The sequence below is a fragment of the Vigna angularis genome, chromosome 6 (assembly GCF_016808095.1).
Source record: "Vigna angularis cultivar LongXiaoDou No.4 chromosome 6, ASM1680809v1, whole genome shotgun sequence".
Lineage (NCBI taxonomy): Eukaryota > Viridiplantae > Streptophyta > Magnoliopsida > Fabales > Fabaceae > Vigna > Vigna angularis.
The window spans coordinates 21,026,637-21,098,725 of NC_068975.1; the positions used below are offsets into that span (position 1 = coordinate 21,026,637).

General features: G+C 35.3%; 4 protein-coding genes across 8 annotated transcripts; 1 reads left to right on the plus strand and 3 right to left on the minus strand.

Moving 5' to 3' along the window:
- Window positions 1-590: 590 nt before the first annotated feature.
- LOC108342611 (uncharacterized) lies at window positions 591-1,576 on the minus strand. The gene is made up of 2 exons (XM_017580406.2): window positions 1,216-1,576; window positions 591-1,015 (listed from the first exon to the last, which is right to left on the minus strand). The coding sequence occupies exons 1-2, from the start codon at window positions 1,502-1,504 to the stop codon at window positions 855-857; spliced, it is 450 nt and encodes a 149-aa protein (XP_017435895.1). The 5' UTR covers window positions 1,505-1,576; the 3' UTR covers window positions 591-854.
- Window positions 1,577-12,001: 10,425 nt separating this feature from the next.
- On the minus strand, window positions 12,002-15,271 carry LOC128197319 (protein WUSCHEL-like). Of its 3 annotated transcripts, none has more exons than XR_008249712.1 (4): window positions 14,118-15,271; window positions 13,358-13,460; window positions 12,459-12,750; window positions 12,002-12,372 (listed from the first exon to the last, which is right to left on the minus strand). XR_008249712.1 is itself a non-coding variant. In XM_052878672.1 (3 exons), the coding sequence occupies exons 2-3, from the start codon at window positions 12,733-12,735 to the stop codon at window positions 12,185-12,187; spliced, it is 465 nt and encodes a 154-aa protein (XP_052734632.1). In that variant the 5' UTR covers window positions 12,736-12,750; window positions 13,358-13,762; the 3' UTR covers window positions 12,002-12,184. The 3 variants fall into 3 exon arrangements, 1 of the variants encoding a protein (XP_052734632.1); XR_008249713.1 differs by having other exon boundaries at window positions 13,358-13,556; XM_052878672.1 differs by lacking the exon at window positions 14,118-15,271 and having other exon boundaries at window positions 13,358-13,762.
- A 36,198-nt stretch (window positions 15,272-51,469) lies between these two features.
- LOC108342987 (uncharacterized) lies at window positions 51,470-60,490 on the plus strand. Of its 2 annotated transcripts, none has more exons than XM_017580955.2 (5): window positions 51,470-51,627; window positions 52,219-52,533; window positions 57,996-58,197; window positions 59,720-59,948; window positions 60,139-60,490. In XM_017580955.2, the coding sequence occupies exons 1-5, from the start codon at window positions 51,541-51,543 to the stop codon at window positions 60,374-60,376; spliced, it is 1,071 nt and encodes a 356-aa protein (XP_017436444.1). In that variant the 5' UTR covers window positions 51,470-51,540; the 3' UTR covers window positions 60,377-60,490. The 2 variants fall into 2 exon arrangements, with proteins under 2 accessions (XP_017436444.1, XP_017436445.1); XM_017580956.2 differs by having other exon boundaries at window positions 58,065-58,197.
- A 1,195-nt stretch (window positions 60,491-61,685) lies between these two features.
- On the minus strand, window positions 61,686-65,921 carry LOC108343117 (nuclear transcription factor Y subunit A-1). 2 transcript variants are annotated; one of them, XM_017581188.2, is made up of 6 exons: window positions 65,663-65,921; window positions 64,576-64,864; window positions 64,315-64,427; window positions 64,063-64,134; window positions 63,644-63,808; window positions 61,686-62,516 (listed from the first exon to the last, which is right to left on the minus strand). In XM_017581188.2, exons 2-6 carry the CDS (start codon window positions 64,850-64,852, stop codon window positions 62,139-62,141), a joined length of 1,005 nt encoding a protein of 334 aa, XP_017436677.1. In that variant the 5' UTR covers window positions 64,853-64,864; window positions 65,663-65,921; the 3' UTR covers window positions 61,686-62,138. The 2 variants fall into 2 exon arrangements, with proteins under 2 accessions (XP_017436677.1, XP_017436676.1); XM_017581187.2 differs by having other exon boundaries at window positions 65,667-65,920.
- Window positions 65,922-72,089: the final 6,168 nt, after the last annotated feature.

Below are 72,089 nucleotides of genomic sequence, written 5' to 3' on the forward strand. Positions count from 1 at the left end.
TACCTTCGGTTGGAGAGTAAGGGTTTGAGGGTGGAAGTTGGAAGGAAGCAGTTTAGGCGGAGGAGCTGAAGAGGTGAAAGGTGATCAGTGGTTGGAGGGAAAAAGAAGCACCATCGCCACGTGGATTTGATGATTATAAAACACATCAACCATTCAATTTAATGCACAATGTCACGCCATCAAAACATAAAATACAGCTCAGCTAAATTTAACGCCGTTTGAGAGCACTTAACGGTTAGGATAAAATTTGCTCATTTTTACAAAAAATATGACCCAATTGAGATAGTTACAAAAATGAGGACCCAAACCGAGTTTAAATCTAAAAAAAACTATTGAATTGATTTATGTTTTATTTTAGTGGATGGTGTATTTGCTTATATTATTATATATTTGTAATATTTTGTTTTAGTAAATATACTTTATTAAAATGTGATGTTATATTAACGATCTTATCTAAATTGAGATATTATTTTGACGATCTTATCTGAATTGACTTTGAAACGAAATCTGCACTTTATATTTATTTTCTGGAACATTTTTCTAAAACTCCAAAAGAATGCTATTTTGTGAAATGTTTCTGGGCCAACCACTTGATAACTACCAATAAGTATATAGGATAAATATCTAACTTGAGGCTTAGAACATGGTGTGTAAATGCTGTAGAAAACTCCAAGTGAGATGAAATAGTGATGATTTCTTCCAAAGTGATATCCAAGTTCTGAATCTCTAATCTTCAGAAGACTGATACAGTCCAACTCTACACTTCACATACATATACATATATAAAGGTTTATGCTTTTCTCTTCTACTTTTTCTATGTATACACACACCAGCACCAGCCATACATGGACATGTCATGAACCATCAATGGAAGGCTTAATTACTGTATAAAATAGTACATTATAGAATATAGTGAAGAGAATCAGAACACCAGCTACACTTCCAAGAAATGAGTCTGAAATTTCTAGCTTGTCTTTGTCAATGCGCTGCTCTGTGGGAAGCTTCATTTCTGAAACTGCAAAAGGTTGAATGAAAAATATGCAGGTTGAGAATCAGAATAAATAACAGAAAAATTACAGCCTAACTTAAATTTAAATTTTTTTCTCATGGGGTCACCGGAAATAATATAATATATATAGTCAATCACTGAAAATTCCAAAGCAGAAAAAGAATCATGGATTGAGGATAAAGAAGAAAATAAGTGAGAGAGAGTACTCTTGTTGAGTTTTGAAGCATTGGAGGGTTGTTTTTTACTAGAGAGAGATTGCATTTGTTCGTCAAGCTTTTTGAGTGCTTCTCTGGCTTTTTCTGGCTCTACCTCATATTGCTGTGACTGTGAATCTTCCTTCACTGATGCACGAACAATCCCAAAACAAGAAGAGGAAGAAAAAGAAGGGTTTGTGATGAACCTCTTGTCCTTGAAAATGTCTCCATTTTTGTGCACAACAAACAGTGACGATGGTGGCGGCTGGTAGAAGCAAAGAAGTTGCATGGATGAAAGCATTTGAAATTGAAAATGGGAAATGGAAATTGAAACTGCTTCTTCACTCACCCCAAATATCTAACACAACACAACCATTGAAATTGAAGATAATGTTGTGTCTTTTACCTTCAGTGTTCGTGACACTGATGTTTTTTAATATATGTCAGTTTTGTTTGTCACATAGTGTTTTTTCATAAGGTGAAATGTAATCAGCTAAAATTTTACTAATTCGATGGCATATTAAATTATTTAAATATTTAAATATTAAATAGTATTTTTTTTTAGAGAAAAGTATAATATAGATATTTTAAAATTATAAAATTTACTAGAAAAATATATAAGTCCAACTCAATTCATCTAAAGATATTTTTGTTGGAATGAATAATGAATTTATTCCGATTTAGTCCAATCCAATCTTCCATGTGTATACCCTAAAAATAAATAGATATCTCAAGGGTATTTTGGTCTTCAATCATCACATCAAGATAATTTTGATATATTGTTGATATAAATTTATATTATTAATTAATTAATTAAAAAATATTTGCATGTAACTTTAAATAATAATTACAATGAAAATATCATAGTTAATATTTATAATCAAATAAAAAATATATAGTATTGCTGCATTGTAAAAATTCTATTCAGTGTTTATTTTAACGTTTTTTTACAATTGTATTAAGGTTGAAACATAATTGAAGTTACATTTGACTATAGTTTGCAGTTATTATCTTCCATTGAGAAAATGTATCAGAGTTAGTGCAAAATTGTGATTAAATACATTTTGATTTTGTAAATTGTAACATCCCGAAAATACAGTAATAAACTATATAATAGAATAGTTACATTTAATAATATTTCAGTTCAATTTTACACTAGAAAAAGTACGGTCTCGGCCGAACGGCCTTACAGAAAGAGTTACTATAATTAAACAATACAGAAGTACGAGTCTGACCGAACGGTTTACAAAAGCCAAATACCGAATGGTCATACATACCAAGATGGAAAAATGGCGACAGACCACCTTATTACAAAAACTACTCTACTGACCGAACGTCCTAAGGTTCGGTCTTAACTTCAACTTCTACCAAATTTTCTTCTTCCAGCGTATCTTCCAACAACACGTCCCCTTCTGCTCACATCCACACGGATGATCATTGCAACGACAAGACGAACATACAAAACGAGACACGACAGAAAAAAGAACACAGGGTAAGCTTATGTAATTTAATTCATGCATAAACATACATTTCACAAAATCATTCAACAAGATAATACATAGTTCGTTCACACAAATCCTAATACTAGACTGACTGTCCGGACTGTATGAAATCTGCGTAGCTACAGGCGTTTGTGCACCCGGGTGATGTAGTAACTGAGATGTCCTCAACAACTGCCACCCGAGGTTAGCCCCATCTATCCAAAGTAACCCTAAGGACTAGGACCTCCTGCCGTTCCCACACATGACCTACCCTCCTCTACGTGAAGACGAGTACTCACGGAACATCAGGATGAACAGCCAGCTTAGCTTACCCACAGTCATACTTTACAAATTCCAATATTCACACATGAGTCGTTCCTCCTCGGAACGCTCGTCCATAATCCACAACATTTCCATATCATATTTTCTTCATCTTTCATTAATAATAATCTCATTTAGCCAACTCATACAAAGATTCATGAGATTTATAAATAGCGAACGTTCAACCCGAACTCAGAACTAGACCGAACATGTAGAGAGAGACCGAGAGATCTCAAAGTTAAGAGTAGATTTAAGGTCAAGGGGTTGATATCGGGTTGAGAAAGATAACGAGTACAATCATAAATCACCAGAAACTAAGGGAACGAACGTCAATTACAACATTGAGCCAATTAGGTGAACTGACTCTTAAGAATTTCAATTAAACATCAAAAAGACCAGACCAAGAACGAAGACTCTAGAATGAAACCAATGTGTCAATACCCAATTTCGTCCGGGTAAATATAATTCATCACAAAAATAAATAAAAAAAAACATAAAAAAAAACCAAAATGAAAAATACTATTTATTTTACTTTTTGCACCCCCAAATTTTCTTTTAAACACTTAATCCAATGGCCCAAAATAATCTCTTACTTTTTTACTTCCTCATCACCTCTTTTCTCTTATTACACCCCACTCTCCACATCACCATCCACATCACCCTCCACATCTCATTCCACATCATCTACCTTTTTCATTTACTTTTTCCACATCATTTCCATATTAATTTTATATATCAACTTTTCTAACTATTCCACTTACTTTTTTTAATTATATCTTCTCCATCAACATTTTTTATTATCCATTTTTCTCCACCTTATTTTTCCACCCACTTTTTATATTATTTCTTTCACTTATTTTCCACATTAACTTTTACTATTCACTATGTTTTATTTCACCTAATTTCTCCACCAACTTTTTATATTATTTCTTCCACTTAATTTCCATACCTAATTTCTCCACCATTTTTTTTATATTATTTCTTTCACTTATTTTCCACATTAACTTTTACTATTCACTATATTTTATTTTACCTACTTTCTCCACCAACTTTTTATATTATTTCTTTCACTTAATTTCCATACCTAATTTCTCCACCACCTTTTTATATTATTTCTTTCACTTAATTTCCATACCTAATTTCTCCACCAACTTTTTATATTATTTCTTTCACTTATTTTCCACATTAACTTTTACTATTCACTATATTTTATTTCACCTAATTTTTCCACAAATTTTTATATTATTTCTTTCACTTATTTTCCACATTAACTTTTTCTATTCATCTTTTTTTTATTATATTTTATTTCATCTAAATTTTCCACCAACTTATTATATTATTTTTATTCATCAACTTTCTTCATCCTTAACTCTATAAATACCTACATTCTCTTCACTTCACACACACAAAAAAATTACATAATATCCATCTCTTCTCTCTCAAACATTTTTACTTCCACTCCAAAACTCTACTTCATTTTTCTCTCCCACACTATATATCTTTCCACACATTTCTTATCACCCCTATTATCATGAAACATTTCAATACACCCCTTCAGCAAACCAGTATCAACATGTTTCACCCACAAAATTTATTTCCATCATCATGACCAAACACTAAAATCCTTTCCCCACTCATCTCTTCAAACAGTAAACCAAGGTCAGTGCCAGAAATGAAACAGCCAAGCCTGATTTCGAAATTATACTGCATCTAGTACAGAGGTCCAAAAATTATGTGTGAGTATTCAAATGAAAGCCCTGTGAGTCTAGAATCTAACCCAAAAAGTTTCATTGAAATTAGAGTTCTGTGGAAAAAGATATGAGCCAAATAGTAAACCAAGGTCAGTGCCAGAAACGAAACAGCCAAGCCTGATTTCGAAATTATACTGCATCTAGTACAGAGGTCCAAAAATTATGTTTGAGTATTCAAATGAAAGCCCTTTGAGTCTAGAATCTAACCCAAAACGTTTCATTGCAATTAGAGTTCTGTGGAAAAATATATGAGCCAAACAGTAAACCAAGGTCAGTGCCAGAAACGAAACAGCCAAGCCTGATTTCGAAATTATACTGCATCTAGTACAGAGGTCCAAAAATTATGTGTGAGTATTCAAATGAAAGCCCTTTGAGTCTAGAATCTAACCTAAAATGTTTCATTGCAATTAGAGTTCTGTGGAAAAAGATATGAGCCAAACAGTAAACCAAGGTCAGTGCCAGAAACGAAACAGCCAAACCTGATTTCAAAATTATACTGCATCTCGTCCAGAGGTCCAAAAATTATGTGTGAGTTAACAAATGAAAGCCCTCTAAATCTAGTTTCTACAGAAAAAAGTTTCATTATGTTTGGAGTTTTGTAGAAAAAATTATCAGTGAAACATTCAGTAAAGATCAGTGAAAAAGAAAGGACTGAAACACATTTTGTCTCTGCAAGTAAACAAAGAAGGAATTGGGCCCAAATACACCATTTCAGGATGCACCCAAGTGTTCCTATTTTCGCCCCTGGCATATCAAAAGTTGAAGAAAGAGTATTGGTCCAAACGAAGGAGTTCAATTTTATTCTCTGCACCCCTGGTTTTTATCTCTGCACCCCTATTTTTATTGGTCACGCTTTATTTTTAAAGTTTTTATTTCTTTATTTCTTTTACTGTATGTAGCCCTTTATGTGATAACTACACTCTTGTATATTGTATTTTGTCGGGTTTGTTTGTAAAAAATAAAAAAAAATATATAAAAAAAAATATAAAATTAAAAATTAAAAAAACTACAAAAATATGTTTTAAAGGTTTAGGCACATGTGTGATCGCACGCATCGTCCTTGTGCTATAATTTTTTTCTCTTTCTCAATTAAAATTACAAAAATATGTTTTAAAGGTTTAGGCACATGTGTGATCGCACGCATCGTCCTTGTGCCAAAAACCTTTTCTCTTTCTTCAAAATCCCAAAAATATGTTTTAAAGGTTTAGGCACATGTGTGATCACACGCATCGTCCTTGTGCCAAAAACCTTTTCTCTTTCTTCAAAAAAAATGTCAAAAATACATTTCAAAGGTTTAAGCACATGTGTGATCGCACGCATCGTCCTTGTGCTAAAAACCTTTTCTCTCTTTTAAATAAAATTACAAAAATATGTTTTAAAGGTTTAGGCACATGTGTGATCGCACGCATCGTCCTTGTGCTAAAAACCTTTTCATTCTCCTAAATCAAAAAATACAAAAAAAATATAAAGTCATAAAAAACCAAAAACATCAACATTTTCAAACAACAATCAATATTGCTAGCCAGAACTACGTGATCCTTGATTCTCCATCAAAAGTGGAGATACGTAGGAGCAAGGCCAATCCTTGTCAGGTTCACTTCCCAAAAATCCAAATCATTTCAAAACAAATTTTCAAACAATTTTCCAAACAAATTTCTCAAGCAGTTTCTGAATGAACTACGGAACCCTGATTTCTCATTCTGAATGGGAATACGTAGGAGCAAGGTTAATCCTTGTCGGGCTTAAAAAACTAAAAAATATTGTTTGTTTCTTTCGAGTTTTATTTTAAGGGAAAGTTAAACATTTTGAAAACCACATCATATTCGCATATTTAATTAAAGGTACTGCCTTAAGGCAGGCGTTGTAGGGTGCTAATACCTTCCCTACACGTAACCGACTCCCGAACCAAGAATCTGGTTCTAATAGACCATGCTTTATCATTTTATGGTTTTTCCGTAGTTTTCCAGAATAAACTATGGTGGCGACTCCAAAATCTCTTTTTTCAAATTTTTATTTTATCTTTTTCGGATCGTCGTCCCGTCGCGATTTTTTCCGGTTGCGACAGATGGCGACTCCACTGGGGATCATGAGAGAGTCAGGCCATTTAATTAGATAAGCGAATTCGATGTGGTTTTTCTTTGTGTTTTTATTCCCTTTGTCTTTATCTATGTTTAATATTTGGAATAATTGCATGTGAGTTTCTTTTACTTTTTATTTATGTTTGAAATAATTGTTTCTACTTATCTGTGTTTATTTTTGCAATTGTTGTTTTACATCATAATCTCCCTCCACACAATATTCATATCATGAGTGAGGCTATATACCCGGGTCTGAGCGCAACTTAGAAATAGAGGGGTTGTGTAGCGGTGTCACTCTGGGATGTACTTCCTTTCTGGCTATCGTGAAAACTCCAGCTAGAGTTTGTTCTCTTCATTTGTGTCTCCACATCTAGTTGATTACTCTGACTGTTGTGGAGAGACAGTGAAAAGAGCCATAGCTCTAGTGGCCTTGATTTAAGGATTAGGAAGCTATCCTTGTGAGTGCATATATTTGGCCTTAGAACTTTTGTCATTCAACCTTTGATAAGGCACAAAAGGGAGAAATGTGTATTCCTGCAACCCTCATGTTTGCTTAATAAAAATCACGCACCTTGTATATATCATCATGTCTCTTTATACATTTTTTTTCTTTATGCTTTTTCCTTCTTTCTTAGCCCATTTTTTTTATAGTCTTGTCACATTTTGTGGATTCTAGTCGAGAAATTATAAATTTGTGATTAAATCCTTATGGTAAAAATGGAAATTAACATGGAATTTGAGTCGAAGGGTATAAGAATTTGGTGAGTTTGTCAGAGGGGAAGGATTTTGGCAAATCTTAAATGCACGTCTTGAGGCCAAAGCTCTATACAACTAAACCGGGCAATATACCCACGTCCCGTCCTGGCTAAAGTTTATGGGACCCTTAATCGTTGTTACGAATTTAAAGGGGGAAAGATGTTATGTTGTCTACCAGTGTTGTATTTGTGGTTCATTTCTCGTGAGACTGGAGACGTCTTAAATTCCCTGTACCCCATGGACGAGTTATTGCAGTATATAATCGATTACAAGGACATTATAAACGATTACCCGAGAGAAAATTGGATTTTGTACAGAAAGTCCATCACAGGTACTCAGTCAGGTGAACAGGGGTCACCATTGGAAAAAGAAGTGACTTTTAGGCACTTTTGCACTTGTCTTAGGCTGTTCCTTGTGAACCACATGTGAAAAGAGTAAATGAATGGGCGTAACTTTGTGCAAGTTTAAACGAAGAAAAAGTTAAATGGTGTGTCCCTTGGCAGCATAGATCGTAAATTATATATCATTGCGGGAGCTAAAAATGAACTTGGAAGAGTCTCCAACAAACTATAGAGATGAACCAACCACAAAGCACGCAGAAACGCTCGTCACAGATGTTTCTAAGCTATTAGCTGATGGTGAGTCTGCATTGCCACTCTCCGACCCGCCTAAGGGGACTGAAACATTCTTCAATTACTGTGAGAAACTGATCAGACAAATGAAGAATGCGATGGTTGACCAAGAATTGCTATGTCTCGCATTTTGGGGATTTCTGAATGATGAATCGCCTTATTGACTCTGTTTCATGTTAATTTCCAAATTATACCGGGGCAATATTCTCACAGCTTTATAATTTTTGACTAGACATTTTGAATTGCGTTGTCTGTTCTTTTCATTTTTTTATTTAATTTGTTTCACAAAAAAAAATAATAAAAAAATAAAAACGGAAATTGGAAAAATCTTGAGTCGCTTGTCTTACTTACAAATTACCAAACTCTTGTTTTTTTTTTCAAAAAAAAAATAGCAAATTTGATAAAAAAAAATGTTGCAGTGTCGGATTTTCCCGAATTTGATGTTTTCTTGCGAGACGTGTTTTCCATCTTTACAGTTGTGTCAGCGTGTATTTCATCATGTTTTCCATCAAAGGCTTATCTTGAGCCCATTTCTTCGTTGTTTCATGCAAATAATTTTGCGTTTTACTCCGGTCCTCATCTTTCGAAGTTATTTTTCCTTATCTTCCTTCATTGTAATATTTTTTTAAGTCCTCTTCTTCTTTGTTTATTCGATTAGAATTTTTCTTTGGACAAAATAAAAAGAAAAACCATAAAAATCTAATTTTAATTCATCATTTGAGCAAGGTTTACAATAAGGACAGAGGGAAAAATTTTGAACAAAGATACCAATTTGAAATATACTGAAACGATCATAGAATAAAAATACAAAAAAAGAGAAAAAACAGATATAACAAAAAAGGTGCAAGGTTACAATTTCAAATAAAGGCAGCAAAAAAAAGCAAATAAAGCAAAGCAAATAAAGGATGTTCAGAGTTCGATCAATGATGATCGTTAATATTACAGACCATTAAAATAAAAAAAATAATAAAAAAAATTCAGCGAAAGAATTCTCGAGCTGGTTTTGGTGGTCTAAGGGAGAGCTCCGTCGAAGGAGCTCTGGTCCGGAATGTGAGAAGCATGGGTGGAGGGATTTGTCGTTCGTCCCTATCGTCGTCGATGATGATCGGAACGGGGAACAAGTCCAGCAGCCTTGGCGCCCTCATAATTACCCAGTCGTATTCTTTCCAAAAAAAAACAAAAAAAAACAAAAAAAATATAAAAAAATTTTGTCAGATGAGGAGAAAATTTTCAAAAAAAAAAAAACGAGAGATGGAGGTGATCAGGATGCTTACCATACATGTATAGCGGTAGTTGTGAAAAGTGAGTGCCAGTGGGGTCTATCTCCGCTTGCCAGCGCCTGACCCGATTGCCATGGTTGTTGAACCAGCAGTGCACGTTATATTCGCTGGCATCTCCGAAAGCCCTTAGTCGAGATGTAATCCCGATGACTTGGGCTCTGCTGGGATGTGTGACCCCGTAATTATAGATGTTGGTCATCATCTTGATCTGATCGTCAGTAGGACGCCACCGCGGACTGGTGTATCTCTCCATCTCCATCTCGCTCATCTTTCCTCTCTAAGTTTTCTAAAACATATAAAAAAATAAAAATAAAAATAAAAAGAACAAAAAAAAAACAAAACAAAAAGCAAAATATTAGATTCTTTGTTCAGTGTTTTTGTTTCCTTTTAGGTTTATTTTGTCCGGTTAGTCTTTGTTATTTCAGTGTCTGGTCTTGGATCTGTTTCACGGTCCTTGCAAGAAGGTCCTAAACGCATCTATGTCCTTTTGTCTTTGTCCATATTGTCCATGTCCGGTCCATACAAATCGAATTCTTTTTTTTTTAAGTTTTCTGTTTTTATGGGGTACGTGGCGTTGTTCTACCCGATTGTTCTGCTGAATTTTATGATGAAAATTATAATGATCATCCTCAATTTCCTGAGCGCGCTCCTCGTGAGCCGGTCCCACCTAAGGATGATATTCATTGTGTTCTTAGCACTGGACTGATATATCTGCTCCCTAAGTTTCATGGTTTTGCCGGAGAATGCCCACATAGACATTTGGAGGAGTTCCACAACATGTGCTCTTCAATGAAGCCTCCACATGTCCCTCTTGATCACATTTTCTTGAGGGCATTTCCACACTCATTACACGGAGCAGCTAAGGATTGACAAGATTCTCTTCCTCTAGGATCCGTTACCGATTGGGGATATCTTGAGCTTCAGTTTCTGAGCAAATTTTCCCCTGTGCAAGATGGATACAACAACGGTCCTGGATGGAATGACCCTAACTTGGGATGGTACGATGCCCCACATCAATACCAAGAACCACCATTCCAGAGCACCTTTATGCCTCCACCAGTCTAGCAATATGAGATTCAGCAGTATGATGCTCCTACTCAATTAATTCCTCAGCCTTCAACTTCTGAGCCCACATTGCAGGAGTTATTGGAGCAGATGACCATGCAGAATCTCAAGTTCAAGCAAGAGAGCATGAAGATCCAGCAGGAAACTCAAGCTGCCATGCAGAATCTGAGTAATCAGATTGGGCAGATGGCCACTCTTGCACTTGAGGAAAATGCTGATGATTTTGAGGACCAGGCAAGAATAAGCAATAATCCTGAACCAGGTAGACTACTTTCATCCTCCACTACTTTACCAATCTTCAAGGAAATGGAGGAAAGCATACCGCAAATTGATTATTCTGTTGACTGTGTTATTAAAGATTAAGCTGATGATAGGTATGCTTGTAATCATATTGTTGCTGAGCATGTTTTTAAGTCTCCCTCTGAACATGAATCTGAGCCTGTTATAGATATTGTTTCTACATTTGAAACCGATTCATGTTATGAGGTTGTATCTAAGGCTCAGTATGATGAATTGGGATTGGGTGTTATACCTCTGCATAACATTTCTTTGGAACCACATTACATTAACCATGTTGCAGGAGGTGTACATGTATTGCATCAACAAACACCCACGATTGAAGACAAAGGTGCAAGCTTATAAAACAGTTTGAAAATCAATTGGCACCTGCTGAACCCAATCATCAACAATTTTTTCTGCTTAGATCCAGCGGTGGAAGACATTTCATTGCTAGATCAAATCTGGAGGATGAAGCAGTTCCTCCTCAAAACTTCCGTGATGGATCATGAAGTGGAAAACCTCTCCCTACAAGTGCAAAATTGGCAACTGCCACCCTGACCAGGAGAGTTTTCTCTTTCCTTCTTCCCTGTTTTCCTACTTTTATTGCATTTGTCCTTTATCTGTTTAGTGTTTTAATTGATGATCTTATGCTTAGAACATGTTTAGGACATTGTAGTTTAAGTGTGGTCTCGGGAAGATTCTGCATTTTGTTTTTCTTTTAAGTTTGATTTTCCTTTTCTTTTTAGTTTTCGAATTGTTATCTTAAAAAAAAAATTGTGTTAAAAAAAAATTGTTTAAAGCGTGCCAAATCTGTATTCTGATATGTATATTGATTTTTCTTTCTTAGTTTTCAAATTTTTATCCTTAAAAAAAATCAAAAAAATTAAAAAAAAAATTGTTTTGCGTAGTCCATTTTTTTTTTCTCGGCCCTTAGCTTCTTATTATTTCATACCAATAATTCATTGAAAAGTTTTACTTCAGATCTCATTTTTTTCAATTTTCCTTATTTTCTTCATTGAAAATATATTTTCTTAGTTGTCTCATACAGATTTTTGATTGAAAATTTTTAGACTAAGAAAATATTTCATTCATAATAGCAAAATTACAGTAATGGAGAAATGGAGATTTAACAGATCTGAAAATAAAATTGCAGTTGATATATGAAATTTAAGTTGTTCGGGGGTCGATCATTTCTGATCGTTAATATTACACACCATAATAAATAAAAACATAAAAACTTAAAAAAAAAATTAATTGTTCAGATTACATGCCTTATTCAAATTTTGGCCACACTCGGCCAGCAAAAACATAAAAAAAAAACAAAAATAACATAAAACATTAAAACTGGAAGAATTCACGAGCTGGTTGTGGTGGTCTAAGGGAGAGCGCCGTTGAAGGAGCTCTGGTTCGGAATGCAGAAGGCGTAGGTGGCGGGATTTGCCGTTCATCTTTGTCGTCGTCGATTATGATGGGAATGGGGAAGAGGTCCAACAGCCTCGGTGCCCTCATTATCACCCAGTCGTATTCTTTCAAACAAAAAAAAATGTGTTAATAATTGAAGAGGAAAAAAAAATCAAAATCAATAAAAATTGAGGTGTGATCAGGGTCTTACCATACATATATAGCGGCAGTTGTGAAAACTGAGTGCCAGTGGGGTCTATCTCCGCTTGCCAGCGCCTGACCCGATTGCCGTGGTTGTTGAACCAGCAGTGCACGTTGTATTCGCTGGCATCTCCGAAGATCCTTAGTCGAGACGTGATCTCGACAACTTGCGCTCTGCTTGGGTGTGTGACCCCAAAGTTGTAGATTCTGGTCATCATCTGGGTCTGATTTTCGGTTGGACGCCACCGCTGACTGGTGTATCTCTCTGATTCTATCTCACTCATCATTTCTCTCAGTATATTCTAAATAAAAAAAAATAAAAAAAAAAACATAAAAAAAAAGAAGAAAAAAAAATGAAAATAAAACATAAAAAAAAAACAAATTAGATTCTTAGTTTTGTGTTTTCTTTATTTGTTCTTGTTTCCCGTTAGATTTATTTTGTCCAGTCTGTATTTGATGTTTCAGTGTCTGGTCTCAGATCTGTTTCACGGTCCTTGCAAAAGGGTCCTAAACGGATCTACGTCCAGTTGTCCTGTTGTCCTTGTCCATATTGTTCTTGTATATTATGTTTCTGTGTTTATTTTGTTTTAAGTGGGGTACGTGGCGTTGTTCTACCCGATTGTCTCTGTCATACCTTCAAACGAAGGGAGATTAACGTCTGGTTTCTAGCCGATATACCCCTTAAATTTTAAGACAATTGTGTTTTATGTGTTTTAATTGTTTTTTTGTTTAGAAAAAAATTGAAAAGGAGAAGAAGGAAAGCAGGAAATGGAAAATAAAAGGCAGAAAGAAAAGAAGAACGAAGTGCATAAAGGAAAGGAATAACGGAAAGCTTAAAGAGGAAAGCAGAAAAGAAGAAAAGTGTAAAGCAAGCAGGAAAAAACAGAGATCCAGGTGCAGAGGACTTACCTGGAGTAGTAGGCTGGCAGAGAAGCTCCTCTGGGTTCTCAGACTCTTCAGATGGCACCGGGGCAGAGGCTTCGCAGAGATCCTAGACGTTCAGTGATTAAAGCTGTCGCGGCCCATCAAAAGTTGATTGCAGATATTAGAAATGCAGTACAGTCTACTAGGATTTGACTCCTAGGTCGTCTCTCAAGGATCAATTTGTCTGTGGTTCAGTTTTAGATCTTAACACGAAGTAGGGCGTTTGATTGTTTTTGTTTGCAGAAAATTAAATTAAATATAGATTCAAACGTAAAAACCATTAACCGAATTAAAAAGCTGAAGGAAATAAAATCAACAGACTGTAAAAATAAAAACGAAATTAGATCAGTAAATGTAAAAACATTAAAATACAATTCAGACAGTAAAAACCGAGCAGTGAAATAAATTGTAGAAAAGATAAATATACAAGACAGTAAAAACGTGCAAATAGTAAAATTACAAATTGTAAAAACGAAAATCAACCCAATACAGTGAAAACAAAGCTTAGAAAACATTGCAGAAGACTTGGATTCAGAAAAGAAAACTGCTTGCGGAAAAACGTAAATTCAGATTTCAAAAATAGTAAATTGTAAAACAGTAAAAACAAAGTCAAGAATATTGCAATGAATAGTAAAAACAAAAATTTAAAGTGCATCAGAGAAAATGAAATGTTCAACAGCAGAGTGAAAGAAACATCATGCAAGAATTTAAATTTGCAGAAATTAAATGGAAGCAGTAAACAGACCTGGAAAGTTCATCAGAATTGGAATCGGACTGGAAATTAAATTGAAAGTTCATTATAACAAAGAAATAAAAATTACAATCACCGAAAGTTCATTATAACAAAGAAATAAAAATTACAATCACCATTTCTTTAGAAAGCAGTACTGGAAAAGAACAACAACCCAAAACCTCCCCAAGGGGGAGGGGGAAAAATGAAAACCAGAGAACTTCCTACTCTACTCCTACACTATTCGCTCTCTACTGTCTACTAGTGTTTCTGACACCATATCTTTCCTTTTATCATCCTCAGCTCACGGCCTTCTCGTGTTCTGATGTGTGCATACCACTTACCATTTCAATGAGGGGTCCTCCATAAATTTGTCTCCATACGTATTCTCCTCTCTGGATCATCCCCTCTTTGCTATATTTACTCTTCACTTCAAATGATTATTGTCTGGTGTGCCCAACTTCTTCCAACCTTCTTCAATCCAAACAAGAACAAGAAGGACCCTCCACACTATGTGCAGCCGTGTGAATCAACTACAAACTTCAATCATCCAACGTATTTGACTCTTACTTTCCTTGATGCTGTCTACTTTTCTACCAGCTCAATGGAAATCTTTGTTGTATCTTGGATGCTTCTGGACGGTGTGGAGCTCGTGAAGAATGGATATCCGTGAGCTGCTTCAAAGAATCCGTGACTTCCATGTGTGTGGTTCCCACTTCCCATCAAAGAGTTGGCCGTGAATATGGAGCTATGTTTCAGTAAATTGAAATGAAAGTGTGTTTCAGTAGCTTTGCTGACTTAACTTATTTTCCAATCCGTGAGAAACAACTTCACCCTTTATGTGAGCCAAGGCCGTGAGTTATTTGCATATATGGCTTGAGTGGTCCTCGCTACTTCAGAAAGCATGCCATCATAGCACCATATTATTCTCCATGCCATCTTTCCACTTTCACGTGTAGTGGTTTTAGAATTTTGGTATCACTTTACAAATGCTTTTCCACGTGCACGTGATGTTTCAGAATTTTGACATCACTTTCCAATTGATTCTTCATGAGTGGTTTCCATGTCATCACAGCAGTGCTGAATGAAAGCACATGGCCTTACCTCTTTCACGTAACCAACCACTTCATTCTCCATTATTCATCATCTCCCTATTTTTCTGAATGCATGAGTGCGTGGGACATGATGTCTCCCACTTCTTAAAGGAGAATATTCTCACATTGTGGGCCGTGAATATGCTCTCCAATTTCTTACAAGCCATACCGTGACAACTAGCTGGAGAGAGCACCACTTCTTTTATTTGACCGGGTCACATTCTTCTGAAAGGCAAATAATGTATGTGACAAGTGGTGGTCCCCTCCTTTCATCCAATTTGTTGTCTAATGTGCTAAAAGGTACGAGGATTTCCTCATGTACACCTCTCTTTCTCCAATGATATTGCTCTCCATGTTCCCAATTAAAACAAACAACACTTAGTCTCATAATGTGCTTCCATTTATGCAAAGTGGTGCAGAATTCACGTGACCATTCTGCTCATGCTGCAGCATCCACTACTCTTCTCTGTTGTCCTAAACCGTGTGTGTCTCCACTTCATGTGCCATGCTGTGCAACCAAGCTGCTGTAACGTTTTGATGGAGCTGCTTCCAGCCATCACCGTTTCTTCTCATCCAGTATGGACCTCTTCCATTTAGTCTCTTTTCATTCATGCAAAGTGGTCTTCAAATGTAGAATTCACGTGCAGCCCATGTGCTTTTTGGATGTTGTCATCTTCCTTTCTTCATCAAAGAACAGCTACTGGCTTTGGACCTTGAACCGCTGCAGCTGCTAGAGATGCTACTGCTGGAACGCATCTTCTTACCCATGCTGGACTGTTGGAGCGCGCCAGCTGCTGGTTGGTTGCGGATGAAGATGGAGCTTGGATGGTGAAGACAGCTGCTGGTTGCTGCTGTCTGTGAAGCTTGCTGGATTGGAGTTCTTGGCCGTGAAGGTTGCTGGAAGGTGGTGCTGCTGTGCACGACTGGCCGGACGTGTTGGAGCTGGACGTAGACGGCTGCTGGATGCAGCTGCTGTCCGTGAATGTTGCTGCTGTCATATTCACGGCTGCTTCTTAGTGCTTCCAAAAAGAATTGTTCAAGAAAGCTTTCTCCAAAGATGTCAACGTGTAGCCTTCTTTTCCTATCCGCATGTGCTTCCAAAGAATATACTTCCTCCATGCTATTTCCAGCCCGTGGAAATTAAGACAAAACCTTCCAAATGAACAAGGCAAAATTAATCACTTCATGGTTCACCCGTAATGCACTTCAAGTTTACTCCAAAAATTAATTGCAAGCTCCCTAAAATAAAATTAATGTCCTAATATATTGTCCAATAATTTTCCTAATACAAATAATTAACCTAAAATAATTCAAATTACTTAAAATAAGAATTACTGGTTAAATTAAACATAATTATGAAAAACAGGAAAATATTGGACAAATAAGCATAATTCCCTGATTATTTTTAGCACAATAAGATAAGTGTAGTTAATGAAATATTCACTCATCAAAATAGACCACACTTGATCTTTTGCACTCCTGGGCAAAATTAAAACTCAGATCAGGGAATATTTTCAAAGGACATCAGGAAAGTAACAGACTCAGTAGACAGAAAACAAAGACTCGTACGAAAAATAAATAGAGTTACACAGTTCTCAAAATTTCTGGACAAAGAAAAAGATGTAGATAATATCTAATACAAAATTTAAAGAAAGTAGATACTCATGAAATTATTCAAGTAATTCAAAATCTGACAAAATGAGCAATTAATTTGAGAAGATGAATCAAAAATGACAGACCTCACAGATGCACTTATCGGTGTTTCTCTCAAGTGTATGAGATAAGCAATGTCACTCGATGATCTCAAGAAAGAGAACACAGATAGATTCGGCAAGCCTCTAAAATTAATTCTTAGAAACATGCATATTTAAATCAAAAGGTCTTTTCAGGGTTGTAATGGGCCAAGGACAGGGGAGGATAAATATGGACAAGTAGCTATAATTCAGCAGAAATAGAGGAGCGGGGAACAAGTGTAAACACAGTCAAATTACACCCAAAACTCTATTTCAATCCTCTTCTTGACTCCCTTATATTATTTTTTTATTTTTTTATTTTTTTTACCATCTTGTCTCTTTTCTTTTCTTTCTTTTTAATATAGGAGAGACAAGATATAAATTGTAGAACCAATTAGCCAATTTTTTAAGAATCTCCCAGGAGACCACACTTGTTCAAAAAATATTTCTTTAGCTCCAAAATTCCCCAAGGTTAAGGTAATTATGGTTTTTCACTTAGGGACAGTGTATAGGCTTGAAAAGAATTTTAAGAAATTATAGGCTCAAAAGTGGGTATCAAAGGATTAAAACAAGGTAAGTTTATTTGGCTAAAGAGGCTTAAGAACAAGAAATGCCTTTATCATTTTCAAATATGCATATTAATCAAGATATATTAAGAGTCAAGCCAAATCATCTATACAAACGATCAAGAATCATATCACACAAGAAAGAACAATAAAGTGGCTCAATTCTCACACAGGGTATTTTTGTCACAATTAATTTAACCTCTCAAACATCAAAATCATTTTCCCATGCAAAGAAAAACAAGAAGTTTAAACCACAAGTATCTGTGAAATGAAAGACATATCTACAATTTTAAAAAATGTCCAGAAATTAAGAAAAACATGCAAAATTTATTACACACAAAAGAAACAAAAACTAGCTAGAAAAAAAAAATTAACACACAAAATACAAACAACAGAAAAATTCAGAATTTCCCCCAGTAGACCACACTTAAACTACACAATGTCCTCATTGTGTTACAATCATCAGATTAACAAATTATAGCAATCAAATAGACATGTGCAGTAAAAGTAGAGAAAAGGGGAATCAGTGACATCCATCAGTAGATGTCATCATAACATCCATCAGTAGATGCTAATTTTTTTTTTATTTTAATTTTATTATTATTATTTTTGTCATTGATATCCTTCAGTAGACACCAATGTTTGTCATTTTTATCGGCATCCATCAGCAGATGCCCAATTTCCCAACATCCATCAGTAGATGTTGTAGAAGCATCCATCAGTAGATGCTATCATTACTGCCATCAGTAGCAGTATTGAACCTGAAAACTAAAACACACAAAGAAAGAAGAAAATTAAATCAAAACCAAACAATTAAATAAATTAAAAAGAAAAAAATTCAGAAAAATTGTGCTATCATCCATCGTAACAACATCCATCAGTAGATGTTGTCATCTGAATCCTTTTAGCATCCCTCAGTAGATGTTGTCCAGGATTCATCAGCATATGTTGCAGAAACATCCTTCAGTAGATGCTGCAAAACAAAAATTAAATCCATACACAACTAGGTCCAGAATTTCACCTAGTCATGCACTCAGTAACAATATCCCAATGAAATGATAGTACAAAAATTTCAAAACACACAAAATTTCCAAGCAAACAAAACACAAAAAAAAGAAACCAGAACATATATTTACAAAACAAAAAATCTAAAACTTTACCGACAAATGATTGATCCCCGGCAGCGGCGCCAAAATTTGCTACGACTGTCGCGGTCATACAAATTTGATGTGCACAGAAATTAATGCAGTATAACTAGGAAGTGACTCCTAGGTCGTCTCACAAGGACCAATTTTTTGGGTTCAGTTTCAGATCTAACACGAAGTGGGGGGTTTATGATTTGTGGTACGAAAAAAAAAAATAAATTAGAACTGATTGGAATTTAAATAAGACAGAATTTAAAAACACTGAAGTAAATTTTAAAAAAAGTAAAATCAAAACAGTAAAAGACGGTAAAAACGAAAAGCATTAAATTGAGAAACGGTAAAATTAAACACAGAAGTAAAAATATCAGTGAAAATACATTAATAGAAAATAAACCGTAAAAATAACATTTGAAAATAAAATGAACTGAAAAATACATTGACATAATTTAACGGTGCAGAAAAACATTAAACGGTAAAATAAAAGAGACAATAAAATTAAAAACACTTGACTGAAAATCAAATTCATCAAAGATTCAACATTTAAATTAAAATTCAAAACTTCAAATAAAATGAAGATCAAATGATCAAATGAACCACACGCTTCCTCAGACATAAAATTCATACACTATTTGAAAATAGAATTGAAACAACTTGGTACTGGAAAAGGAAAGGAAGAGGCATAAGCCTCCTCCCAGACTTTGAGTTTCTTATACTACACCTAAACTACCTAAAAACTGATCTAAAAATCTCCCCCCATTCTCTTCTCTGTCGCTGCCCTTTTATATTGCCAATTCTCTGAACCCGTGAGTCTCTCTTTTGCCAACTTGTCTTCTTCTTCAATCACTTTTTGTGGACATTCCACCCAAGCACTCTTCTCCCTTCTCACGTGAAGGCTGGACTATGCTAAGACAGTGACATTCTTTTCATTCCCGTGAAGCTCCCTTGGACGTGGTGGATGGTGTGAATACTTGAGCTTGGATGTGGCTGCTGGATACCTCTCCAACAAAACCGTGACAGTACCTCCTGTGTTGATCTCTCATGTTGCACCTAAAGCCTCTTTTGTGTATCAAATTAATTCCCATAAGAGAAACAAAACCGGTGCTGGTGGTTGCTCTTTCATCTAGCAAAGATAAATGACCGAACACTTCTTCCAGGACGTTTGTTGTTGCTTGTTTGGATGCTTCAAGCTGGATGCGTGAAGACCACTTCAAAGCTTGCTGGATGCCCTCTTGGTGGTGCTCACTCCAAGCTATTGTGGACGCTGCTTCCTTTCTTCAAGGTTGGTGGATGGAAGATGATCAGATGCTGGAACGTGTGAAGGCTTGCTGCTGTGTGCTTGGCGTTGCTTTCTGCTTTTGCTGTCAACTGCTGGATGCATTGAAGCTTGCTGGAATACTGTTGTACCGTGAAGGTGGCTGCACCAGCTCCTTGCTTCATACTTTGCAGCTGCCATGTCAACCGTGAAGCTTCTCCTTCAACGTTTCCCCATTCTCCAGCAGCTTCCGTGAGCTTCCTCTCTTGCTGCTGTGTTGGAGATAGCTGGATGCTTCTACGTGCACATGTTTCTCTTCTCCAATGAAAAGATAATTTTCCAAGTATGGATGCACAAGCCGTGTGAGCTTCTATCAATTGCAAAATTAAAAAGCAAAAGCTTGTGAAAGAGCAAGGAGAGTTAAGAGAAAATCTGCACCACTTCTTGCTAGAATAAAATATTCTTTTGTAGCTAACATCTTTTCTCTTCCAAATACGTGAACTTCTCTAATTCAACTTGGCCTCATCCTTTATGCTTTTAAAATAATATTTCAGTGGCAGGGCCGTATGCTTTTCATGAAAAATCAAAATCTTAGCATTTTGGAATTCTCCATGGACGTGATTCTCCAAAGTGGTGGCCCTTCTCCATGTGCTTAATGCTTGACACAATGAATTGGAAACAAAACCGTGAGCTCCATATGTGGCCCATTTGCCAAAAAATAATTTTTCATGTGTTTTGTGGTAAACTTTCCAACATGGTGGTCCCCTCCTTTAATTGCCATATGTATGGTGCTGAATTTGTTTCAAGCTATTTCAAAATGAATGTGCCGTGACATTTACTTAGAAAATGTGGCAGCACAATTGTTATCTTCAGGCTATAAAACCGTGACACCACTTCTCCAACTACAAACAAAAATATTCCACTCCTAAGTTTCCACATAAACACACAAAATAAATCAATGCAATACAGCTTCTTCCAAGTAAATAACACAGTGTGCAAATGAATTTTCCAATTATATTTACAGAATTTTCCCTGCACTCAATAATGTAAATAATTAGTCTCAGATAATTCAAATTAATTAAAATAAGAATTTCTGATCAAATTAAGCACTACTTCTTTTCTCTGTCCAGACTTTTTGAGAACTTTGTAAATTCTATTTATTTTCTTGCGAGTTTTTGTTTTCTATATGCTGCATTTGTGTCAATCCTTTAAAAGTCCTTTGAACCATTCCCTGATTTGCGTCTTAAATTTTGCCCAGGAGTGCAAAAGACTAAGTGTGGTCTATTTTGATAAGCCGATATTTTATTCACTTCACTTAGTTTATTGTGCTAGAATTAATCGGGGAATTGTGCTTAAATGTCTAGTATTTTTCCGTTTTTGCTAATTGTGCTTAATTTGATCAGAAATTCTTATTTTAATTAATTTGAATTATCTGAGTTAATTATTTGCATTATTGATTGTAGGAAAAATTTTGGAAATACAAATTGGGACATTTGGAGGGTTGTCACATAATTTAAGACTCTCCATAGAGTGTGCACAAGAAGGAGAGCTCAATGGATTTTGCAGTGATTTTAATCTGTGATTAGTGTGCGGAAGAAGCAATTCATTCTCATTAAATGGAGGTGCACAAGGCTTATGGGTACCGTCCAGCAAGGCATAGATTTTAGTGGGCTGCCATATTTATTTTGAAACACTCACGGTCATGGGCAATGTCCAAGGGGCTCATAGAAAATTGAATTTGCCAAGCATTTAGCAAAGCATGCATATGGACAAAAGTGGGAGCCGCAAGGAAGTATATTCTCAAAATTGAAAAGCATCACAAATGAAGGTCACGGCAATTGCATTGCAACTTATTCCTTTCAAATGAAAAATCTTGCAAAAGGACAAAGCACAAGACCAATTGGAAAACACATGACACATGGGGGCCGCCACTAATAGAAACTAAAAGAAAGGTATATAGTTGAAAGCCATTCACGGTTCCAATTTTGGAAAATTGAGCAAAACATTTAGCAAAGCATTTGGAATTAAAGTGGGAGCCACCACTTATGCAAGGCTACAGTTTTGTTGGGAGAAAGCATATTAAGGCCCACCTATTTACTCAATTCACGTAGCAATTTGGAACAAGTCACGGCCATTCAATTTTTGTAAGCAAGCATTACATATATGTTGGATGGAAAAAGAGAGGGGCCACCGGAAGCTCACGGTTTTGTCTTTGGAGGAATGGTAGAAAGCTTAGCAAACATGGAATGGTGTCACGGCCCACATGCAAAATAACTTGCTTTTGGATTTTCAATTATAAATGGAGTGTTGTGGATGAAGAAGGGAAGCTTCACGGTCCAGCCATTTCCAATTCTAGCAGAGGAAGTATCACGATCCAGTGTTGGAGGGGCAGCAGCTTGGTCCAGCTGGTATAAAGGATGGCATACGTTCAGCAGTTTGGAAAGAGCAGCAAGAGGCTCAAGAACAAAATGCCTTTATCACTTCTAAACATGCATATCAATCAAGTAGTTTCAAAAAGAATCAAGCCAAGGCATATGTGCAAGCAATCAAGAGACATGTCACACAAAAGAAAGAAATTTAAGTGGCTCAAATCTCACACAGGGTATTCGTGTTATAATCAATTCACCCTCTCAAACATTATAATTATCTTCCAAGCAGAGAAAAGCAAGGATGTAAACTATAAGTATTAAGTAAGTGAAGGAAAAATCTACAACTTAGACAGCATCCAGAAATCAAGAGAAAAATGTAAAATTTATTGCACACAGAACACACTAAAACAACTTAAAACAGAAAAAATTTAACACTCAAAAACAAAAAATTTAACACACAAAACACACAAAACAAAGAAAAAACAGAATCTCTCCCAGTAGACCACACTTAAACTACACATTGTCCTCAATGTGTTCTAATCATAACATCAGCAATCAAAACAGGAAACATATTATGGACAAGTGCAATAAAAGTAAGGAAAAAGGGAGATAAGGAAAATGCAAACTCCCGTAGGTTATGGTGGAAGCTGCCAATTTTGGATTATCAGGGAGATGTTCTTCTCTTCAGGATCCCGTATGAAATTGTTGAGGACGAACTGCTTCATCCTCCAAATCTGATCAAGCAGGGAAATATCCTCCACCGCTGGATCTAAACAACAATTGTTGTTTCTGAGCGGATTCAGTAGGTGCCTTTTGATCTTCGAACTCTCAGTGTCAGCACCTTTGTTTTCCACTGTGGGTGTATGTTGATCAAATTTATACGTACCTCCTGCAACATGGTTAGTGCAATGTGGCACTGCAGAAATTTCATGCAGAGGTATAACACCCAATCCTAGTGTAATAGGCTCATCCTTAGATAAATCCTCATAACATGAATCAATTCCTAAATTACATGCAATATTAATCATAGACTCAGATTCATGTTCAGTGCATGAAGAATAAACATTCGAATGTGATAGTAAAAACCGGTTCTCATCATGCACAGAGGAAAAATTAAAATCAGACTCAGCAACAATATAGTCATTAGCATACCGATCATCATCACAATCAACATAATAATCAAATTGTGGTATGCTTACCTCCTCTTCCTTGAAGATTGGTAAAGTAGTGGAGGATGAAAGTAGTCTACCTGGTTCAGGATTATTGCTTATTCTTGCCTGGTCCTCAAAATCATCAGCATTTTCCTCAAGTGCAAGAGTGGTCATCTGCCCAATCTGATTACTTAGATTCTGCATGGCAGCTTGAGTTTCCTGCTGGATCTTCATGCTCTCTTGCTTGAACTTGAGATTCTGCATGGTCATCTGCTCCAATAACTCCTGCAATGTGGGCTCAGAAGTTGAAGGCTGAGGAATTAATTGAGTAGGAGCATCATACTGCTGAATCTCATATTGCTGGACTGGTGCAGGCATAAAGGTGCTCTGGAATGGTGGTTCTTGGTATTGATGTGGGGCATCGTACCATCCCAAGTTAGGGTCATTCCATCCAGGACCGTTGTTGTATCCATCTTGCACAGGGGAAAATTTGCTCAGAAACTGAAGCTCAAGATATCCCCAATCGGTAACGGATCCTAGAGGAAGAGAATCTTACCAATCCTTAGCTGCTCCGTGTAATGAGTGTGGAAATGCCCTCAAGAAAATGTGATCAAGAGGGACATGTGGAGGCTTCATTGAAGAGCACATGTTGTGGAACTCCTCCAAATGTCTATGTGGGCATTCTCCGGCAAAACCATGAAACTTAGGGAGCAGATATATCAGTCCAGTGCTAAGAACACAATGAATATCATCCTTAGGTGGGACCGGCTCACGAGGAGCGCGCTCAGGAAATTGAGGATGATCATTATAATTTTCATCATAAAATTCAGCAGAATTAAAATCAGAGCAATATGCAGAATAAGAATCATATTCACAGACATTGGCAGAATAAGCAGTATTCACATAGCCAGAATAGATACACATGAAAAAAATAAAACAAATAAAAACTAAATACTAAAAATTACAAAACAGATAAATCACAACACATTTATACATGTTACACGCACACAAAAGACAGAACATAAAAATTTTTTTTTATTTTTTTATTTTTTTTTATTTAACAGATAAAACACATGCGACACACATACAAAACATCACATCACAACACAAAATAAAACACAACACAATTAAACATTCTTCAGACACAAACAAGACAGAACAAAATTAAAAACTTTTTTTTTTTAAATTTTTTTTTTAATTGACAAACATAATATAAAACACAACACAATAAAAATATAAAAGACAAAACATATATTACAACCACGTAATAAAACAAAAACAGTAAAAATCTAAAACAAGAACCTGGACTGAAGTGACAACGCCGCCAAATATTGCTGAAGGTGTCGTTGTCGCCTACAAAAATATACAAGACAAAACACACAAAACAAACATATTAAGAGAACAAAAATTTACAAAACAAAAATCTTAAACCAAACCGTCATTGGTCCCCGGCAACGGCGCCATTTTTTGATTAAAGCTGTCGCGGCCCATCAAAAGTTGATTGCAAATATTAGAAATGCAGTACAGTCTACTAGGATTTGACTCCTAGGTCGTCTCTCAAGGATCAATTTGTCTGTGGTTCAGTTTTAGATCTTAACACGAAGTAGGGGGGTTTGATTGTTTTTGTTTGCAGAAAATTAAATTAAATATAGATTCAAACGTAAAAACCATTAACCGAATTAAAAAGCTGAAGGAAATAAAATCAACAGACTGTAAAAATAAAAACGAAATTAAATCAGTAAATGTAAAAACATTAAAATACAATTCAGACAGTAAAAACCGAGCAGTGAAATAAATTGTAGAAAAGATAAATATACAAGACAGTAAAAACGTGCAAACAGTAAAATTACAAATTGTAAAAACGAAAATCAACCCAATACAGTGAAAACAAAGCTTAGAAAACATTGCAGAAGACTTGGATTCAGAAAAGAAAACTGCTTGCGGAAAAACGTAAATTCAGATTTCAAAAACAGTAAATTGTAAAACAGTAAAAACAAAGTCAAGAATATTGCAATGAATAGTAAAAACAAAAATTTAAAGTGCATCAGAGAAAATGAAATGTTCAACAGCAGAGTGAAAGAAACATCATGCAAGAATTTAAATTTGCAGAAATTAAATGGAAGCAGTAAACAGACCTGGAAAGTTCATCAGAATTGGAATCGGACTGGAAATTAAATTGAAAGTTCATTATAACAAAGAAATAAAAATTACAATCACCGAAAGTTCATTATAACAAAGAAATAAAAATTACAATCACCATTTCTTTAGAAAGCAGTACTGGAAAAGAACAACAACCCAAATACTCCCCAAGGGGGAGGGGGAAAAATGAAAACCAGAGAACTTCCTACTCTACTCCTACACTATTCGCTCTCTACTGTCTACTAGTGTTTCTGACACCATATCTTTCCTTTTATCATCCTCAGCTCACGGCCTTCTCGTGTTCTGATGTGTGCATACCACTTACCATTTCAATGAGGGGTCCTCCATAAATTTGTCTCCATACGTATTCTCCTCTCTGGATCATCCCCTCTTTGCTATATTTACTCTTCACTTCAAATGATTATTGTCTGGTGTGCCCAACTTCTTCCAACCTTCTTCAATCCAAACAAGAACAAGAAGGACCCTCCACACTATGTGCAGCCGTGTGAATCAACTACAAACTTCAATCATCCAACGTATTTGTCTCTTACTTTCCTTGATGCTGTCTACTTTTCTACCAGCTCAATGGAAATCTTTGCTGTATCTTGGATGCTTCTGGACGGTGTGGAGCTCGTGAAGAATGGATATCCGTGAGCTGCTTCAAAGAATCCGTGACTTCCATGTGTGTGGTTCCCACTTCCCATCAAAGAGTTGGCCGTGAATATGGAGCTATGTTTCAGTAAATTGAAATGAAAGTGTGTTTCAGTAGCTTTGCTGACTTAACTTATTTTCCAATCCGTGAGAAACAACTTCACCCTTTATGTGAGCCAAGGCCGTGAGTTATTTGCATATATGGCTTGAGTGGTCCTCGCTACTTCAGAAAGCATGCCATCATAGCACCATATTATTCTCCATGCCATCTTTCCACTTTCACGTGTAGTGGTTTTAGAATTTTGGTATCACTTTACAAATGCTTTTCCACGTGCACGTGATGTTTCAGAATTTTGACATCACTTTCCAATTGATTCTTCATGAGTGGTTTCCATGTCATCACAGCAGTGCTGAATGAAAGCACATGGCCTTACCTCTTTCACGTAACCAACCACTTCATTCTCCATTATTCATCATCTCCCTATTTTTCTGAATGCATGAGTGCGTGGGACATGATGTCTCCCACTTCTTAAAGGAGAATATTCTCACATTGTGGGCCGTGAATATGCTCTCCAATTTCTTACAAGCCATACCGTGACAACTAGCTGGAGAGAGCACCACTTCTTTTATTTGACCGGGTCACATTCTTCTGAAAGGCAAATAATGTATGTGACAAGTGGTGGTCCCCTCCTTTCATCCAATTTGTTGTCTAATGTGCTAAAAGGTACGAGGATTTCCTCATGTACACCTCTCTTTCTCCAATGATATTGCTCTCCATGTTCCCAATTAAAACAAACAACACTTAGTCTCATAATGTGCTTCCATTTATGCAAAGTGGTGCAGAATTCACGTGACCATTCTGCTCATGCTGCAGCATCCACTACTCTTCTATGTTGTCCTAAACCGTGTGTGTCTCCACTTCATGTGCCATGCTGTGCAACCAAGCTGCTGTAACGTTTTGATGGAGCTGCTTCCAGCCATCACCGTTTCTTCTCATCCAGTATGGACCTCTTCCATTTAGTCTCTTTTCATTCATGCAAAGTGGTCTTCAAATGCAGAATTCACGTGCAGCCCATGTGCTTTTTGGATGTTGTCATCTTCCTTTCTTCATCAAAGAACAGCTACTGGCTTTGGACCTTGAACCGCTGCAGCTGCTAGAGATGCTACTGCTGGAACGCATCTTCTTACCCATGCTGGACTGTTGGAGCGCGCCAGCTGCTGGTTGGTTGCGGATGAAGATGGAGCTTGGATGGTGAAGACAGCTGCTGGTTGCTGCTGTCTGTGAAGCTTGCTGGATTGGAGTTCTTGGCCGTGAAGGTTGCTGGAAGGTGGTGCTGCTGTGCACGACTGGCCGGACGTGTTGGAGCTGGACGTAGACGGCTGCTGGATGCAGCTGCTGTCCGTGAATGTTGCTGCTGTCATATTCACGGCTGCTTCTTAGTGCTTCCAAAAAGAATTGTTCAAGAAAGCTTTCTCCAAAGATGTCAACGTGTAGCCTTCTTTTCCTATCCGCATGTGCTTCCAAAGAATATACTTCCTCCATGCTATTTCCAGCCCGTGGAAATTAAGACAAAACCTTCCAAATGAACAAGGCAAAATTAATCACTTCATGGTTCACCCGTAATGCACTTCAAGTTTACTCCAAAAATTAATTGCAAGCTCCCTAAAATAAAATTAATGTCCTAATATATTGTCCAATAATTTTCCTAATACAAATAATTAACCTAAAATAATTCAAATTACTTAAAATAAGAATTACTGGTTAAATTAAACACAATTATGAAAAACAGGAAAATATTGGACAAATAAGCATAATTCCCTGATTATTTTTAGCACAATAAGATAAGTGTAGTTAATGAAATATTCACTCATCACTCAGGTTGAGAGAGTGAGGAGAACGGAGAGAGAAGAGAGGGAAGAGAGGAGTAGAGAGATACGAGAGGAGTAGAGAGAGAGCAGGGCAGTCAGAAATGCCGCTCGGGAGCCGAAGTAGAGCCCATTTATAGCCAGATTTCTTTCCACTATAGCAACAGTTTCGGTCATTGCCACCGAAACTATTGTCACAGTGCCGGTCATCTCCTTTTTCAGAAAAAAAAAATAAAAAATAAATAAATAATAAAAAAAATTTAGCATTTACTGATGGATGCTAGGTGATTTCGACATCTGCTGATGGATGTCATTGATAACATCTACTGATGGATGTTACTGAAAATTTCTCCCATTTTTCTACTTTTTATTGCACTTGTCTATATTATTTGACTGCTCTGAAATTGATAATCTGATGATTGTTACACACTGAGGACATTGTGTGGTTTAAGTGTGGTCTACTGGGGAGAAATTCTGATTTTTCTGTTAGTTTCTGTTATTGTGTATTTTGTGTGTTAAATTTTTTGAGTGTTATTTTTTTTCTGTTTTAAGTTATTTTTATCGAGTTTTGTGTGCAATAAATTTTACATTTTTCTCTTGATTTCTAGATGATGTCTAAGTTGTAGATTTTTCCTTCACTTACTTAATACTTATAGTTTGTAATCTTTGCTTTTCTCTGCCTGGAAAGATGATTATACGTTTGAGAGGTTGATTTGATTGTGACGAATACCCTGTGTGAGATTTGAGCCACTTAATTTTCTTTCTTGTGTGTGATATGTATCTTGAATGCTTGCACATATGCCTTGGCTTGATTCTTTTTGATATACTTGATTGATATGCATGTTCAGATGTGATAAAGGCATTTTTTTTGTTCTTGAGCCTCTCTAGCCAAATAAGCCTACCCTGTTATTATCCTTTGATAACCCCTTTGAGCCTATACTTGCCCCATTTCTTTGTGATTGAAGCTCATACACTGATCCTAAAAAAATGATTACCTTAACCTTAGGAAAGTCTGGAGCTATAGAAGTATTTTGAATAAGTGTGGTCTCCTTGGGAATTCTGATGAATTGGCTAGTTGGTTCCTCATCATGTTCTGAAAATATAAATTATATCCTGTTGTATGATAAAGAGAGAAAAGAAAAAAAAATTGACAGGATGAAGAAAAAAAAATGATGAGAAAGAAAAAAAATGATAAAAAATATATAATTTTGTGAATAATGGAGTCGAGAAGAGGATTGAATTAGAGGTTTAGGCGTAATTTGACTGTATTTACACTTATTCCCCATTGCTCCTCTATTTCTTCTGAGCTATAGCTACTTATCCAAATTATCCTCCCCTATCCTTGGCCCATTACAACCTAGTAAAGACCTTTTGATCTGAACATGCATATGTTTTAAGTATTGATAATTAGAAGCTTGCCAAGTCTACTTGTGTTTGTTTTCTTGAGTACATCGAGCTGATATTATTATTTACCCTAGACACTTGAGAGAAACACTGTGAGTGCATCTGTGAGGTTTTGTTATTTTTGAATAACCTCTTGAACTGATTAATTATTTTGCCATACTGTGAATTGCTTGGATGATTTCTGTAAGTATGTGCTTTTCTTGATTTTGTGTTGGAAAATTTCTACTTCTTTCATCGGTCCATAATTCTTGAGAATTCTGTAAATTCTTTTTATTTTCTTGCGAGTTTTTATTTTTCTGTCTGCTGAGTTTGTGTCGCTTTCCTGAAAGTCCTTTGAACTATTCCCTGATTTGTGTCTTAATTTTGCCCAGGAGTGCAAAAGACTAAGTGTGGTCTATTTTGATGAATCATTATTTTCTACACTTCACTTAGTTTATTGTACTAGAATTAATCGAAGAATTGTGCTAAAATGTCCAGTATTATTTCGTTTTGTTAATTGTGCGTAATTTGATCGGAAATTCTTATTTTAATTAATTTGAATTATCTGAGCTAATTATTTGCATTAATAATTGCAGGAAGATTTTGGAAATACAAATTGGGACATTTGGAAAATTATTCACACTGTGTTTGGAAGAAGCTGTGCTACATTGATTTATTCTCTTATAATCCGTGGAAACTTGGAATATTTTTGGATTAACTAAAAAATAGAAGGAAGTGCACGGTCTTGGAAACATCTCGCTTCTTAAATTTTTAGAAGTGAAAATTTGCTTGGAACAAGCCACACGGCCATTGCAAAAATTGGCTTGGAATCTTCTCTTTTTAAGAAGCAAAGGATACATGGGACAAAAGTTCACCACTTGGTTCAAAGTTCACGTATGGGAGAAAATATGCAAATGTGAATTTTATTGATTTAATATTATTAAGGGAAGTGGTGTTACGGCCATATGCTTTGGCAAGCCAACAAATAACATGTTTTTAAATCAAAGTGGTGGGAGCCACCACACCTTTAGCTTGGAACGTGATTTCTAATTGGATTGGCCATTGTTTTGAAAAAAACAACAAAAGTTACATGCCCCACATGAATAATTCATCTTGTCAATTATCAATCAAAGTGGGAGCCACTAAAACTCACGGTTTGGATAAGAAGCACATCCACCAAGAAGTTTACTTTCTTTTGGAGTAAACATATTTGCACATGAAAGATAAAAAGAGAGGACATCAGCACATGAAGGATTTAATCGAACTTCATGCTGTAAAGGCTCGACTTCACGTTCCTGCTACTGCCACAAGCAAAAAGAAAATAGAAAGGAGTTCACGTCAATGGGCTTCATGGAGAGAAAGCTGGGACAAGTTGGAGCCACCACCCAAGAACACAGTAGCAAGCTTTGAGGATGTCCATCACCTTAATCCAACAACCAACATCCAAGCATGGAGAAATCATTGGAGAATTTCGGTTCAGCAATGAAGGTAATCCAGCGCTTCATCACAGTCCTGCACATTTCACGTCCAGTTGGAGCAAGCTAGGGAGAAGATGAGAGAAAACTCATGCCCCATGGAGTAGCATCCAGCAAAGTGGCCTAAGCAAGCAGCTGCAAGGGAGAAGATGTGTAGATCACAGCCTGCTGGAAGTAAGAAGATGTGCACGATGATGGCTGGGAGCAGAAGAAGGTGTCACCACAAAGTCCAGCAGCTGGTCTAGCAAGAAGAGAAGCAGTGTGCACGGTGTAGAGGCAGTAGTAAGGGACAGTCCAGCATCAACTCTTTTAGCGTTCATGGCAGCAGAGGAGAAATGGAGCTGGAGGTGACTTCCAGCAAACTTGAAAGCGCACCAGTAGCTACACGTCCAACAACAAGTCCACTTGGAGAAGTAAGCAGTACACGAAGATGGTGTCTCGGCAGAGGCAGCAACAACAAGCGTCCAAATCCAGCAGCTTGGAATGTGGGCACCATTCTTCAAAAGGGATTTGGCATCAAGCAGAAAAGCACACGACACAAACAAAACAAGGGCCCTTGCTTATTTTACTTGACAAGTACAATGTAATATGGGTGGAAAAATTGGCTGAAATGGAGAAGTCACGGGATTTTGTCCAAGAGGAGAAGTGGCTATAAATGGCAGCAGCATCAGAGAAGCAAGGGGGTATCAGACTTGGGGGGTGTAGATTAGGAGAGGCAGACAATCTGGAAGAGGCTCCTCTTCCAGGGGCTCTCGGTTTTCCAATTTTTAAACAGTGCACAATTGATGTTTGTTTTTCTGAAAGTGTGTAGTTAGGTAGAAGTTGTCAGTTTGTTTATTTTCATTTTCATATGTACGAAACATTTTATTTTAAGTGTTGAATTTCATTTTCAATTAAGTATTTTTATCTATTGTATTTTACCGTTTAGTATTTTCTGCACCGTTAAATTCTGTCATTGTGTTTTAATGGTCATGTTATTTTCAAGAGTCATTTTTATGGTTTATTTTTACAGAAGCTTTTGGTAAATTTTATCTACACTGCTGTTATGTTTTCTGCATGTTTATTGTTACAGTATTTTAATTTCAAAGACTGATGAATTTAACGTTTTGTGGTTTTTACCGTCTTTTACCATTTGTTTTTACAGCGTTTAAAATGTATTTCAAAAGTTTTTAAATTCTGTTTTATTTAAATTTCAGTTTTAATTTATATTTTCTGCAACCAAAACCATATCACAAACCCCCTACTTCGTGTTTAATCTGAGACTGAACCCCAATATTGGTCCTTGAGAGACGACCTAGGAGTCACCTCCTAGCTGTACTGCATTCTTAATTGCACATCAAATTTGACGGGTCGCGACACCCGTACCAACGTACCCCACTTAAAAATAAAACACAGAAACTTAATAACATGAATGACATGGACAAGGACAACTAGACGTAGATCCGTTTAGGACCCCTTTCCAAGGACCGTGAAACAGATCAAAGACCAGACACTCAAACATCAAATACAGACTGGACAAAATAAATCTAAAAGGAAACAAGAACAAATAAAGAAAACACAGAACTAATCTAATTTTTTTTTTATGCTTCTTATTTTTCTATGTTTTGTTTTTCTTTTTTTTATGTTTTTGTTCTTTTTGTTCTTTTTATTTTTTATTTTTTTTTATTTAGAATATATCGAGAGGAATGATGAGTGAGATGGAAATCGAGAGATACACGAGTCAGCGGTGGCGTCCAACAGATGATCAGGTCAAGATGATGACCAACATCTTCAATTATGGGGTCACTCATCCAAGCCGAGCGCAAGTCGTCGAGATCACGTCTCGACTAAGGACCTTCGGAGATGCCAGCGAATACAACGTGCACTGCTGGTTCAACAACCACGGCAATCGGGTCAGGCACTGGCAAGCAGAGATGGCCCACACTGGCACTCTCTTTTCACAACTTCCGCTGTACATGTACGGTAAGAACTCTCATCAGATCTCAATTTATTAAATTTTTTTTTTATTATTATTATTATTAACACGAATTTTTTTTTTGTTTGAAAGAATATGGCTGGGTGGTAATGAGGGCACCGAGGCTGCTGGATCTGTTTCCCGTCCCGATCATCATCGACGACGATAGAGACGAACGACAAATCCCGCCACCTATGCCCCCTACATTCCGCACCAGAGCTCCCTCGACGGAGCTTACCTTAAGACCGCCACCCAACAACAACTTCCCATATTAATTTTTTTTTTATGTTGTTTTTTTGTTTTTTTTTTATGTTTTTGTTGGCCGAGTGTGGCCAGAATATTAATGAGGCATGTAATATGAACACTTATTTTATTTTATTTTTTAGTATTTTTTTTTATGTTTTTATTATGGTCTGTAATATTTAACGATCAGAAATGATCGAACCCAGAACACTTTTATTTTGTTTTTATGTATTTTTTTTATATAAATAAATGCACTCAAATACATATTTCTGCTCAAACTACACTCCACTGCCCAATACCTCAAATTCTGCTCTTATGATTTTTATTTTTTTATTTTTTTTTCAGTACAAAAACTAAATAAATAAATAAATAAAAACAGAACACAAATTAACAAAACCAAAGACCTAATAACGAGCACAAAATATCAAAGCACACAAAACACAAATGTCAAATACATCAAACAAAGCACATATTTACATACATTAACAAAATAACAGGCTTGAAACAAAACACAAAAACTTTTTTTTTTTTAGTAAAAACACTAAGAATCAGGAAGCAAATAAAACACAAAACACATTTTTTTTAAAAAAAAATGAAAAATAAATATATGTACATCTCATTAAATTTTAATGGAAAGGAAAAATTTTGCACGCTTAAAACAAAATATTTTATCAAAAAGATTTTTTTTTTAAGATAACTATTCGAAAACTAAGAAGAAAAGGAAAAGCAAACTTAAAAGAAAAACAAAATGCAGAATCTTCCCGAGACCACACTTAAATTACATTATCCTAAATGTTTTCTAAGCATAAGATCATCAATTAAAACAATAAACAGATAAAGACAAGTGCACTAAAAAATATGAAAACGGGGAAGAAAGAAAAAAGAAAACTTCCCTGGTCATGGTGGCAGTTGCCAATTTTGGACATGTAGGGAGATGTCTTCTTTAGGATCCAAGAGGGAAATTTTTAGGAAGAATTGCTTCATCCTCCAAATCTGATCAAGCAAGGAAATATCCTCCACCGCCGGATCTAAGCAGCAAATATTGTTACTGAGTGGATTCAGCAGGTGCATGTTGATCTTTGAACTGTCAGTGTAAGCACCTTTGTTTTCCACTGTGGGTGTATGTTGATCAAATTCATTTGTACCTCCTGCAATAGGGTTAGTGCAATGTGGTTCTAAAGAAAATTCATGCAGGGGTATAACACCCAAATTATCATACTGAACCGTAGATACCTCCTCAAAACATGAATCAATTTCAAAATTATATGCAATATCAATAATAGATTCATGTTCAGAGGGAGAATTAAAAACATGCTCAGCAACAATATGATTATCAGCATACCTATCATCATCACAATCAACAGAATAATCAAATTGTGGTATGCTTACCTCCTCTTCCTTGAAGATTGCTAGAGTGTGGGAAGATGAAGGTGGTCTACCTGGTTCAGAACTACTACTTATTCTTGCTTGATCCTCAAAATCTTCAGCATTCTCCTTAGGTGTAAGAGTGGCCATCTGCCTGATCTGATCAGTCATATTCTTCATGACAGCTTGAGTTTCCTGCTGGATTTGCTCGAACTGAATTCTCTGTATGGTCATTTTCTCCAGTAACTCCTTTAATGTAGGTTTAGAAGTTGAAGGCTGAGGAGTTATTTGGGCAGGAGCATCATATTGATGACTCTCATATTGCTGGACTGGTAGAGGCATAAAAGTGCTCTGGAATGGTGGTTCTTGATAATGGTCTTGTGGAGCATTGTACCATCCCAAGTTAGGGTCATTCCATCCAGGACCGTTGTTGTATCAATCTTGCACAGGGGAAAATTTGCTCAGAAATGTTTCCTCAAGATCTTCCCATCTGGTAATGAGTCCTGGAGGAAGACAATACAACCAATCCTTAGCTGCTCCTTGTAATGAATGCGGGAATGCCCTCAAGAAAATGTGATCATCCGGGACATCTGGAGGTTTCATATAACAACAAATTCCGTAGAACTTCTCCAAATGCTTATGTGGGCATTCTCCGGCAAAACCATGAAACTTAGGAAGCAAATATATCAATCCAGTGCTAAGAACACAATGAATATCATCCTTATGTGGGACCGGCTCACGAGGAGCGCGCTCAGGAAATTGAGGATGATCATTATAATTTTCATCATAAAATTCAGCAGAATTAAAATCAGAGAAATATGCAGAATAAGAATCATAATCACAAACATTGGCAGAATAAGCAGTATTCACATAGCCAGAATAGATAGACATGAAAAAAATAAAAATAAAGCAAATAAAAACTAAATACTAAAAATTACTAAACAGATAAATCACAACACATTTATACATGTTACACGCACACAAAAGATAGAACATAATTTTTTTTTTAATAATTTTTCTTAATTAACAGACATAATACAAAACACAACACAATAAAAATATAAAAGACAAAACATATATTACAACCACGTAATGAAACAAAAACAGTAAAAATCTAAAACAAGAACCTGGACTGAAGTGACAACGCCGCCAAAATTTGTTGAAGGTGTCGTTGTCGCCTACAAAAATATACAAGACAAAACACACAAAACAAACATATTAACAAAACAAAAATTTACACAACAAAAATCTAAAACCAAACCTCCATTGGTCCCCGGCAACGGCGCCAAAATTGATACGACTGTCGCGGTCATACAAATTTGATTGCACGAATTATAATGCAGTATAAGCTAGGAAGTGACTCCTAGGTCGTCTCTCAAGGACCAATTTATGTGGTTCAGTCTTAGATTTTAACACGAAGGGGGGTGTTTGTGATTTTTATGCAGAAAAATAAATTAAAATTAAAAACAACAGTGCAGAAAATGTAAATGACAGAATTGAAGAAAATACAAAAAAAATGGTAAATTTGGAAAAACGATAAAAAAGGAATTTAACTTTTTGAACATAAACGTAAAGAAAACCAGAAATAGAGATTGCAGTGAAAATAAAACTGATACAAATAAATCAAGTCATGCGGTAAAAATAAAGCTGAGAAACAACTAAATAAAGTTTTGAAAATGTAAATTGGAAACAAAATTTTACAGAACTAGAATGCACAACTGAAATTTATAGCAAAAACTGGGAATTACCATTAACATCAATTAAAATGCAGAATTGGAATTGCAATTAACAAAATTCAATACATGCAAGTGAAAATTAAATCAAACACAAAACCTCCCCCAGAGGGGAGGAGAAAACCCAGCCAGAACGTAACTCTTCTAAATTCCTACTCCTAAACTACTCTAAATTCTCCTCCCTTCTCTGCTGCTGCTGCTTGCTTTTATAGTGTCAATACTCTGAACATCCTCCTTGCAATTTGGATTGGCAACCCGTGAACAAATGTAAAAACCGTGACCTTCTTTTGATTCAATGTGGTCCCCTCCAAAATGCTGTTGCCCAAGCTGCTTTATGCAAGCCGTGATTGTGGCTTCTTCATCCACCTCCATATTTGTTGCCAACTTCTCTGCAGATGGGGAACCCTTTCTCACTTCCATGTTGTCCATCACGTGCACATCCATTCTCTGAACATTCCAGTCATCACCACCTTTTTGCTGTTGGCCTGCTTCCGTGAAGACAGCTACTGGCTGGACCGTGAGCTGCTCTTCTGGATGGAAGCTGCTATGAGCACGCTGGATTTCTCTTCTTTGCTGTGTTGGATGCTTGAAGGTTCTAACTGGGAGCGTGAAGAGTTTGGTCTGCATTTTCCAGCCTTTGAATCACTTCTTCTCCCAGCTGACCAGCTGCTGTCTTTGGCTTCCCTGGATGTCTTCTTCTCCAACTGCTGGGCGTGAGCTGCTGGACTCTACCAATATGCTGACAGCCACGTGAAGTTCCTGCCTTGTGTTTCCCAATCTGCGGACTGCTTCCTCCATTACTGGACCGTGTGGGTTGGAGCTGCACGTAGAAGGCTGCTGGAGTTGCGGATGAAGATGGAGCTTGAATGGTGGAATGCGGATGAGCTGCTGTGAAAGGTGGTGGACAGTGAAGAAGAGCTGGACTGACCGGATGAAAATGGAGGTTGAACGGTGGTTGCTGGATTCGGCGGAGACATCACTTTCCCTCTCGGTTTGCTTCTTCTTCCGCCAGGCCGTGTGCTTCCCTTTCATCATTTAAGTTTGCCAACGTGAATTCATGCTATTCTCTTCCATGAGAAAACCGTGGCTGCACAACATGGTGGCCCTAACTTTTGTTTTTTAATTGAACTTTGTATATTCCAAAAGTAATGAGGGCCGTGTGCTATGACCATTTAATAATTCAGGATTCCACCGTTAATGAAATTCAGAACTTTGGAGCTTCTTTTGGATGTGAGATTTCAACGTGTGGCCCTCTTCTCTTTATTCAAAGTGCTTAATGTTTCATATACCAAAAAGCTTCCCTTGAAATGTGGTCCCTCCTTTCCATTCAGCATTCACGGCTCATTCTTCCAAAACCAAAGAAAAATTCTCCAATCTCCATGCTATATAAAACAAAACCGTATGGCCCCTCCATTATCTCATTTTCCAAACGTGAATTGTACACATGGCCATGTTATTGTCTTCCAAATTATTTTCAGAAAACCGTGAGCACTTGCCCTTCTTCCATTTCAATTTATTTACTTCTTGAAAGATTCCAAGCAATGGCCGTGTGATGTGTCTTGTTTCTAGGCCAATTTTGCTCAATTTTCCATTGATCAACAAATAAATTAAATCAAACCAGTGCAGCTTCTTCCAAGTAAATAATACAGTGTGCAATTGAATTTTCTTCCAAATGTCCTAAAATATTATCCAATCCCTGCAATTAATAATACAAATAATTAGCTCAGATAATTCAAATTAATCAAAATAAGAATTTCTGATCAAATTAAGCACAATTAGCAAAAACAGAAAAATACTGGACAATTAAGCATAATTCTCTGATTAATTTTAGCACAATAAACTAAGTGAAGTGAATAAAATATCAACTCATCAATACTGCCTTAAGGCAGGCGTTGTAGGGTGCTAATACCTTCCCTACACGTAACCGACTCCCGAACCAAGAATTTGGTTCTAATAGACCATGCTTTATCATTTTATGGTTTTTCCGTAGTTTTCCAGAATAAACTATGGTGGCGACTCCAAAATCTCTTTTTTCAAATTTTTATTTTATCTTTTTCGGATCGTCGTCCCGTCGCGATTTTTTCCGGTTGCGACACAATGAATAAGGATATTTCAAGACATTCGAAACTAATGCTTATAATGATTCACATGAAGAAACCGAACACTTGCGAATACTTAGATTAATTGAATTTAGTATTAACGAAATCCCAATGCCAGTCAAAGACTGAACACTATAGTGAGTGAGCCCTAGAGAGCTTGAACGAACGCTCATATTAGGAAGTTTAACTTAAGGAGATAGAACGAGTGCCTGGTGTAAGACCAAACACTTGTTTAGGACGAACACTTGGTATGAGACCAAATGCTACTAAACTAAAAGAGAAGAGGCTTGATAATTATACCTAGATACTATTGGGATAGTGTTTACGAATAACTACAATATACAATTACATATATATATATATATATATATATATATATATATATATATATATATATATATATATAAATATATTTATAACAGGACACCGAGACACAATTATACTTGGCCGAACGCTCAAGCATAGTGACTCAAAATGCAGACGCTCATCCTCAAATAGGATTCTTTCCAAATGAAAGAATCCACCACTAACCAAATTCACTAGAAAACCAAACGGTCAAGGACCGTTCAGTAACGAACGTACACTTTCTTAGGAAAAATTCATATCAGGATCATTTATATTCCAACTCATCTATTAACATATAGTTTCACAACTTTATACATTCATATTTCATACCACCCAAACATAGAGATTTCATACATCATAACATAACTTAGTCATATTTCATTTCCACTCGTTAAATAAACGAACGTTCATGTACTACAATCATATCAACCATCATGCATCCCATTCATTCAATCAAATAACGAACGTTCAAACATTTCAACAGCATACAAATTAAATTAAATAAGCTTCCCTTATCTTTTAAGGTAGTCAAACGTTCATAGATACGAACTAGAGTTCCCTTCTAACAGAGGCCTTAATGTTCTACATCACGTTCTAAGAACTATAACCAACATAAAACCAGAAAGATACTCAGAATGATAGGATCAATTCATGCAACCAAGAATCTGGGTTTGCATGTTACAGAAAACACACGAATGGAGGAAGGATGAACTTACCAGTTCAGAATCCTAAACTGATCAGTGCAAACGATCGTCCTCTACGCCGGAAGAGTAGAACCGGTGCCTGAATGGTGATCGGAGAAGTGAAGAGGTGAGAATTGGTAGAGAGAAGGAAAAGCTTTTTAGAGAGAAGAAGGAGAAATGAAAGATCAGAGTTTTGGAGAAGAAGGTGCATGCATAGAGAGTGTGATGTGATTTTCCAAGACTCAGTTTTGCCTAAAACGGACGTCCGCTCATCTGCTGACACCTGCATTCCACTATCTGATTTTCGGATCCTCGTTGCTTGACACCTAACGTCCGCTCAGAGAAGTTTTTGAATGCGTTTTAATGGTTCTGACACTGAGGGGTTTTTGGGTGCGTTTTAATAGTTCTGACAAAAATGAACGAGATTTAATTTTAATTATGCATTTTTTACTTTTTATAATAGTTTTTTTTAGGTTTTAGTTTTAACAAATGTACGTTGTTAAAGGAATGTCAAGTGATAATAATAATTGTGTTTGCCAGTGTTTCTCATACTATTATGTCACATGTGACATTTCTAAAAAAGGTTTAATGTTTATAAGTAACAATTATCATTTTAAAAATAATATTATAAACTAAAATAATTATTATTCTTATATAAATTTAATTTCCTATTAGTATCTTCAATCAAAATAGATATTTCGTTTCTTTAATATTGATAAATTATCAAAATCAGATTAGTGTCTAATTCAAATTAATATACTTAATATAAATTTAGAAGATAGAAATTTAGGATACTGAGAAAATGGAATATTAGAAGATGATCCGAACATCAACATAAATAAAAGAATATATATGATTTAATGATTCAGTAAGTCTTATTTTGGGTCAGAGTAAAAAATTAAGATCTCTACTTATTTTCTTAATTGGATTCTTAATTTTGAAAAATTGAAACAAATAGATTAGAATTATATTGACGTGGATGTTGATGTTAGTTTTTTAAATGACGTGGCAAATTGTTAGATAATTTTATTCTGATGTGGATTTTTATTTTTTTTAAAATTTTAAAAATTGAGAAAAGTTAACGGAAATGATTTTTTTTGCAAATTATGGATTTCACCCGCTACCATTAACACCATTTAGCCACCATCTTCATCACTCTCACAACCAGAACTGCATTGTTTATGAAAATTAGGGATTTTGTTCGAGAGTTTAGGGTTCACTAAACGTCCATCAATGGTGAAAGAGGAAGTTGATGGTCGCCGCACCTCAACCGTGAGTCGTCGTGAGGACATCATCACCGGATCACCATTGCGCCTCAACTTACACGCGCCATCACAACCACCAGCCATGGCCACCATGCTCAAACCACAAAGACGCGAGAGACTCCTAATTGCAAAACCCAGTTCGAGAATGATCATCTTCTTCGTTCATCACCATTGCTTCTGTGAATCCAAATCACGAGCCACCCAAAGTCAGCAACCATGGCGAACCTAAGTTTCGCGAATCCTCCATTGATGCATCAACACTAGCACCTTCGCGAAACCTAAATCGCGTCCCAGTTCAATCGTGCAACCTCCATGGCCGCCACAACAGAGCTAGCGGTCCAACCTGGAAAGAAAAATCATAATTACAGAACTAGAAACAACAACAACCCATTTGAACAACGTTATTCAATCTTCTCCGTTAGCGAATCCTTAGAACCTCCATCTACCGTGTGAGAGCCATGAGTTAGAGAACCCAACGTCTTCGTCTCAAATCTCTTCAAACATCAACCCTATGAAGGAACCCTAATTTGAAGAAGCACTCAGTTTTTCCCAATTTTTTAATTAAAAAATATGAATTTACATGTCACAATCACCTTATTGCCATATAAATTATGCCACATCACTAAAACAACACACAATCAACATCTCACTACATACCAATCAAACAACTTATCCAATTTAACGGTAGAGCTTTATTTGTTTCAATTTTTCAAAATTAAAAACTCAATAAAGAAAACCAATAAATAAGAGTCTTATTTGAGAGTCTGATTAAATGGTGTATACGTACATTCATTTTAGTTCAATGATTTTCTTAACTCCAATAAAAATAATTAGACTATTAATCGACCATAGAAGATGTAAAAGTTGAATTCAATGTTAAGACATTATTATAACGTTACATATAACTTTATTATTAAGTAGGCAAATTAACTTGAATGATTGGTCACCTTTTCGGATATTTCAATTCAATCTCACATTAAAAACAAATATAAATCAATTATTCAAATTTAGAAGAAAAAAATATCTCATGAAAAATAAATAATAGAAGAAATAATATAAAAAACAACCTCATAAAAATATTACTAACCTTCTTGATTAAAAATATAAGAGTCTAGAAAATGCACTACATAAAAATATTTTTAAGTAAACAAGAATAAATTGTTGTCATTTGATTTAAGAAATTTAAACAAAAACAATATCAAGGTTTTAATAATATAACAACCTTAAAAACCTACATACACATGTAATTAATATATGATCAGTTTTGATATAAAGATATATAACTCAACACGGTCAATTAAATATTATAAATCAATAGTCATGAAGGTTTAATATTAAATGAGAAATAAAAGATAACCAGAAATATTATATTTCACATATTTTTAATATTGTTTCTCATATTTTTAATATTTAAATGAGAAATAAAAGATAACCAGAAATATTATATTTCACATATTTCTGGTTATCTTTTATTTCTCATTAATCATTTTTTTAATAATATAACAACCTTAAAAACCTACATACACATGTAATTAATATATGATCAGTTTTGATATAAAGATATATAACTCAACACGGTCAATTAAATATTATAAATCAATAGTCATGAAGGTTTACAAGTTTTTCAAAAGATGGAATTTCTTTTAGTTACATTCAATCTCAAAAGATTAGAAACACTCATAATTAACTAGTACGTTTTGGTCTTTAAGACCTTGACCTCGTTTTAGAGCTACTAGCCATATGTATCTATCTCTACTCACATATTAATATACAATCATCATAGATAAAGAGCAAAAATAACATATAAAAGAGAAGTAGAGAAAAAGAGTAAAATAAAGTAAGAAGATTTAAAATGTCAAACATGTATTTAAAGAAATAACTTAAAAGAATGAATTTGAAAATATCATACTATAAATATTTAGAATAGATGTGTAACTATATATTATTATCAACATAGATTTCCAAAATACTAATGTATTAAATGGACTTATGAAACTTTGCATGTCATGTTTGCTCATAATTTCTTCATTGATATTTCAATATACAAAGTTAATGTTCTTAAACCAGCCATGACAGGGTTAACTTTACTAACACTCTAAGTATAATCCTCTTTCATATCATACTATTTATTATGTGAAGCCTCTTCGACTCACACCACCTAGATATCTTACTCCATATTACACACGAAAACTCTAGAAGGAAAGGAGGGGGGCGGGGCGTTGAATAAAGTTTTAAAACTTTTCGCAAATCAATGTTTAATTTCTTTTGCATGGGTTAGATGGTCTGCAATAGTTGTTAAACACTTAAGTTTATAAAACAACATTTAGGTAAAACCTTTGAAAAACAAAAGCAGTAAGGCACACTTGTTTTTATATTGGTTCGCTCCAAATTGAGTTCACTAGTGCAGTACAGGGAAACGACAACGGTTATTTTCGCCTATCTGCAATGGTTCCGCAACCGAGGTATATACAGGCGAGACGAAAAGTCTTAGTTCTGAACCAAGGCAAAAAGGTGTATGCTTTTGCCTCAATTCAAATACAACCGAGGCAGTAGAGAGTGTTCCTTTTTTTACTTTTTTTTTTGCCAGACTTTTGGCCTCGATTGCTGGTGAACCGAGGCAGTAGAGGGGCGTCTTATGCCTCGATTTGGAGTTGAACCGAGGTAGTAGAAGAGTTTTTTTTTTCGTCAACCTTTCTGTAATAGAGGGGTTTAAGACCTCATTAAACCGACAATAATGATCATATACAATGTATAAGGATATTCACAAGTTAATTGTTATGTAAACAAAGCAGATAGATATAATCAAAGCAAATAGTTTGGGAAGATGAATTATGAATTTTTAACCTTTAAGTTTTCCCTTGAATCTATACACCAGCCATACAGAGATTCCTAGGCAGATTATATTTTCCTCCAATACCATAAGTAAAAAGTTTCAAACGCCCTATTATCACCACCATATGGCATCAACAGGTACTAGAGGATTTTTCAAACGCCCTGTTATCAACACCAATATCATCATATACCAGAACTCCAACCTACCACAATATTCATTTCATAATTCAAATTTAGCACCAAACATAATCAAGTTCAATGCAGAAAAGGAAGCACGCTAGTAAAAATACCATAGCATAACAGTTGAAGCAATGTAGAGCAATTGTGCAATCACAATCAACCACCATGATGTGTTAAGAGTGATAGCTGCTCCAATCAAACCCCATCCCAACTTCAACATAAGAAGCTAGCTAAAAAACTATGTGCAACACCAAAACTCCCACTGATACCCATAATATGACAAGCACTTTACACACTTTACCCTGTGCCTGCAAAAACTTTTGGATTGGAAAGTTGATAGCATATGCAAACAACTAGGGTATCATCCACAACACAAATTTTCCTGCCAAAACAAAGCATATGTGTTAATAACATTTGAAGACCACCACTTGCTCTTCACTCTAGATTCGACGCACTCGCAGGCAAGGTGGAAGCCGCACTCATAATCGTCACAAACGACGAGGTGGTGGTGGCTCCCGACGCTTGGAGCAGGCAACACAAGGAGCGAGGCCACCATTGGGAAGGGTAGCGGGCGCTCCCGGTGGCGAACCAGGATTCTCGTGATAAGTAGGGTTTCGACGAACAAGGAGGAAGGCAAAGGGATCTTGTTAATGTCGATTACAAGGCCTGAGCGAGCATCCTGGTTGTGGTTGTTGTGCTGTGGCTATGGCGGCGGCGTGCTAAGGTTGCGGTCGCCGCTGATGGAATCGGGAAGCTCTATGATCATCGGAGAGTCGGTGCATCATCATAGAGTCAATGCTGAGTCACACGACAACGAGTTAGGGCTTTGAGTTTGAACTATTATGCTTCCGATTTCAGAGTAAATCTTTGTTGGGAAGAGATTGAAGGAAGGAAGTGAGATTGGAGTGTAGAGAAGAGAGAGAGAGCGCGAAGATAGAGAAACAAGAAAAAGAAAAGGGAAAGACATCTTCTTCCTTCTCTCAAGGTTCCAATACAATGCAGGGGACTCTATTTGCATGAGAAAAGGTAAGCTAGGTTGAAAGATGAGCGCGAGGAGAAGGCACATGGGAGATAGGAGAGGAAAACGCTCTTGCGTGAGAAGAAGAAGAATAATGCAGTAGGGTAAAGTGAAAATATCAAGGGATACTGACTCAGTTATCTACTTAACTGATGTCTAAAGTGTTAGAAAAAATTTCAAAATGAAAAATTTAATGCGAAAAACATTTATAGATGGACATGTGGGATTTTGCAGGCTTTTATACCTCGGTTCTGAAGCAACCGAGGTACTAGACGCTTTTCTGCCTTGGTTCCCCTTGAACCGAGGCCTATAAGTTCGTTGAAATTACAAAAATGCCATCACGTTTGTCAGAGCGGCTGCAGCGGAATGGTTAGCGTGGGATAACAAACCAAGAGGGTTTTTAATATGAACGTGTGCCTTTTAATTTCTACTCAATTAAACTTACTTAGCAATTAACAAAGACAAATAAAGCAAGAGTAAGGTTGAGAGAAATTTGCACAGATGATTTTATCCTGGTTCGGATCTTACCAATCCTACGTCCAGTCGTTTATCTCAAAGCAAGATAAACAATTCATTAATCACAAAACAATTACAAATTACAATCACAAAGAAACAATTTGTAAGAGTTTAGAAACCACCTCTCTTGATACCACAAGAGATGAAACTACACCTCCTTTGAGTCTTCACAAAGGATGAACACCTCCTCCGAATACTTCACGAAGGATGAACACCTCCTCCGAATACTTCACGAAGGATGATTCTCTTCCGAACACCTCCTTAGACACACCAAGGATGAACCGGCTATTTCCTCTGTCACCGTAGCAGCACTTCACCAGCTCCACAGACAAGAGTTTCACAAGCCGAACAAGAACACACAAGTCTCAAGAATTTCTGAGTATTTTGAGCACAAGGGAAGAGTTTCTGTGTCTCTGGTTCGTTCCCTTGAGAGGAAATGAGAGTCTATTTATAGACTCATCCAAAGGCTCTTCCATTTTTTCGTTTTCAGCCTTTCACACTGTGTTAATCGATTAGCTACAGTGGTTAATCGATTAGCACTCCAACGGATAGTCCAACGGCTCTTAAAACGGCTAGTTTTTCAAACGGCTCCTGTGTTAATCGATTAACAGCCCTTGTTAATCGATTAACGTTAATCGATTAACACCCCTTGTTAATCGATTAACAGCTCAATGCAGGGCTTCTTCACGGCGCACTGGAACAATCGATTAACACCCTCTGTTAATCGATTAGCACTGCACAGTTTTTGCTGTTTGGCTTATTTTTACATCACTTTTGAATGCATACATAAAACTACTAACTTTCCTATGTTCATACAATTATTACAAAAGATTACAAGTCTTCATAACATCTTCAATCTTGATTTCTCTTGACTTGATTTGGACATCATCAAAACTTCATCTTCATCATTTTGCTAACAATCTCCCCCTTTTTGATGATGATCAAAAACTCCTTGATTTAAAGCTTTTGGTAATAATCTGTATTTAAAACACAACTTAAGGAAGAAACAATTGTTAGTGAACTTAGAAATAAGTTTAAGACTTTAAATATTTCTCCCCCTTTTTGATCATTATTAAAAAGTGATGTATAATTTCTCCCCCTAAATGTATTAGAAATTATACTCCCCCTCAATAAAAGCATGTATGTATAGAAATAATAAGAAAAGCAACATACATTTTATTGAATTTAAAGAGGCAAGCATACAAGGAAATATAAAGGGCATACACTAATAAAAACATAGAAATATAAAGTACCCCTTTAGATATCCCTCCAATTTTGTAATGAGAATCCTCTAGGTTGTTTTCATATTTTGTTTAGATCTTCATCTTGAGGATTGACATCATTCTTCACTTCATTTGTTGTCTTCTACAATTCTTCATCATTGCCTGCATGTAATTCAAATGACTCAAGAGGTTTTACCTCAAGGTCTACAATTTCATTAAAGATAACATGCACACAATCTTCTATTTCAAATGTTTTCCGTTTGAAAAATAGTTCCATCTTCCATGGAATAAAAATTAAATATTTAGAACAAAAATAATTTTTAAAACAAAAATTTCTCAAATATTGTTTTAAAGAAATTCTAAATTTTAAACAATAGGTACCCAACTATTTTGTATGGGTCCTTTGGGTTAGTTTGAAAATTTGAAATCATTTTACAACCCAAATATATCTACCACTTGGAACACCATAATGCTTAATTTTACATTTATTTGAAGTATGACCCTTTTTCATACAATAAAAGCATGATATAACATTTGTGTTCCTATAAGTTGTTCCTTTTTCTACCCAAGTTCTATGGGTTCTATGATTATGTTTATTTTTAATTCTAGGAACATACTTATTTTTAACAACCTTATTTTCATTTGTTTTACTACATTCTCCTGAGGTTGTTTGTTCTAGTAGTTTCTTAAAATTTTCACAAGAAACACATTCATCACTACTAGTAAATTTACCCTTTTCAAAAATTAAAACTTTATTTTTCAAATCTTTATTTTCTTCAAAAATATTTTCAAAATTTAATTTTAAATTATTATTTTCTTCAAGAATATTTTCAAAATTTAATTTTAAATTTTTGAAATCCTTTTTCGATTTCTGATGGGCTTTATCTAATTTTTCAGATTCTACTATTAAAGCAGCATAAATTTCATGCAATTCATTTTCGCTAATTTGACTAGAATTATCAGAATCGCTAGATGTACTTACTTGGCTTCCAGTGTCGTCGTTCACTACTAAACAGATGTTTGCTTCTTCATCCGAGTCGCTTGAATCTGAAATGGTCTCATTGTCGTCTTCCCATGCGATGTACGCTCTCTTTTTCTTGAAGAATTTCTTTTCTTCACTCTTCTTTTGATTTGGGCAGTCTGCTTTTAAATGCCCCTTTTCTCCGCAACCATAGCATCGGTAATTTGAGGAAGATACTGGATTATCTTTCTTTTCGTATCTAAATTTTCCTTTACCTTTAGACTTCATGAACTTGTTGAGCCTTTTTATCATGAGTCTCAATTCTTCTTCTTCGTCTGAGTCTTCATCTTCCGATTTACCTTTGCTTCTTTCAACCTCAGATTTCAAGGCTAGACTCTTCTTGTTGTTTTTGGCTTTTGCTTCTTCTTCATTAAGTTTTCCGAGGTCAAGTTCATGCTCTCTCAACTTTCCAAAAAGTGCCGCCATAGTCATGGTGTTGAGATTTTGTGACTCAGAAATTGCAGTCACTTTTGGTTGCCAAGACCTGTCTAAAGATTTCAGAATTTTTATATTAAGCTCATCAGTATCGAAAGATTTACCTAGTCCAATAAGATGGTTTACGGTGTTGGTGAAGCGTTTCTGAACATCTACTATTGTTTCCCCTTGCTTCATCCTGAACATCTCGTATTCCTGGATTAAGGTATTCTTTCTTGCTCTCTTAACATCATCTGTACCTTCGTGGGTTACTCTAAGTACTTCCCACATTTCTTGTGCAGTTTTACAAATAGAAATCCTGTAAAACTCATCAACAGTTAAAGCAGATGAAATAATATTACGAGCTTTTATATCATTACCAAATTTTTTCTTATCTTGAGCAGTCCATTGGTCACGGGGCTTTGGTTCCTGCATATTGTTAGTTGGAACAAAAGGACCAAATGCAACAGCATCCCAAATATCTATATCAATAGATTCCATAAAAATTTGCATTCTTACCTTCCAGAATGCGTAATTTTCACCTGTGAATAGTGGTGGTCTATTGATAGAAGCACCCTCTGCAAAGGTTTGATGCGATCCTGCCATTTGAATGACTATCAAAGCAAGCTCTGATACCAATTGTCAGAGCGGCTGCAGCGGAATGGTTAGCGTGGGATAACAAACCAAGAGGGTTTTTAATATGAACGTGTGCCTTTTAATTTCTACTCAATTAAACTTACTTAGCAATTAACAAAGACAAATAAAGCAAGAGTAAGGTTGAGAGAAATTTGCACAGATGATTTTATCCTGGTTCGGATCTTACCAATCCTACGTCCAGTCGTTTATCTCAAAGCAAGATAAACAATTCACTAATCACAAAACAATTACAAATTACAATCACAAAGAAACAATTTGTAAGAGTTTAGAAACCACCTCTCTTGATACCACAAGAGATGAAACTACACCTCCTTTGAGTCTTCACAAAGGATGAACACCTCCTCCGAATACTTCACGAAGGATGAACACCTCCTCCGAATACTTCACGAAGGATGATTCTCTTCCGAACACCTCCTTAGACACACCAAGGATGAACCGGCTATTTCCTCTGTCACCGTAGCAGCACTTCACCAGCTCCACAGACAAGAGTTTCACAAGCCGAACAAGAACACACAAGTCTCAAGAATTTCTGAGTATTTTGAGCACAAGGGAAGAGTTTCTGTGTCTCTGGTTCGTTCCCTTGAGAGGAAATGAGAGTCTATTTATAGACTCATCCAAAGGCTCTTCCATTTTTTCGTTTTCAGCCTTTCACACTGTGTTAATCGATTAGCTACAGTGGTTAATCGATTAGCACTCCAACGGATAGTCCAACGGCTCTTAAAACGGCTAGTTTTTCAAACGGCTCCTGTGTTAATCGATTAACAGCCCTTGTTAATCGATTAACGTTAATCGATTAACACCCCTTGTTAATCGATTAACAGCTCAATGCAGGGCTTCTTCACGGCGCACTGGAACAATCGATTAACACCCTCTGTTAATCGATTAGCACTGCACAGTTTTTGCTGTTTGGCTTATTTTTACATCACTTTTGAATGCATACATAAAACTACTAACTTTCCTATGTTCATACAATTATTACAAAAGATTACAAGTCTTCATAACATCTTCAATCTTGATTTCTCTTGACTTGATTTGGACATCATCAAAACTTCATCTTCATCATTTTGCTAACAACGTTTTCTTATGCTTCGATTTTTTGTAAACCGGAGCGTATTATCTGCATTAGAATCCTCGTTTTGCATTAGTGGTTACGTCAAATTCTTCCTTAAATACCTTTAAGGAGTTTCACTTATCATAAAGGATTACAACAAGTTTAATCACTCCCAATAACAACTAACTCACTAATTAGACTGAGTACAATCACTCATAGTATCAACTAGTCTAACTGACTAGACGGTCTAACTCCATTGAGTTAACCTTAAAAGTGTCTTACTTCACTTATGAACAAAACAACAAAATGTTTTGCAAAGATTACAAGAACATAATATGTAACACTCTTAGAGAGGATTTAAAATCAATATAATAAAATTCTAAAAAGCTTGTAAAGAACTTTTCTTTTTAAAGAACAAGTTTAAAAGACAAAGCTTAAAGAGAGAGGCATTATAAGCATATTCAATAAAAATAATTCTTGTTTTATTCTCTTCATGCAATTTTATTTATATAGACTTCTTCGAAAAATATTCGTTACTCAAAGCTTTAACTTTCTTATAGAGGTGTAACCTTTATGGTACTGAGTCAGAAACTATATTGCATCTTGGAAGAGTAACTATGTTGAGTGTACAAAATGGGCAAGAAAAAAGCATGAAGGAAACATTCCTTGAATATCTTCCTATCTCTTAACATTATCTTGATCTTGAGCAAAATTTTGAATAAAGATAGTGATTTTCACAGAAAAAGAAAGCACAACACAACAGACAAAGAAGTACTAGAACATACTTGCTTTAAAGCATTAGACGATGTAGACGTAATATGTGTACTATCGTTTAGGAGTTGTCTGTTTAAGTAACTTATATAGTTTAAGATGATATATTTGTGTCGTAGTGACTACCTACATCATTGTTATCCTTCTACTTGGTTGTATTGTTATCCACATTGTCATCATTCACATTCTTGTTCAAGCATACTCCTAAGTTTGTATTCCTCTCTTCACCTATTTTAATATGTCTATTGTTTAAATTTTTATGTGTGTTATATACATTATTCATTGTTTGAACATGTTGTTTAGTATAACTTACCTATATTGGTTTTTTTATATCCACAAAGTTAATTTGTTTGATGTTGAAATTAAGTTGTTGTTGCATGAGGTGAACCACACATTAGTTCTAGTTTTTGTTTTTTCATATTACTTAGTTATAAGTAAAGAAACTAAAACGAAACAAATATTAAAAAAAGGTTTAAAAGGATAGTAGATTATGTTATAAAGAGAACATTAGTGTATAAGATATAATAAACTATAATTATTGAAATAACCGTAGTTTATAAGTGATAATAAACTATTTAAAGAATTGTAGTCTAATAAATAATAATAAATCATAGTTATTAGTAGAACTGTGGTCTATAGTTATACTATGTTCCAACTGTAATTTAAAATATTTGTTTTAGACCATGATTTGATAAATTATGATTTTATAATTGTTAAGTAAACCCTAAAATAATTATAGTCTATAATCTTTGTTGTAATAATGAAGAATTTCAAGTAACGAGTATTTAGGACTTTGAATTAAAAAAATATCCAAGATTAATATATTTCCTAAAAAAATCATAAGAGTTACAAGCTAAAAAATAACTCACATCTTGACATCGTTACATTTTTAGACTGCAATCAGTTTAATGGATTGAGTCTTAAGAAACAAAATTTAATTAATTAAATTAATTTTAGTATTTTTATATGTGAAATTTTCCGAAGGTTAAAATCCAATAGAGTCTTTGTTCTTGTCGTTGCAATAATGGATAAAATATTTTCATGCTATTTATAAAATGTTAATTATAGAAAAAAATGTATTAAAAATTATACAATGCACTCCCTTTAGATTACATCCTTTAGAAATAAAAGTCTAATATAATAACATAAATATGTGAAAATCTTAAACTATATATGCTACTCTTTATAGTATTTATTACTTTATTAATTTGAATGAGAAAGAGTAGGGTAACAGCGACAAGAAAATGAAGAAGTCTTCGGGAGGCGCAGGTGACAAGAAGAGGCCCCGACGCTCCTCCGCACCAGATCCCGCCTCCGACGTCCCTCCTAGGGTTAGGGTTTCCATTTACCAACTACAATTTTCCACTTCCATTTTCCTCTATCTGCTATATTTCTCCCATTCTTAATCTCACTCTACGTCTTTTCCTCTATCCCACCAAAGCACATCTGATCAAATTTTGGGTTTCAATATGTTTTGGTGGTTTGAATTTCGGTAATGTGCTGATTGTAACCGCGGAAGAACGATAAGCACTATACTATTTGGCGAGAGTGTGTGTGATAGTGCCATGTTTTCAGCTCAATTTTTTCTTTAATTTCTCTAAATAGGGTTTTGTTGTGATTGTAACATTTTTTGCCATTTTCAATTTCACTAGTGTTTTTTATGGAGAAAGAGAATTTGGGAAGCAAGGTTGAGTTTTTATTAATATTTGATCTGGTGTGTGTGTAGTTTTTTTGGTTGATTTATGCTTCGATATATGCTGAAATTTCTATTTTTTCTTTTTGTCCCGTTTGTAGAATGTCATTGTGCAGGTCATGTTCAATTGAACCATGAATTTGAGTTATGCTATTTTGCCTCTTTTATTTACTGATAAACTAGCTGTTTCTGTTATTTTGTGACTTAGTTGGGGTTTCTTTGTTCTCAGAAACAAGCTGTCAAGAAAGATGTGTTCCAGGTGTTTGCTGAGAAAGTTAGAGACAACAAGGAATTGGTTTCGAGATGGGCTGTTCTACAGGAGACTCGTGTTGAGTATTTTAGAGGGAAGGATTTTGTGAACTTCTTGAAAAACAACCCGGAGCTCAAGGATATTCTAGAATCAGATAGGAATTTAGACACAGAGGAGATTGCCAACATTCTACTTGGGAAAAATCTTTTAGTGCGCTGTGATCGTGTTGTAAAAACTGTTCGTCCTGGGAAGAAAAAGTTGTCTACCTGGCCTGCACATTTGGAAATTTTCCCTGTTAGTGTTTTTTACTCTTGGTTTGAGCCTTATTTCTGCAATTATTGATATGCAGTGATTATATCAGAAAGAGTTCAACATGTATGTACTTAATGTAGTCTGTCAATATCTCAGAAATTTCTGACTCTGCATTATTGACCTGTTGGACGTTTCCTTTTACCCCTACAACTATGTTGCTGATTGAATCATTCAATTTTTTGTGGTGTTGATATATTCATTTTGGTTTTATCTGTAGAATAGGTTTGCTTGCATTATTGGGTGTCTATTTTTTAAATTTCTATGTAATAAGCTGGTGGTGCATTCATAGATAAGTATATTGTTTTGCTACCTATATGTGTATTCATGGAACAATTGTATTTTCATTTTACATATTTTTGCAATTCAGGATATTTTTAATCTTGAAAAAAATAAAGAAAACAACTTCAGGGAAGAAATATATGAACATTGTAAGGTATTCATGGAGTTTAAGTGCATTTCCTATGTTAAAACTATCACAATGTATGGTTTTTTCTCTGCCACAGTTTGTGACTAGGTTTATTTTTGTGCTTGAATTTAACAAAATTTGATTGTCTTTTGCAGTGCTGAAATGTAATATGTTTTTAGATATAGGCTCTGTAGGAGCCTATTGTTTACTGTTTATTGTTGATTACTGTTTTTCATTATTGTATAAGTATGTGTTTAGTGTGAAGATAATAATATGAAAAGAGAGTTTCTTTCTCTTAATTCTCCAAAATGGTATCAAGAGCCAAGCACCGGGGCTCTCTTCTGTAGACGCCATCAACCACCAGCCGCCGCCGTCGCCGCCGTTTTCGCCGTCGCCGCCGCCGGTACCCCATTTTCTCAGGAAAATTTAGGGGTTTTGTGCGCCTCCGTGAGCGCGACCCAACCCTGGTGGTCGCCGTCCCTGCAACGCCCTCACGCGCTGCCACGCGCCGCCGCAGCCCGCCAGATCTCGCGCGCGTACTGTTCACGCGCCGCCCTACGCTGGTCGGAATTTCACCGCGCATCTAGGGTTCCGCTCGCCTCACTCTCCTGAGCCTATATCTGATCTTACTTCCCTGTTTCAGTGGGTGTAATTGATACCTAGGGTTTTCTCTCTCCCAATAGTTGAATATCTCTCCAAGTCTGGTTCATTTTCCGATCTGTAATGGCATCTACTGCAATTAATTCCTCTCTATCTGCAACTCCTATCATTACATCTGCAAAACTCAACTGGAAAAATTATTTATCTTGGTCTTCTGCAGTGGAATTATGGTTTCTTGGTCAAGGACACCATGATCATCTAGAACAAGATATCTCTATGGTTCCAGATGAAGAAAAATCTCAATGGCAAAAATTGGATTTTCAGTTATGCGCAATTTTGTGGCAGTCAGTGGAGCAAGAGGTTTTAGATATCTTGAGACCCTATAAAACATGTTCATCATTCTGGAAGAGGGCAGAAGATATTTTTGCTAATGATGTACAACGTCTTTTTGATGCAACCCAAAGAGTAGCTTCTCTAAAACAAGTCAACCATGACATGGTTTCTCATATAGCAAAGGCTCGGGCTGCTGTAGAAGAATTAAAGAACTTCTTTGTAGCTGATTCATTAGAAGGGATCAATAAAAAGCTTGACAAGTTTTACATGGTCCTAATTCTGAGAAGCTTACACTCCGATTATGATCATGTACGTGATCAAGTTTTAGCTGGTGATCAAATCCCTTCAATGGATGGTTTGGTTACTCGACTTCTTCGAGTACCTCCATTGGTGAAAGATGAGAATTCAATCGATGTTATTGGAACATCAGCTATGATAATGCCACAAGGAAGAGGAGTGCCACAAGGAAGAGGAGTGCCACAAGGAAGAGGAGGAGGCAGAAGCAACCGAGGACGTGGTGGTCGTAGCATACGTCCTCCTCCTCAATGCACATACTGTAAGAAACTAGGCCATACTCGAGACAAATGTTATGTTCTACATGGATATCCAGACAAAGTTGCTCATGTGTCTAAATCTGGTGATCTAGAATCCATAATTTCAAATGAAGAATATGAAGAATTTTTACGTTACAAGTCTGGAAAACCGTCTAATCCTGGCCAATCCTCTGTCATGACTAGTGTGCCTACAGCCAGCCTATCTCAATCTGTGGAAGGTCATAATCCATGGATTCTGGACTCAGGTGCCTCAGACCATATCTCTGGTAACATTCCTTCATTTTCTTCATTGTCTTCTCCAAGAATTCCTCATCTCATTACCGTTGCCAATGGATCAAAAGTGAAATCTCAGGGAATTGGAACAGTTTCCTTATCTCCTTCACTAAGTTTAAATTCTGTGTTATATGTTCCCAATTGTCCATACAATTTAATCTCTTTGAGTCAGTTGACTCGTACCTTAAATTGTTCCATAACCTTTACGGCCAATTCTTTTGTTATACAGGAACATGGGACATGTCGTCTGATTGGAGAAGGACATGAGTCTCAAGGACTTTATTTCTTAAAACCTCATTCCTCAGTTTCCTGCTTTACCACTTCATCCCCCAAACTTCTGCATGATCGTCTAGGCCATCCAAGTTTGTTCAAGTTGAAGATGATGGTTCCAAGTCTCAAAAACATCCAAGTCTTAGATTGTGAATCTTGTCAATTAGGAAAACATGTTAGATCTTTCTATCCTAAAAGATCTGAAACACAGTGTGATTTTCCTTTCTCAATAATTCATTCAGATATTTGGGGACCAAGTCGTGTTACTTCATTTGGTTTTAATTATTTTGTAACCTTTATTGATGAATTCTCTCGATGTACTTGGGTTTATTTAATGAAAGAGAGATCTGAACTTTTGTCCATATTCAAGTCCTTTTTTATTGAAATTAAGAACCAATTTGGGAAGACAATTAAAATTCTTCGAAGTGATAATGCTAAGGAATACTTCTCTCTAGCATTTTCTTCATTCTTATCTTCCCAAGGAATTTTACACCAGTCAACCTGTCCTCACACTCCACAACAAAATGACATTGCAGAAAGAAAGAATAGACATCTCATTGAAACTGCACGTTCCTTAATGTTGAATACTAATGTTCCTGTACATCATTGGGACGATGCAGTCCTCACTGCCTGTTTTCTTATCAATAGGATGCCTTCTTCCTCTCTTAATAATAAAATTCCTCACTCTGTCATTTTTCCCAATGACACTTTATACCATGTTTCCCCACGTGTATTTGGGTGTATGTGTTTTGTTCATAATGTTTCTCCAGGTCTTGATAAGCTCTCAACAAAAGCTATCAAGTGTGTTTTCTTAGGATACTCTCGTCTTCAGAAAGGGTATAGATGTTATTCTCTCTCCACAAAGAGATATTATATGTCAGCTGATGTCACATTCTTTGAGGATACACCTTTTTTTTCTTCCTCCATGGAGGATCGTTCCTCTGTTCAACAAATGTTTCCTTTACCAACATGTGATCCTCTAATTATTCCTGATTCAGTACCTCAAAATCAAAATCCAAATAACATTGTTCCTCCACCTCTTATCACATATCAACGTCGAACCCAATCTCGAACTCCTAACACTGACGATCCTCGAGACTCAGATCCTTCTGCATCAGATCCTCAGACCATGGATCCTTCATCATCTTCACCTTCTACTGATTCAGATGATAACTGGCCCATTGCCCTCCGTAAAGGTATTCGTTCTACTCGCAATCCATATCCTATTTATAATTTTGTGAGTTATCATAACTTGTCTCCTACATATTTCTCCTTTGTTTCCTCATTATCATCGACTAAGGTTCCTAATAATATTCATGAGGCACTTGTTCATTCTGGATGGCGACAAGCCATGGTTGATGAGATGAAGGCACTTGAACACAATGGCACTTGGGATCTTGTCCCTCTTCCTCCTGATAAGAAGCCTGTTGGTTGTAGATGGATTTATACTGTTAAAGTTGGTCCTACTGGTAAAATTGATCGCCTTAAAGCTCGACTGGTAGCTAAGGGCTATACTCAAGTTTATGGCCAAGACTATTGTGATACTTTTTCTCCTGTGGCTAAAACCAGTACCGTTCGTATTTTTCTTGCTATGGCTGCCATTCGTCATTGGCCTCTTTATCAGTTAGACATTAAAAATGCCTTCCTTCATGGTGATCTGGAAGAGGAGATATACATGGAGCAACCTCCTGGATTTGTTGCTCAGGGGGAGTCTGGATTAGTTTGTAAGTTGCGTCGTTCCCTTTATGGCTTAAAGCAATCACCTCGAGCTTGGTTTGGTAAATTTAGTCAGGTGGTGCAAAAATTTGGACTGAAACGTTGTGAGGCGGATCATTCAGTGTTTTATGGTCACTATTCTCCTGACAAATGTGTTTATCTCATGGTGTATGTTGATGATATTGTTATTACAGGGAATGACATCACTAGAATTAATCAGTTAAAGAATCATCTGTTCAATCACTTTCAAACTAAAGATCTGGGTCGTCTAAAATATTTTCTTGGTATTGAAGTGGCACAGTCAAAAGAAGGTGTCATTATTTCACAAAGGAAATATGCTCTTGACATTTTAGAGGAAACAGGTCTGACAAATTGCAAGCCCATTGACAATCCCATGGACCCAAATCAAAAGTTAATGACAGATCAGGGTGAACCTTTCTCAGACCCAGAGAGATATAGAAGACTAGTTGGAAAACTCATTTATCTTACCATAACAAGACCTGATCTTTCTTATCCAGTTGGAGTTGTGAGTCAATTTATGCAAAATCCACATGTTGATCATTGGAATGCAGTACTTCGCATTCTCAGATACATAAAAGGAAGTCCAGGACAGGGTTTATTGTATGAGAACAAGGGAAACACTCGGATCGAAGGATATTGTGATGCAGATTGGGCTGGTAGTCCAATTGATCGAAGATCTACTACAGGATATTGTGTTTTACTTGGTGGGAACCTTGTATCTTGGAAAAGTAAGAAACAAAACGTTGTTGCTCGATCTAGTGCTGAAGCTGAATACCGATCTATGGCTCTGACTACATGTGAACTTGTGTGGATTAAACAACTTCTTCAAGAATTGAAGTTTTGTGAAAATGAGTAAATGAAACTGTACTGTGACAATCAAGCAGCTCTACACATTTCCTCCAATCCTGTGTTTCATGAGAGGACGAAACACATAGAAATTGACTGTCATTTTATTAGAGAGAAGTTGTTGTCAAAGGAACTGGTTACTGAATTTGTCAATTCTAATGAACAACTCGGAGACATGTTGACCAAATCTCTAAGGGGGCCTAGAATTCAATTCATATGTTCCAAGCTTGGGGCATATGACTTATATGCTCCAGCTTGAGGGGGAGTGTTGAAATGTAATATGTTTTTAGATATAGGCTCTGTAGGAGCCTATTGTTTACTGTTTATTGTTGATTACTGTTTTTCATTATTGTATAAGTATGTGTTTAGTGTGAAGATAATAATATGAAAAGAGAGTTTCTTTCTCTTAATTCTCCAAAATGCAGGAACAAGTATTTTCTGAAAATGATGCTTTCTTTGCATGGACGTTTGCTAAACGCCATCCGCTTTGGCAGACACTCCTCTCATTTTTCTGGCCTGTGTTAACGTTGGCTATATGCTTATTCCCTGTGTACCCTCATCGCTGCAAGCTATTGATACTTTACTCATGTGCTGGGATCCTTTTCCTCATCCTCTCTGTACTTTTGAGTAAGTTTTTCTTTCCTTTAATAGTTGATTTTTTTTGGCTACTTTCTTCATGTAGTTTAAGTTATTTAGTGTATGTGTTGCATGAGGTAGCTAGTACTATAACAGTGCAAAATTGCACAATTTTTAAAATTTAAAGATGTTGGAGATTCTCAACTAGAGATATGGCCAATTATAGGTTTGAATTATGTTTGAGGTTCACTTCCTAAGATAGTATTTGAGCTTTATTTTAAGGAAATTTTTTGGGACTATCATGTCACCTACTATGAGTCAGTCACCCACAAATATTTGGTCACACGATTGTGATGTTTAATTCTCAACATGAAGGGTAGTTGGAAATGTCACGTCTACTAGAGATATGACCAAACTATAGTGTATAAATAGTATAAATTTCACCTAATAAGCCAGTGGTGTGAGATTGAGTTAGAGTAAAAGTGCACTTTCTAAGAGAAGATATGAACATGTTAATATAACTTTTTAAACAATGAGTGAAAAAGCTTTCATTAGGAAACTACAAATCAATCTGATAACAATGAAAGCCTTTTACGGTAGGTGATTGAAAGTCGATCTATCATGACTATAATTCATGAGGTTTAGTCTTCAAATGAGGAAGAGGAAATTGGGTGCTTAGTTGAAATTTGAATTGTGTAAAGAATATAATAATAAAAATTGGAAAAATAGGATTCATTGTATGATTTTCATTCATATATTTTTGTGTACAAATACTCTGGTCATATAGCATCTCAATTCCTACAATTCAAGACTAAATTAAAAAAGTTCTGATTATATAATATTTTGTACTGCTATACAAACCTATTATTCAACTGGTCAAATATCTTCAACTCAACAATAAAGACATTCTAGAGTATCAGTATTGCAATATCTCATGAAAAGGAGAGGTTTGTGATTGTGATAAGTTACTAAAATATGGGAGATATTACATTTTAGTATTAGGTTTCTGTTTTTTTGAACTTCGAATGGGTTTTTATGAGTTAGGATGTTTGTGCAAAATAAAAGCAATGTAAGGAATGTTTGAGTTTTTGAATCCTAAACTGATACAAGAGGAGGTCATTTTTCAATAATAATGGAGATATGTGTGGAAAAATACATCTGCTGCATGGAATTTTTACTATTGAATAATTTTTGCCCTGTGCAGAAAAATATATGTCTCCTTCTGAGTTATACAGCTTGAAAGCCGGATGCTTTAGACCTGTGAAATAGGAGAATCCATCGCATGCACCTTGATTTCGCTTGGTTTTGGGTTTTGACAAACGTTTTCAAACTTATACTTTAAGTTGCTTTGTTTATGCACATCGCAACTCGTTGACTTCTGGAATGTATATATTGTCACAGTTGTTAGATGCTCAAGGAATAAGATATATTTCTTTGAACTTCTTGTGCTCTTGGCAGCCATAATTGTTTTTATTAGAAGTGGATTATTGTCTGAAATATGCTTTATTAAGGGCAGCACATTCTGGTTCAGTGCTTCCCTGGGCCTCATGAATTGTTTTTTTTAATGTTGTAGTAAGAGGTGCAATATTTGGTGCTTTATATATCATTCTTGGAAAGCGAATCTGGTTTTTCCCTAACATCCTTGCCGAGGAAGCAACACTTGGGGAGTTGTTTAGATTCTGGCCTAAGAAAGATGAAGAGGAGAAGCCCAAGTGGACAACGAGGATTTTCTATGCTGGGGTAGCTGTGCTGTTCATATTATTGCTGAGGCATCATGCACCTGATGAAGCTGCCAGAGCAAGGTACGCCCTAAACACTAACAACAATGGATGAAATGATTATATCATTTCACATTCTGACAGAAAAATAATCATAAACTGGAACTCAGCTTAAATTCCTTTTCAGTTGCATAAATCCATAAAATGGAAAAGCAAAACTATTTTTTGTTGGTCTTTTCTAACTGGTACAACATGTTGCTTTGGTTTTGTGCAGGTACCACAAGAGAGTATCTAACATCATTGACGATGTTCTTGAATGGTCCCCAACTTTAGCCTTGTCTGGGATGATGGATAAACAACAAAATGTGGCTAATGCCACGGGGTCTGCTGAAACTAGCAAAACTGGAGCAGAGCATGCAGCTGATGGTGATGATGAAAATAGTTTCATGGAACAATATAATAATACCGAAGAAGTGATAGAGGATGTGGATGACGATAAACAGCATGATTAAAGGTTAATCATATATACCTAAATGAAATATATGTAGTGACTAGTTCACAATTTTCCTTTTGAGTGTAAAAGTACCATGTATGAAATAATAACATAAAAGTGGTTCGCTTTCAAATCGATGCTCTTAACGGATGATTTTTTTCTGCTTCTCATGCGCGCGCCCAAGTTAAAATGGCAGAGGTTAGTTTTTGTCTGATAGGTAAAAAATGTTTTAAATATATTAATTTAAAATAAAGATTACATTTTATAAGTGAAGTAGATTAATTATTTTATTTTATAGCACAAACTCTCATGAAGACTCAATTATTATTGTACGGAAAACATATGTTTATAAATATTGGGAAATGTCATCATAATCTGGCAATGCCGAAAAAACATTTTTTAAATGGTTTGTCGTTTACTAATATATTGTTTTCCAAAGTAACACTTTAATGTTACTTTTATCCTTGAATAGTCTGATTTGATTCCTAGAAGTCTGTGCATGTACTTTAGTTTCTGAAGTTATTAATTTTCTAGTAAATTAGTCCTTTGAATTTGACCAGATTTTGGTAACATTTATCATGAAGCTTAGAAGTAAGGACGAAAATAGGTTAAATAATTTCAATATTTACGACCTAATTCGTATAAGATATATCGTTAGCTACACTATTTAGCAAAAAGATAATGACCCAGACTTTCAAAAACTATCTTTAGAGAAGTTGGTTATCCTACGATAAGCTTATCCGTCCAAATATTTTTTTTAGAATTTATTTTAAGAACTAAAACATTTTTTTTGTTATTGTGGTTCTAATAATTTCAAGTGTTAAAGAATGTGGATCCATGTTTTAGTTTTTCCTTCACTAATCTAATGCATGCGTTTTTACCATGTTACACCCAAAATAAACTACTCGAAGCTGGAAGTGGAGAAATCAGAACGAGCACGACATTGATATTTTCTTTACTTCAGTAATAAAACATGGGAATAATACTTATTGATAACTTTTGAAGTCAATAGATTACATTTTTTAACGCAAGCGCCTCTCATTTTAATATTTGAATGAAAAAACATATACACATTTGTCCTACAAGCTAAGTGACCAAGGAATAGCATGTACTTCAAGTTTAGATAAAAGCACCTTTATTCTCCCCCATTTGAACAGACTCCCACTTATATTATAATATATAAGACTAATCAGATGAGGAAATCTTGCTCACTTCTACAAAAGACCAAACTTACGTTTGAAGATGCTAGAAATATTACTTTTTTATTCATGAAAATTTTGATTCTGTAGAACAATGACTAGCGAAAAATTAAAACAAAGGCCAATAAATGCTGTAATAACTAAAAGCATGTTCATTAACACTTGAAATTAAAACTATGACGTCTCATGTTAACATTAACAGCCAGTTGAACTACACAATAAACCAGTCAAACATAGTGTTGGTACATCAAGAGTTTGCTTCTTCTAACCTGATCATCATCCATCCAAGTTGGTTGAAGTTGGAGTTGACTAACCACTATAAAACTGTACAAAATTAAAAATGAGCAAAGAAAGAAGGATTGATTGACCGACTTCAACAGAAATCACAAATATCAATAATCAATCACTCTTTTCGCTCCCCCATAATATCATTCACACCACAAACACAAGAACAAAGCCAAGAATGATTTGCCGTTTGGCACATATATTGCCAAGAATGTTTACAGATAACCAAGGTATTCACCAATATGTCTCTAGGATATAAACCAACCTCGGCCTCTAAACCCCCCCATCAATTGTGGTTTAGTTCTGACCTGAACGGTCCCCTTCCTCCACTCTTTCACCTGAGGATGAATGATACACCGAAGATTGCAAACCGTGATGATTATTGTAAGAGCCACTGCCATTTTGGAAACTAGGTGCTTCGAACCTGTTCTGTACTTTTGCTGCTCTTGCATCTTGTTGCATGTTAGGAGAATTCCAGGTTTCCGCAGAGTCAGAATGCAAAGGTTCAGAACCAGATGAACTAATTGATTGTGATGACAGGACAGAGTCAGCACCATTATCCTTTTCCTTGCCTGAGTTGTTTGAACCCTCAGCATCGGATTTCTTTGCAAATCGTCCTCCGGTACCCCTCACCCGTCTCATAGCATGCTGGTGCCGAGACTCGTGAAGATATGGCTGAGACACAGATGTTAGCACAGCCCAATAGTGCAATAGTGATCCAGAAAATATCAAACACAACAGTGGCACAAGTAGAACTAAATTCCATGTCCCATAAAAAACATTTTCAACATGGTAAGTAAAAAGAATACGCTACTTAATTCCTGTTTTGATTCTCAGTTTCAAACATATTACTGTTGGAATAAAGTTAACTGCATATGATGTTTACCACTGAAAGGCAAAATTAGAGAGGAGTCCACAGAAGTTAATATAGAAAAATCATTATAAGAGATACTAGGTTGTTACGAGAGAAATCAGAGATTGGAATGAAAACCGTGAGGAAAGTTTATATAGAGTCATTCATTACATTGGTCATGCATGAATAGAGAATATTTTATTTCCTCTACTAAAAATTTCATGTCTACAATAAATACAGAATATATTATTCTGGTTTTCAACATAGGTTATAACAAGGTTGTTAACGTTTATGCAGTGTTTTCCGCTGCCTGCATTGCAATGCTATTTATTTTACCACTCCTGACTTCCTTGAGACTACAATAACAGATCCTAGCAAAAAATATATTGGAAGTTGTTCTTATTTACATTTATTTTTATTCAGCCTATTACACAATAGATGTTCATTCATAAATATTTTCACAGTTCCAACTTCCAATTTGGAATAAAGGAGAACCAATTTGTCACATCTTTAATTCAGCATAGTCATGGACATTACTGCAATGGATATTGATGCACAAGCATCTCGACCTACACACGTTGAAATATGGTCATGCTGTACAATGGTACAACATGACAACAGGAATCTCACATTCCACTAGCTTTTTTTTTCATCTAAACATGGTCAGTGTTCAAGATTATATTACACCCTTTGGCAAACAGAATTACATTCACGAGGTAGACTTCTTTTTTACTTCCATTGCATCTTTGGTAGAAAACCTTCACACATAGATTAGATAAAATTAATCCATGTCCCAATGATTTTCCTTTTTAGATCAGCAGAGAGTTATAAGTTTTAGTACACAAGTACAGTAAAAGAAGACATGGCTTAAAAAATATCTGACGTAAAATGTGGTTAGATATCACTTGTTCAAATAGTAGTTACAATAACAAAGACAACACATTTGTACCTTTCTAGATTTTATTAGCTTCCTTTCAAGTTCTGCTTTAGCACGGGCTTGTCTTCGCCTCAGAATTCCTTGGTACTGTTTGGCATTCACATATACAGGCTCTTGAGCCATCTCAAGGGGCAAAGGCATTCTGGCATGAGGCATTCCTATAAAAGGAGGATATCCCTAATGGTAAAAAAAAATTATTTGGTTACTTATCTACTATCCAAATATGACCAATGCTTTAAACAAGAAAATAGATCAAACAGAATGAAACAAATTTATAGTTATTACAAGAACATATCTGTTCAGGATTATATGCTAACCATATTTCTTATTACACAAATTTGAGGAAATTGCAAATCAGTAACTGTTATACTATGACCTGTATATGCAATCATAACCTTTGATAAAGTATTTGCACAAGATTAATTACATACCAACTGCTGGTGACCATAAGCTGCCATCATGCCCCCATAATACGGATCTTGATAAGGATTTGTAGCACATGCCTGTATCAAAAAATTTAAAGAGTCCAATCCATTCCACAAAACATGCAGCAATAAATTCTACTACATATTTTCTATAAAATGATATGCATGAGTCAGCAAGAATTTATGCTATTAATGCACTCTATATTTGGACCATGTTTAAATGTTAAAAAAGTGATGAGACCAAAGGAAAAGACTAACAATTGAATGACCAACAAGTTCCAGCTGCGGTGTCTGAGTAAGGCATTCTTCACGCATGGATGGTGCAGATGATGCAGTATGCTGGGTCCCTTGCTGTTCTTGCCCATAATTTCCTGCAAAGTAAAAAATACAACGTATTAATAGTTGGAAGAATGAAAAAGTTACAAAATACAAAATTAAAAAGTAACAATTCATTTGATTATGTTCCCTAATTTCATTTCCATCATGTGTCTTTAAATGGTTAAATGATACTCTAAGCACCTGGTTCGTTAGGAGCAGTACGCTGCGATTCTTTAGTGGCATCATCATCTTCCTCATTCATCCCGCTATTGGACAAAGACTGGCCTTCTTCATTGGACTCAGAATCACCATTAGGGCACTCAAGAGATGACGAATTGGATGCATTTGCCCCAGCCATTGTTTGGGCCAAGGGATTGTAACCAATACCGCGCCACCAAGGCTCGGAATAAACACTTCCAGGTTGAAAGGAATGAGGATCTGACCTCAGTCGATTTGCAGTTTCAGACTTGGACTGCATGTCTACAGATCCCTACAAAAGCAACACAGTGATGCACAAAATCATATTCCTTACACTAAGACAAAGCCAACTGATAGTAAAACAAAACTGATAACCTTTACGAGAATAAATTCAATCTCCGGGGGGGGAGGGGGGGGGGGGGGGGGGGGGGGGGGATGATAAAAACCAACCAGCAACCCACACCGAAATTGATCATGATTCATCATAAAATCAAACAAGCCTTTTTTTTAACCAGCTAAAAGTAACAAAGCTGGAATTCATTCATTTTGTGTACAATAGACAACATCTATCAAATGATAGTTACATCTGTAGATATAAAGCAGGGGAACAAAAACTCAAACACTATCTTAAATTTTTAAAGCCGTATTAGTCAAACAGACAACCGAACAGAAGCACAGGAAGACCATAGCATACATCAACAGCATATGTTATCCAACTGTCGGTCAGTGCCAGACAACCAACCGCACACTACCTACGAAGCTCAGCCTCGCCAAATTTCAACAAATTTGTCACTTTACACCACCCCAAAACACTCAATTCTCCCCACATTCACACACAACCCTATTTCAGCTAAATTCCCCTTCCCGCCACGAAAAAAATATATATTTCGTGATTCCATTCAAGAATTCCCACATCACAGCTCAACCAGTCAACAAATTCTCCGACCAATCTTCAAAAATTCACACAGGAAGAACGAAGCCGAAAACCCTAATCCCCAAAAGACTCTGACAGAAACGAATCACGCAATTAAACGAAACCCCCAAATCAATCGAGAGAAGAATCGAGTGAAAAGAATACCAGAGTACTTACTTACCAAGAGAAAGAACAGAAAACCCTAGATTTTGGGTCCTCAGATTCTGATAGAAAATTCAAAAGGCGCTATCTTGATTCCTCTCTCTCTGTCTCTCACGCGTACACTCTCAAATTAGCACCAGAAATTAATTAATAGCAGCAACACCAATTACAATAGAGAAAGTTTAAATAAAAAAAAATTGAAACAAAAGTTCAATGAAAAAAAGATAAGAAAATTTGTAAAATAACAAACTTAACACTCTCACAAAGTCTTTGGGTCTTGGTCTTTTTAAGTCTTCAGTCCTCAAACTGCATTTTCCTTTATTTAATCAATTAATTATTTTTTTTTCTTCAACAAAGAAGGGTAATGATGACGTCACCTACCTGTGGGGTCACCAAGGACACGTGGAGGAGGGGAACCGGCAGTGCCGGTGGCAAGAGAGGGTGCGTCGTGTGAGACAGAGGTGAAGCGTGACCGGGGATAGTGGGTTGGGATTGAGGGTGAGGGCTGCGGGTGAGGTTATCAGGGCCCTTGAGAGGAACCCAACAAAAGAAAAATGTGGCCCACGTTACACGCACTTGAGCAGCACAAGTCCGCGAAACGCGTGGCCTCTGTGTGGGGACCACAACTTCCACCGCTGACAGCAACCTCAGACACGTGTTTGAGACGAATTCAATTAGTTTTTTACACTGATTTTAGTCAGTTTTTATGATTTGAACGACTAACTTTATTTTTTTTCTAAATATAAAAGGAATTAATTAAAAATTGAGTAAAGTTAATTAAAATTATTGTGATTGTTTTTAGAAAAATAATTAATGAATCCGTTGAGATGAAAATACATTTAATATTAGTAGAGAAAGTTAATTTTTTTTTCACAAAAGGAAAAATATTAATTATATTTATTTTTATTCAGTCTAACAAATATATTAAAAATACAGTTCAGTAAAATTTATTAAACATGTTTATTCTCTATTAGTCCATGTTTACATCTATTTGAACAATTTATAACTAATTTTTAGTTATTATAATTATTGTTTATATTAAGATATTATATTATTGTCAGTAACTTATTTGTTATTATTACTCTAATTATAACATAGGTTCATTATCTCTATTGATCCTACAAATACAATTATTATTCTTAAAAAAGTATTTAAACTTTTTTAATGACTTAAACATTGAAATGTCTATACAAGTGAATTTTCCTCTTTATATAATAAGGATTTAATTTAGGTCATAAAAAATATTTAAATCACCATTAAAATCTTATCACCTATTTGTAAATTCATGCCATCTCATAAAATTAATATTAAATCATTATTAATCATCAATAGTAATAATAATAGAATTAAATAATATGCATTAATTCTATTTTATTAAAATTGAAAAATGTCGAAAATATTTAATTTTAGGTATTTTTACTATAAGAAAAATAATTTTAAATTAATTAACGCAATCTAATTCTGATTGAATTAGGTTCTTAAAAGAAAGAAAAAATCCATCCAGCTTAATTAAGTTTAGTTGGATTGGAAAAAGGGAAATTGACCAACTTCAACACATATCTTGTATATATATATATATATATCCTAGATACAATGAGTTCTACAAAATCATGATAACTTTACATTATTATCTGTCAGAATCATTAAAATCCACTCAAGGACCGTCTTAGTGGATTGCATGTGTCAAGAAGGGTCCGACATGCAGATGATGGAAGGCAGGTGTGAGCAACTGAGTGGTCATTCGGTTTTGACACTGGAGGAAAAACTCTAAGTTTTCAAACTTCACGCCACTTTCTGCATGCACTCTTCTTCCCCAGAATTCTGAAAATTTCATTCTCTCCTCCTTCTCTGTAACAATCTCATTCTTCTTTCTACAAATTTTTACCTTTTCTTTCCTCCGATCATCATTCAGGCACCATTTCCACTCTTCCGGTGTCAAGAGCTTTCGATTGAACCGATCAGTTTGTGAAGCTGAGCTGGTAAGTTCTTCTCTTCACTCAACCGTGCGGTTTTCTAGACATGCAAACCAAGTTCTGGTTTCATGTGTTGATCACTCTTCTAAAATTAGTAGTTCTGATAGTGTTTTGGTTTTACTTGGTTTAGTTTTGGAGAATTGTTGAGCGTTGAGGGTAGAAGGATTTGTATAGGTGAATCAGTAATCCTACCTGTGAACGTTCGGTCACATTAGAGGTAAGGGAAGCTTATATAATTTGATTTTATTCTTGTTCATAAATACTGGTATGCTTGTTTGCTTTGTTGAATGAAATATGAAGTATGACTGTTACTATGTTTTGGTTTTATGAATGTATTAAGATAAATGCTGAAGATTTTATTAATAAGAGTATGAATTCTAAAGTAAGTAATTCCATATGAAAATTTATGTTCATCACTGAATGGTCTTTGACCGTTCGGTTTCCTCGTGGACTTGGTTGGAACTGGATTCTTTCATTTGAATGGAATTCCAGTTGAGGATCGAGCGTCTTCGTTTAGTAATATTTATATATATGCGTTCAACCAAGGATATTCGTTCCTTGGTATTATGTTATAAATTTAAGTATATGAAATTGTATAATTCGTTCGTTCTTGAACATTAGTTAAATGATATCTTATATTTATCAAGCCTTATTCTATAAATTAAGTTGTGCTCGGTTTTACGTCAAGCGCTTGTTCTCCTTTCAGTAATCTATCTTGATAATAAGAGTGTTCGTCCAAACTCAATAGTGTTCACTCTCTACCGTGCTCGGTCTTTGATTGACATTCGGTTTTTCTTGATGTTAAACTCATAAATAAGCTAAGTATTTACAGCGTTCGGTTTCTTCATATGATTCTTTTAAGTACTATCCTTTGAATGTCTTGCAGTGTCTGTCTCCATTGGTTTTGGCCTAGAGTCTTAGTACTCGGCCTAGGCTTTACGGTGTTCAGTCTAAACGCTCATGAGTCAGTTCATTAAATTGGGTCACCTTGTAAATAACGTTCGATTCTTTTAGTCTTGAGAAATATTATTGAAATCGGTCTCTTCCCAACCCCGATAGTCACTCTCTCGGTTTTGATCCGTTTTGGAACTGGAAACCTCTCGGTCTCACTTCAAGTGTTCGGTCTCGTTCGGGGTTGAAGATTGATGTTCGGTATTTTGTATCCTTAGGGATCTTCGTTTGCATTGAGGTTTAATAATGAAAGATGATGGAATATGATGTAGAAGAAATGAGTATGGTTATGAACGAGTATTCCGGGGAGGAATATCTCATAAATATATATTGGAATTGGTAAAGTATGAATGTGGGCATGCTAAGCTGGCGGTTCATCCTGATATTCCGTGATTACTCGTTCTTACGTAGAGAAGGGTAAGTCATGTGTGGGAATGGCAGGAGGTCCTAGTCCTTATGGTTAATTTGGACAGATAGGACTAACCTCGGGTGGCAGCTGTTGAGGGTATCCCAGTTACTACATCACCCGGGTGCACGAACGTCGTGGCTACACAAAGTTCATACAGTCCGGACAATCAAAGTCTAGTATTAGGCTTTGCATGAAAGAGTTAATGAGTTATCTTGTTTAAATTGATTGAGTGAGATATATGTTGATAATTGAATTAAATTACATAAGCTTACCCTATGTTTCCTGTCTTGTCTGTTTTGTATGTTCGGTTGTCTTTCTGTTACAATGATCATCCATGTGGATGTGAGTAGAAGGAGACGAGCTGTTGGAAGAAGCGCTGGAAGAAGAAAATTTAGTCGAGGTAGAAGTTAAGACCGAACAGTACAATCGTTCGGTCAGTATTTTAGTTTAGTTGTACGATGATCGTTCGATCATCTTTTCCTTTTTCTTTTGTAAGACCGTTCGGTATAGGTCTTTTGTAAACCGTTCGGTCAAGATTGCATCTTTGTGCAGTTTTAACTTTCTCGTTATTTTCTGTAAGGCCGTTCAGTCATAAGCGCACAACCTATTTCTTGTAAGACTGAGCTGTAATATTATTAGATGTGATTATTCTATTGTATGGTTTTACACTGTATTTTTGGGATGTTACATTATCTTTTAACATATAAGATTGTTTTAGTAGTTTTAGGATATTTTTTATAAGTTTAATTAGTAATTTAGTTTTGATATCTTTAATTGTTTTGGATGAGTTTTTATATAAGGAGAAAGTTGAGAACACACGTTTGAGCTCAATTTATATAAGAATTTTATACTATTTTTAATTTAAAATGGTTTATGGGTCTTTATACCTATATATACTGAATTTGATGGTGTCGGTATGATATGAGACTAGACTCGGTATACAATTACTTAAAACTTTTATAATTTTTTTTTCATATTGTATTTATATGAGTTGGTCACAAAAGCTAACTATTAACTTTGATGTTATTACGAGTCTCTTTATCGAGAAAAAAAATTCACTAGGGAGACATAATACTAGGGAAACTTGAATCCAACTTAAATAGAGAATTGACATCACTTCTAAAATTTAAGATAATGAGTTTTATTGGGCTTCTCGTTGACGCGATCAAATTAATACTACTAAATTATAGAAACTTCAATATTGCTAAGATAATACCCAACAAAATATAAGAAGGGTTAGTAAAATAATAAAGAAGATAAAAATAAAGAAAAGATTAAAGAACACAAAAGATAAAAAAAGGAAATTTATAAAGATATTTAAAAAGATAAAAAAAATGATAAAAAAATAGGTTGATTTCTTTTATATCAAGTAAAAAGCTAATTAACCAAAATATGATTAATTTTTGTTAATTTTTTACGACTAATCAAAGTACGTTCTCAATTATTGGCAAAAACTTATCAATCATATAAAAGTTTTTAACTTTAATCAAAGTAAATTCTCAATTAAATTAAAAACCCTTTGACTCATATGATTGATATGTTATATAGATTTGACATCGTGTTAACTTGTTATATGTAAAAATCATTACTTTTACTTAATTAAGAAGCAAAAGACATAGATAAAAATAAATCACAACAAGAATCAAAAGAACAAATAAATTTATTCATCTAACCTCATAATCCAATTAAGAAATTACAGCACAATCAACCCTACAGGCTTAACACTCCATGGAATGTTGAAATTACATGAAAATAGAAGAAGAGGGTGGGGAGGATATGAGAGAAGAGAGGGTGGACGAAATTTGAATCCCCAAAGGTTTCTAAGTTCCCTAATGTCTTTCCCTAAGTTTCTTTATATAGAAATTGGATTGGGTTTTGTTTTAGGCTTTTCTGTTGGTGTAATCTTCTTTATGATAATGCAATTTCCTCTAATTATCTTCTAAATAATTCAATATCTTCAAAATATATTTGATTGTTGTGGAGTTTTAAAAATATTTGAGAAGATATATGCTAGATTAAAAAAGATTTGGTAAATATTATCTTTTAATATTTATTCAAATAGTTAAATAAGGTAATTATTTACGATATCAAATAAAATATCTTAAGACATATTTTTCCTAAATTATCTTTAAACATAAACATTTATCAATTATCAAAGCCCTTTTAGTAGAAAAATAATTGAGAAAACCGCAAGATCCAATTTTTGTTGCTTGTTCATCTTCTTAGCTTAGCTAAATTTCTTCACTTTTTCATGCTATGCTTGGATTGACATCTTATGATCTTGATTATTTGTCATTCTTGGATTTATCTTTAAAGTATGATGAAACTTTAATCAATTTATTTTGACATCTCAATGAGCTCAACTTAGTTGCAGCTACACTAACACACATCAAAATATTCAAAGAACATTTATATAACTAAAAAATTATTTTTAACATGTTTTTGTATATCATGCTAAATAAATCCAATTATAAAAAATCTTAATTAAAATATTTTATTAAAGTACAAAAACAAATTAAGAATCCAATATTAAAGGCTAAATAAGGATATAAATATGCACTCATCACCTTCATCCTTATACAGTGATTAACTTTCTTATATCTACCCAATGTGAGAGTTAAGTTCATGTTTGAACTCTTAATAGTTTTTTACTCAATTGATTTCGTATTTTCATAAAAAAAAAAACTCAATGTTATATCTTTCATTAAATTACATTGTTTGAAAATGTCACATGTTAAACTTTAGGTCTACCACGTATCAATATCTAGATCATGTTCTACCACATAACCCATTTGATTTTGACACATGACATCTTTCAAGTAGAAGATAACCCAAATTTTGACACGTGGTAACCCAAAGTTTGACACATAGCACTTCCAAATGACATTAACATTAATGTAGCAAAAGAGACCACAATTAAATATTTTGAAAAAAATAAGGGATTTAATTGAATAAAAAAGATATAAAGATTAAAATAAATTAAACACATCAATATAAAAACCAAATTAACAATTAAATATTTTTAATATAATTTTTCCTGGTTTCCATACCGTTCCTATAATCATCAAGTTCTTTGTTAATTTATAACAAATATTAACCATACATGTCC

Excerpts from the sequence above, each read along its gene's own strand:
- LOC128197319 (XM_052878672.1), bottom strand. The coding sequence starts at position 12,735 with ATGATGAGTGAGATAGAATCAGAGAGATACACCAGTCAGCGGTGGCGT. Across the intron at positions 12,373-12,458 it reads ACTGCCGCTATATATGTATG|AATACGACTGGGTGATAATG; the intron begins GTAAGACCCTGA and ends TTTGTTTGAAAG.
- LOC108343117 (XM_017581188.2), bottom strand. The coding sequence starts at position 64,852 with ATGCAGTCCAAGTCTGAAACTGCAAATCGACTGAGGTCAGATCCTCAT. Across the intron at positions 64,428-64,575 it reads TACTGCTCCTAACGAACCAG|GAAATTATGGGCAAGAACAG; the intron begins GTGCTTAGAGTA and ends TTTACTTTGCAG. Across the intron at positions 64,135-64,314 it reads AACTTGTTGGTCATTCAATT|GCATGTGCTACAAATCCTTA; the intron begins GTTAGTCTTTTC and ends TTTTTGATACAG.
- LOC108342987 (XM_017580955.2), top strand. The coding sequence starts at position 51,541 with ATGAAGAAGTCTTCGGGAGGCGCAGGTGACAAGAAGAGGCCCCGACGC. Across the intron at positions 52,534-57,995 it reads CACATTTGGAAATTTTCCCT|GAACAAGTATTTTCTGAAAA; the intron begins GTTAGTGTTTTT and ends TCCAAAATGCAG. Across the intron at positions 59,949-60,138 it reads GATGAAGCTGCCAGAGCAAG|GTACCACAAGAGAGTATCTA; the intron begins GTACGCCCTAAA and ends GGTTTTGTGCAG.
- LOC108342611 (XM_017580406.2), bottom strand. The coding sequence starts at position 1,504 with ATGCTTTCATCCATGCAACTTCTTTGCTTCTACCAGCCGCCACCATCG. Across the intron at positions 1,016-1,215 it reads TGCTTCAAAACTCAACAAGA|TTTCAGAAATGAAGCTTCCC; the intron begins GTACTCTCTCTC and ends AACCTTTTGCAG.